The 69,998-nt window shown below is 47.2% G+C and overlaps 2 protein-coding genes, 1 long non-coding RNA gene and 1 pseudogene across 23 annotated transcripts; 2 read left to right on the forward strand and 2 right to left on the reverse strand.

The window, feature by feature from the left end:
- The first annotated feature begins 12,868 nt into the window (after positions 1-12,868).
- Positions 12,869-14,607, forward strand: LOC120694085. Its single transcript, XR_005683326.1, has 5 exons — positions 12,869-13,334; positions 13,424-13,678; positions 13,766-13,891; positions 13,968-14,070; positions 14,151-14,607. It is a non-coding gene; the product is annotated as an uncharacterized LOC120694085 (long non-coding RNA).
- Positions 14,608-34,623: 20,016 nt separating this feature from the next.
- LOC120694086 (disease resistance protein RGA5-like) lies at positions 34,624-38,882 on the forward strand. 2 transcript variants are annotated; one of them, XR_005683327.1, is made up of 5 exons: positions 34,624-34,826; positions 34,951-35,771; positions 36,210-38,170; positions 38,352-38,432; positions 38,533-38,882. XR_005683327.1 is itself a non-coding variant. In XM_039977253.1 (4 exons), exons 2-4 carry the CDS (start codon positions 34,963-34,965, stop codon positions 38,354-38,356), a joined length of 2,775 nt encoding a protein of 924 aa, XP_039833187.1. In that variant the 5' UTR covers positions 34,624-34,826; positions 34,951-34,962; the 3' UTR covers positions 38,357-38,882. The 2 variants fall into 2 exon arrangements, 1 of the variants encoding a protein (XP_039833187.1); XM_039977253.1 differs by having other exon boundaries at positions 38,352-38,882.
- Positions 38,883-40,641: 1,759 nt separating this feature from the next.
- On the reverse strand, positions 40,642-55,221 carry LOC120694087 (DNA topoisomerase 4 subunit A-like). 20 transcript variants are annotated; one of them, XM_039977268.1, is made up of 11 exons: positions 55,081-55,221; positions 54,710-54,984; positions 53,563-53,713; positions 42,752-42,827; positions 42,409-42,462; positions 41,900-41,978; positions 41,636-41,713; positions 41,476-41,574; positions 41,296-41,382; positions 40,973-41,057; positions 40,642-40,880 (listed from the first exon to the last, which is right to left on the reverse strand). In XM_039977268.1, exons 3-10 carry the CDS (start codon positions 53,642-53,644, stop codon positions 40,977-40,979), a joined length of 636 nt encoding a protein of 211 aa, XP_039833202.1. In that variant the 5' UTR covers positions 53,645-53,713; positions 54,710-54,984; positions 55,081-55,221; the 3' UTR covers positions 40,642-40,880; positions 40,973-40,976. The 20 variants fall into 20 exon arrangements, 17 of the variants coding, with proteins under 17 accessions (XP_039833202.1, XP_039833201.1, XP_039833195.1 ...); XM_039977267.1 differs by having other exon boundaries at positions 40,973-41,066; XM_039977261.1 differs by having other exon boundaries at positions 40,651-40,880; positions 40,973-41,080; positions 41,669-41,713.
- A 9,961-nt stretch (positions 55,222-65,182) lies between these two features.
- LOC120694090 lies at positions 65,183-65,892 on the reverse strand (annotated as a pseudogene).
- Between the last annotated feature and the right edge of the window lie 4,106 nt (positions 65,893-69,998).

Raw genomic sequence — 69,998 nt, forward strand, 5'->3', positions numbered from 1 at the left:
TGTGGCTTGTGTCGATGTCCCAATCCGACCAGCCAAAGTCTGAGTGTGTCCCGGTTGATGTCCCAATTCAGCCGGTCGGTGTTGCTAGCTGTTGGTGTTGTAGTGGTAGTTTTTGTAGTTTCTTTTGTGTGGTTTTTGGGCCCGGTTTACCTATAAACAGAGTCAATTCTCTTCTTCTTATTAATATACGCCGAGCAAGCGGTTCAGGATCTTTCAAAAAAAAAAAACTTTCTCCCCTGCAATCATACTGCCAGTTCAATTCCTCCTGATAAACCACTTCCTTCTCAAATCATGTTCCAAATTTGTCTAACTTGCCATCTTGTCTCAATAACCATAAAGGCAGTGAATCAGTGATAACGCCCATTGTATATTTCTAAAGTCGACACTTACCAGAGCAAGGAACCTTTTTCTATTTCAAAAACAAGGATACCTGTTTTCAGAGGTTTAAGCTTGGTGCAGTTTCTTGAAACTTCATCTATAAAGTATAGTTTGTTAGAGCATAGCCAAAAATTGTGCAGCCCTTGGTGGCATTATAAAAAGATAATTTAGTTCCAAGGAACACTTTCTAAGTTAGTGTAATTCCTTGGAATGCAATTTTGATTTCAAGATGTCATTCTGCTGACTGGCGTACACTGCCGCAGCATGAGTTTGGTTGAACCATACGTGTAAAGCTGGTGAAATTAGAAGAAGAAAAGACTTTTATAAGTATGATGAGTACTTAGATTAGTACATAGAACAGCTGAGCTAGCTACTTTAGGCGTAATTATATCTTACTTTCTTGTTCCACACCAAGTTATCGTTCCTCCTTAATCTCCTATATTTGTTGGATCGTGGAATTGAGAATACGATGTAATGGCATCAGTTCGCCTGGACTGTCGCACATAAAAAATGCAACTGCAAAGGCTTGGCACCAAGCTCCAGTGCAGGCTCTGTTTGCCAGCAGGACAGAATGAGAAACTACGCCATCCTCTCCTATCCCTTTCTTCTCCGGTTCTCCATTGCTCCCTTTGTAGCCAGTACAAAACAGAGTTGGCAAATGGAATGCTAACGGGTGACCACAATCTAACTATTACTTAATTGGAGTCTTTTTCGAAGTCTTCACGTGAAGTCACTTGGGATACTAGATGGACGTCCTAGAAAAAGAGAGAAATTCTATAAATTCTCTAAAAAAACAAAATATCTGGCCCTGAACCAATATGGTAATCATCATTGATGATAATAGCAGTTGGATTTACTTTATTTTTAAAAATTACCCACATATGCCATTATAATGAATTTGTCTAAAATAATTCCCTATATCTGTATCTTAATTACTCACATCTGTCATTATAGAAAAAACTAGATCCAGCCTATTTTAGATTCTATATCTATGTCTTAATTACCCACATCTGCCATTATAGAAAAAATTAGATCCAGCCTAATTTAGATATTCAAAAATTTAAATCTATAAAAAAGTACCGGTCACATCTACCCAAACTATTCTTCTTATTCTCTTCTCCTTATTTAAATCGGAAAGTCCATCCCAAAGGGCTAATAATATATACGTGTACATCTGTCTATTTTTAAAGAGAGTTGTCGTCCTTTCGAAAAATAAAATTCGATATTTTTCTGATGAGCAGCATGCTATGGTGTTAATCTAGATAACTGGCAATAAGATAGAGCTGGGCTTACCAGCAGATTAGTCATGATTGTGATGTATACAGGTTAAAGTATATTTACCTGCAAAAGAGTTAAAATATATTCGAAGTCTATGTATTATCACTACTGGAGCAACCCCTATCACTGCCAGCTCAAAATGAGCATCACCGCCGGTTCCCCTGTCTGTTGGATTTAAGTCGACAGTGATAGGTTGGACTATCACCGCCGGATCTAGAACCGGCGGTGATGCCCATTCGAAAAAAATAAAATAAAAATAAAATCAGGCCAGCCACGGCCAGCTCCGCTCCATCCGCGCCGCCGCATGCTGCACGTCCGTGGCGCCCTTCCGCTGCGTCCCTCCGCCGGCGTGCCCGCCGCCCTTCCGCCCCACGCGCCCCTTGGCACACGCCGCTGCACCCCTCTGCCTGCGTGCCCGCCGGCCGTGCTGCTCGCCGGTCGCCGCTGCGCCCCTCCGCCGTCCGCGCTGCCCATGCCGCGTCGCTCGCTCACCTACGCACCACTTCACGCGGGGTTCCCGCGTGCTCGCCTATGGAGAGGAGGAGGGCTGGGAGAGGCGGCCGAGGGGAGACCTGGCAGTGGAGGAATGGAGAGGAGTGGCGGAGGGGAAGGGGAGAGCCGGCAGTGGGGAGGAGGGGGGCGGCGCGGGAGACGAGGAGCAGGAGGAGAGGAGGGGAGGTAGCAGTGGAGAAGAGGAGGAGCAGAGGAAGAGGATAAGACAGGGACAAGAGGGAATGAGTGGTGAGGACGCAACAGAGTGTTAGAAAAAGGGATAGAATTTTCATCACCGCCAGTTCGTAATACGACCCGACGGTGATGCTTACCCGTAGAACCTATCACCGCCGGTTCGTAATACGACCCAACGGTGATGTCTACTATCACCGCCGGGTCCAAAGTGAACCGATATCACCGCCGGTTTGATTCAAACTAGCGGTGATGGGGCATTTGCGGTGACCAGGTCTATAGTAGTGTATGGTGTATAAATAAAAACTCTATTTGCTTAATCCCTTCACTCCAAACTGTAAGTTATTTTACACTAAATAGACTAAAATATGTCTTGATCTATATTTTTCCATAAACTTAGTCAAAATTAGATGAATTTTGTTTAGGGCAAAGATTGAGAGTGAAATATTTAGGTACGACGAAAGATAAAACAAACTATAATTTAAAATAGAGGGAGTGTTAACTAGGGACATATAACTATAAATTGCTTGCCCGTGCTTGACGTATTGGAGGGGAGTTTGGTGAAATATTGGGATAAATAAATAATAATTGGGGGAAGGAAAGGTATTGAAGAACTGCTAAAGCATATCTTTTTCTCAATGCTAGTTTATTAGGGAAAGGAGGACTACTGGAGATGTTCTTGATGTTCAATAAATCAAATATCACTAAGAATCCGAGAAATAAATTTATAATTCTACTATTTGGACTCGAAATTTTTTTGGTACAAGTCTTTGAAGATGTAATAATTGATTCATCAACAAATAAAGCAGGAAAATTTGGGATTTCTTGAAGAACACAGTATGCATAAACATGTCTACTAAGTTGAGACTAGTGACTATTGCCCGGGGAAAAAACTATTGTTGGTACCCGGCATATTCCTGCACCCAGTAGCATGTATAGTCATGGTTATCTGGTTACACACAGAACAGTAAGGATCACAAAATTCATAAGCACAAGTGGACGGGGGTTATTGGATTTGTCAAGAAATTGCAATGATTTGTCAATGACACTCCACAGTTGACAGGGACACAGATTGATGGACATAATAGCAAGTGGTTGGTGAGGAATGTTGAGTACTCTATCCTACTTGTGATGAGTGAATTGTCAACCGTGCGGTGTGATTGTGTGCTTGGTCTTTGGATTGCAGGTACATGGGCGTCAAGTGTCGACGGAGAGCTGCCGTGGAGGTGCTGTGGCCGATGGACCGTGCGGTGGACGACGGTGAAGGGCAGCCGGGACCGGAGCTCGTGCCGGGCGGTAGCTATGGCATCCACTCCTGGAACGAGGGCGCAAGCGGCGATGGAAGGCGGGTTTCTTGGTTTGCGCCACAAAACCAAGGAGGCGGACGGCGGTTGAAGACGCCAAGTTGTGGAGGCACGGCCGTCGGTCTCGGGACTGACGGAGGCGACGGGCGTCGACGGCGTCTAGGGCCTCGCTGCGGGCGAGGAGGTGACGGGCGTCGGGCGGCGTCTAGGGCTGTCAGAAGGCCGAGGCGGGAATGACATCTAGGGTCACGGCGTGGAGGCGGGAATCTTCCCGCGCGTGAAGTTTTGACGGTTTTCTCAAAACCGGCCACCAACCCGGGTTTCGCGGACCTTCCAAAACCGCGAACCGGATCTTCATCGACATGGCGGCATCACGGAGAAGACTTCGATTCTAAGAAAGAACCTCGGCCGTCGGATGAGTCCATATATCTTTTCCGGTTTTGTCCCTACGGGCCTTCTAGTTTATTTTTAGCTCTAGGGGTAGTTTAGTCTTTTGGGTTGAGAGTTGTTGGGGTTAAATATCCCCTCACCCCTCTCTCCCTCTCCCTCTCTCTTTTGCCTGTGCAGCCAGACGACTGCCCCCTCCCAGGCGCCCTCCTCTCCTCCTCCCTGTCCCTCTCTTCTCTAAGGATTAGAGGTATGGATTCGTGAGGATTTTGTACTGAGATTGATCGGGAAAGGAGGCCCTTCCCTCCTTGTGCCCTCCGGGGTTTTGAATTCATATCTCGTTCTTGTTCATCTTGTGCCTCGTTTGATTGAATTTCGATTTTCTTTTGTCAATTCATGAGCATGAGTTAATGGCTTGATTCTTGATGATTTCGTGACTCTTTGTGGTGATTCAAAACCATCTAGCCTAGTGCTATACCCTCCGGAATCACGAGTCCCCCCGAATTGAAGTTGTGGCGTTCTTGACAAAACCCCAATCTTGCTCGGAATTTCTTCGATTCCTCCCAAACCATGGAGTAATTCGTCGATTCCTTCCATGGTCATGTTCACAAGTCCCTTGTGATCATGCCTATGAATTTTGGTGAGATTTTGACTTGATTTGATCCTTCGATCATCGAGTTTTTGGGCGAGGCGCGGACTGGAAAATCGTCTCTGGACTCGAACAGAGTTTTTACCTATCATCGGTCAAACCGACGCTTGTGGTCATGTTGCGTCGGTTCAACCGGTGAGTAGGCTGTTCTGTGTTAGGGTTTTGGTGTTTGACTCGTTGCACGGACGCTTAGAAATTATTGAGCGTCGGTTCAACCGGTGCTTAGTATGAATTGGATTGCTGGTTCTCTGGACAATTGCACCGATGCAAGGGTTTTGATTTCGTCAGTTTAACCGGTGTGTTGAACTTCTTTTTGTGATCCCTCTGGACAACTGAACCGGCGATTGGTTTTGATTTTGCCGGATCATCCGGTGTGTAACACCGGTTGAACCGACGATGTTCAAATCAGTCCGTCGGATCAACCGGTGCTCACTTTTTCACTGCTGCCGGCTCTGACTCATTGGTTTAACCAACGTACTTAGACTCATATACGTTGAATAGATCGATGAGTTATACCGTGCTGTTTCTTGTGCTGTTCTTCGTGCTTGCTTCTACGATTGATCTCATTTGTTCGTAGGGTTGTTTTGGGTGCACACTTGGGATCTTAAGCTGAGCTTCCGTTTGCCATAATTTTTTATCGGCTCCCATTCACCCCCCCCCCTCTGGTCGCCTTTTCGGTCCCTCAATTGCTATCAGAGTTTGGTTGAGGTTTTCAGTACCTTAACCGATTCGAAAACCACTTGGCGACCATGGCGAGTCTTGGTAAGATCCCAGTATTTTCCGGCGAGAACTATGCTTATTGGAAGGTTCGCATGCGTGCCTTCTTGCAAAGCATGGGAGCCGAGGTCTGGGAAATCACCAAGAACCAGGCGTACGAGGTGCTTGTCGTTTGGACCTCTCCTCTTCAGGTGTCCGAGCACGAGGCTAACGCCAAGGCTGTCAATGCTTTGTTTGCTGGCGTTTCTCGTGCAGAGTTCTCACGCGTCCAGGGTTTTCAGGAAGCCCACAAAGTCTGGACTTGTCTTGAGAACTACCATGAGGTCACACCTCAGGTGAAGGCTAGACTGTTCGAGACTCACTAGAGTGAATATGAGAACTTCACACAGGGGCCGGGTGAGAGCATTGGCGACATGTTCAGTTGGTTTCAATCGATTGTGAACAAAGTCAGTGCGAACAGATCTGCTGATGCCCTTGACTACACAGAGCACGAGAAGGCCCTCAAGTTGCTCTACGCACTTGACCGCTCTGTGTGGGATCTCAAGGTGAACACGATCATCGAGTCTGCTGGCTATGAGACTCTGACCATGAATGAGCTTTTCAGCAAGCTCAAGGCCACAGAGGTGGATAACCAGACACGAGCCAAGCTCAATGGTGCCCCTCCTTCCAAGAGCATCGCTCTTGTGACTGGCCCAGGTGGATCGAGCTCTAACGCTAACTCTGCTCTTGGCTTTTCTCTTGCCTCCTTGCCTTCTGTTACAGATGAGCAGCTAGAGACGCTGAGCGACGACGACTTGTGCCTTCTCATCAACAAGTTCTAGCGTGTCTACCACAATAGGCAGAGGAAGAAGAACCCCAGGTGCTACCACTGCGGCGATCTGAACCACTTCATCGCCGACTGCCCCAAGAAGTCCGGCGGTGGCCAAAACAACAACTTCGACTACTACTGCCACTGCAACCGCGACGAGGGAGGCTCCAACAAGGAGCGTCGGCGCCACAAGCACCGCAGTCGTGACCGGGGAGGATGCTTCGACAAGGAGTCGCTCAAGAAGCGCTTCCAGTACAAGGCCAAGAAGCGGGAGAAGGCTTTCCTGGCGCAGCTCAGCGACCTCGACAAGAGCTCCAACACCGACCGCTCTTCTTCACCGACCTCTGACGACGATGACAAGAAGAAGAAGAAGCGGGACAAGGATGCCACCGGCTTCATCGGCCTTTGCTTGGCGGTCGGTCGGCACAAGGGTTTCTGCACCATGGCGGGTGAGGCCAATAGTGCTCGTGCGTCTCCAGGTGGACATGCTACACCAACGCACGATGGCTCTTCTCCTGGATCCGAGAATGATTCAGAGGTAAACTCCACTATTGACCTGCTTGATACTGAGGTTAGGGAGTTGTACGCCGCTCTCGACAACCAGAAGAGGCTGCTTAAGGAAGCAGCTAGAGAGCGTAGAAAGCTTAGGGCTGAGCTGGCTTGTGCTAGAGAGAAATCTGGTGAGGATGAGTGCGCTGGCTGCATATCTCACATGAATGATCTTGTTGCTCTCCGTGCGAAGCATGATGAGAACGTCGCAAACTTAGATGTTGCTAAGACTTCGCTTCCTGACGTGTCTCACGAGCTAGCCAAGGCCAAGCATGAGCTTGAACTGGTCAAGGACGCTCCCATAGTTAGTGATGTGCTTGAATGTGATGAGTGTCCCATCTTTAAGTCCGATCTAGCCGCTTTGCAATCTAAATTTGCTACTGTTGTGTGCGAGCTAGAGGAGATGAAGTCTAGGCCATTTTTGCTTGGTGCGTGTAAGTTTTGTCCCACGCTTAGGTCGGAGCTAGATGAGAAGAACACCTTGATTAAGTCTTTGGGGAAGACTAAGGTCGTGGAGTTTAGCCCACCTATTGATTGTCATATTTGCCCTGGTCTGATTTCTGATTTGGATAATCTTGCGGTAGAGAAAGCCAACTTGGAGAATGAGAACACATATCTTAGGGCGATTCTGAGTTGGGTTTCTAGCAGTGAGCCGCAGTTAGGCATGATGATTAAGCAGTTTAAGCATGGTGATGGTTTTGGGGTCGGTTACACATACACGAAGTCAGACTTTGACAAGTTGTATGGTAAGATCGGCAAGGCTGCTGGAGTTTCAAGTGCTCTGAACACTGCTAGCATGAGCACGCAGCCTTCGCTTGTTGACCCCGTGGATGGTGTGCTTAAAGAACCATCGAAAGCACCTCCACAGAAGCAGGTTTGGGTTCCAAAGACCAATGAGCTGAGGAATCCCCTCGATACGCTCCCTGCTGCCACAGCCCAGGTTGCCCAGAAGAAGGGGGCTGCTCCTCCCCGTCCGCAGGCGAGGCCTCCACCTCCCAAGAGATAGGTGAGGTACCACTGTGAGTTCTGTGACAGAGATGGTCACTTGGAGGAGTTTTGCTTCAGGAGGAAGCGGGCTGTGAGGCATGAGCAGGAGAGACGCAACTCGGACATGTACTCTGCTCGGGTGCATGGTCCTCCTCGACGTGGTGGTAGGCAAGATGCTAGGACGCGCCGTGTAGGTGGAGGACAGGGAGACGGTGGTGGTTACCGTGCTCCAGCGGGTGGTCGCTTTGCCGGTCATGCTCCTAGTCGTCCTCAGTACGACTATGGACCACGGGACCGAGGCTTTGGAGGAGGTTACGATGCACCATGCTTTCCTCGCGGTGGTGGTCGTCAGCCTCGCGGTAGACGGGACAGGGGATAGGCTTTGCCTGAGTTTGCTAACCCTTTTGTAGAGCAAATGGCTCGACATTGGTTTGCTTCACACTTTGCTAACCCCAGTGTTGAGACATTTGCTCACCCTTTGTCTCACTACTGATGTGCAGGTTGGAGGCTTGGAGAACAGGTGGATCATGGACTCCGGTTGTTCGCGCCATATGACCGGGAATGACAAATGGTTCTCCAGCCTCACCCCAATGCGCCACAAAGAATACATCATATTTGGGGATAATGGTAAGGGCAAGGTACGTGGTGTTGGTGCTGTTAGAGTTTCTGATCGCTTCACCCTGAGAGAGGTTGCTTTGGTTTCGAATCTTGGCTTTAATTTGCTCTCTGTTTCGCAACTTCTTGATGAGGGGTTTGAAGTTCGCTTCAAGGAGGGTTGCTCTCGAGTTTTGGATTCCAGAGGAGACCTAGTTTGCCGGATCGTTCCTCGTTACCGAGTTTTCTTGGTCGATTTCTCTGGAACTCCTTTTGGCCCTTCTTGTTGCTTGTTGGCCGGTCCTTCCTCTGATCTGTGGAAGTGGCATAGGAGACTTGGACATTTGAGCTTCGACTTGTTGTCTAGACTTAGCTCACTTGGCTTAATCCGAGGATTGCCCAAATTGAAATTTGAAAAGGACCTTGTTTGCCATCTGCGTCGCCACGGGAAGATGATTGATACTTCTCATCCGCCTGTTAATCAGGTGATGACCACTCACCCTAGAGAGTTGCTACACATGGACACAGTTGGTACTTCTAGGGTGATGTCAGTTGGTGGGAAGTGGTACGTTCTTGTGATCGTGGGTGATTTTTCTCACTATTCTTGGGTCTTTTTCATCAGAACCAAGGATAAGGCTTTCGAGTTTGTTCGAGACTTGATCTTGAGGTTGAAAAACGAGCTACCCCAGGCCATGGGAGCAATTCACAGTGATAGTGGCACAGAATTCAAAAACGCTCATTTTGACATCTTTTGCAGTGATCAAGGTCTTGAACACCAGTACTCTTCTCCCTACACTCCACAGCAGAATGGAGTTGTGGACCCGGTCGCCTCCGCCACGAGCTCGGATGATGATGACGGCCCCGATCCTACTATGTCTACTTTCCGGGGGCCAGTCGAGCAGGTGACTCAGCCTTCACCAGCTGCACCTGAAGAGGCACCAGCTTTGGTTGAGGAGGAGGCGACTTCGACAAGGGAAGCACCGCGACACATTCAGCGTCGTCATCCACCTCAACAGATGCTAGGTGACCTCAATGAGCGAGTCACACGGTCCAAGGTAACAAGTATCGCTGGCTTTGCTCTTTCAGCGTTTGTTGCCTCTTTTGAGCCCAAAGATATTGGACACGCTCTTTCTGATTCTAATTGGGTCAATGACATGCATGAGGAACTCAAAAATTTTGAAAGAAACCAAGTTTGAGTTTTAGTCGAGCCTTCACCTGCTTGTAATCCCATCGGAACGAAGTGGGTTTTCAAAAACAAGCAGGGTGAGGATGGGTTGGTTGTTCGAAGCAAGGCTTGTCTTGTTGCCCAGGGGTTTTGCCAAAAAGAAGAGATTGATTTTGAGGAAACTTTTGCCCCAGTTGCTCGTTTGGAAGCGATTCGGATTTTTCTTGCATTTGCTGCTTCTAAGGGTTTTAAAGTTTTCCAAATGGACGTTAAATCTGCCTTCTTAAATGGTTTTATCGAAGAAGAGGTTTATGTGAAACAACCCCCTGGTTTCGAAAATCCCAAGTTTCCAAACCGTGTTTATAAACTCCAGAAAGCACTTTATGGTTTGAAACAGGCACCTAGAGCTTGGTATGATAGACTGAAAACATTCTTGCTGGCTCAGGGTTTTAAAATGGGATGTGTGGATAAAACTTTGTTCCTCATGCGGTCTGGCACTGATTTTCTATTAGTTCAGATATACGTGGATGATATTATCTTTGGTGGCTCTTCTCACGCTCTTGTCTCCAAGTTTTCTGAGCAGATGTCCAAGGATTCGAGATGAGCATGATGGGTGAGCTGCAGTTCTTCCTCGGGCTGCAGATCAAGCAAACTCCTCAGGGCACGTTCGTCCATTAAGCCAAGTACACCAGGGACTTGCTGCGGAAATTCGACATGAGTGACTTGTCACCTCAGCCGACTCCGATCAGCACTTCGACGGCGCTTGATGAGGACTTGGATGGCGAGGCGGTGGACTAGAAGGAGTACAGAAGCATGATCTGCTCTCTCCTGTACCTAACGGCGACCCGGCCGGACATTCAGTTTGGGGTCGGCCTCTGTGCGCGGTATCAGGCTTCTCCGCGCACCTCCCACAGGTAGGTGGTGAAACACATCTTCAGGTATCTGAAATTCACCCCTGAGTTTGGTCTCTGGTTCTCTGCAGATTCTTCTCTGGTTTTGGTTGGCTTTTCTGATGCCGATTTCGGTGGGTGTCGGTTAGATCGCAAGTCGACATCCGACACTTGTCAATTTCTCGGTACATCTTTGGTGTCTTGGTCCTCTCGCAAGTAGGATAGCGTAGCACTTTCTTCCACAGAAGATGAGTATGTTGCCGCTGCTAGCTATTGCTCCCAGATACTTTGGATGAAACAAACCTTGCAGGATTATGGACTGAGTTATGATAGGGTTCCCATCTTTGTAGACAACATGTCTGCTATTAGCATTGCAAAGAACCCTGTCCTACACTCCAGAACCAAACACATAGATATCCGGTTCCACTTCCTGCGAGATAACCATGAGAGATGACACATAGACTTGATTCATGTCCCTTTAGAGAGGCAAACCGCAGATATCCTAACCAAACCACTTGAGCAGGACACCTTTGCTCGCTTGCGAGGGGAGCTTGGGGTTTGTTACCCCTTTTGATCGCTGACTTTTCCTTGGTTAGCTTTGTAGGTCTTGTTTGTTTTTCTCTTCGTTTTCTAGGTTTGGTACTTGCATTGTGCATATGCATTGTACACTTATGCATTTTGCATTGCTTCACTTGCACTAGCATTCTTGTATACATTGATATGATCTCCTAGTGCTTGCTAGTGTGAGTTTATAAATGTGATCATATATAGCTTGCTCCACTGTGTATATGACTTCATCTGAGTTAAGCTATTTTGATTTGAAAATTTGAAAACATGGTCACCATGTCTTGGCTACTAGCATGTTATGGCGTGTTGATATGCTTTGCTATCTCATTCATGCTAGTGTAGCCTTTCGTTTAGCAATTCATACTTGACATGATCTAAAATTGATAAAATTGATCTAAAAACAAAGTCATACTTGAATTGTGCTTGAAATGGAATGGAAAGATCCAGGTGGGATTGCTTGTCGCACTGATCGAGCTTTCGGGACGGCTCACTTTGCACTTGTGAGAACCCGGGTAAGGCTGTGCATGACTAAAACGAGTGTCTTAAGCTTCTGATTGCCTTTGGCATAGGCTTGGTCTCGTTGCTAAGTAAAGCATGACAAGCTTTCAACCCCTGAAATTAAATTGCTTGATATAATGAGATTGCAAAATCAATGTTTACAACATGCTTTGGATGTTTTTGGCTCACCTGTATGAGTTTGATTAGCACTGTCTTTTATTCCCTACTTGCTAGTGCTAGATCAAGGGTGATGCTTTTATTTCTCCTAAACTGGAACTTGCCTAGCTCTAGACTGATTTGATATACCCTGTTGAGCTAGATGCAGGTCTTGTTTATGGATGCACACGTCTTGTGACTAGTTGTTGCTCATATCATTGTATCCCTGAATGCTTTCACTTACACCTCCTGCATTGCATTCATTGCATAGCATATGTTCAGGGGGAGTCTCAGTTTTAGGGGGAGCTTTAGGTCTGTTTAGCCTTGATGTGTGCATGTGCCAACAAGGGGGAGAAGTTTAGTGATCGAACAAGGGGGAAAATTGTTTGATTTTTGAGAGAACCAAAAACTTGTTGAACACAGGGCCTTGAGGGTGCATACATTTGGTGAGAGTTGCACTGGTAAGGGGGAAATGCATTCAGTGGGAGTTTCTGCCTTGTTTAGCTCCTGGTTTTCCCTCCGCTTCTGGCATGACTGTGTCGAGCCCTGCCTCTATCTTTGAGGAGTCATGCTTGTGTTTGATCGATTGCGTCGAGCCGTTGCCCTTGTCTGAGGGAATCGATCTTTGCTTGGTCAAGTGACTTATTCTTGCTTTTTTTGAGCTTTTGTCACTTGTTCAAGTTCTCTCTTGCTTCTTTGTTCTTCACTGTTTTTGTTTCAATCTTGGTTCGTTTGTGGTGTGTTGACAATGCACTCATCAAGGGGGAGATTGAGGAATGTTGAGTACTCTATCCTGCTTGTGATGAGTGAATTGTCAACCATGCGGTGTGATCGTGCGCTTGGTCTTTGGATTGCAGGTACACGGGCGTCAAGTGTCGATGGAGAGCTGCCGTGGAGGTGCTGTGGATGGCGGTGAAGGGCAGCCGGGACCGGAGCTCGTGCCGGGCGGTAGCTGTGGCGTCCACTCCTAGATCGAGGGCACAAGCGGCGACGGAAGACGGGTTTCTTGGTTTGCGCCACAAAACCAAGGAGGCGGATAGCGGTTGAAGATGCCAAGTCGTGGAGGCACGGGGGTCGGTCTCGGGACTGACGGAGGCGACGGGCGTCGACGGTGTCTAGGGCCTCGCTGCGGGCGAGGAGGTGACGGGCGTCGGGCGGCTTCTAGGGCTGTCAGAAGGCCGAGGCGGGAACGGCGTCTAGGGTCACGGCGTGGAGGCGGGAATCTTCCCGCGCGTGAAGTTTTGGCGGTTTTCTCAAAACCGGCCACCTACCCGGGTTTCGCGGACCTTCCAAAACCGCAAACCGGATCTTCATCGATATGGCGGCATCGCGGAGAAGACTTCGATTCGAAGAAAGAACCTCGGCCGTCGGATGAGTCCATGTATCTTTTCCGATTTTGCCCCTATAATCGTTGTTAAAATTACAGGGAACCAACACCGCCGGAAGTCTGGCCCCTTTGTCCTGATTGCCCTGATAACTACGAGCATGGCAAGTTTATGTTGCCCTTGGGCCAGCTTGTCCAGGAGGAGTCATGGGAGGTTCGGAGGTTCCATCTATGGTACATGCATGCTGCGAAGTTAGGCATGAGGGAATTCGTTGTCAGGGCCTCAAAGGAGTACTTCCACTTGGAGGATGATTGTTATTTCACTGTCGATTTCCATGACATGCTTAGGCTGCTACGCCGCAAGGACCTCGACGTCGCGCAAGTCACCCTTTATGCCATGTAAGTGGTTATACCTGTCCATCGATAAAGGTACGCTCATTATGATCAAACTAACAATGCCATGACAACGATTTGCATTGTGCTTGCAGGATGCAAGCATATGCTTCCCAGGAACTAGGGGAAGATATTATCTACCTATCTCCTATGCATATTACCCAAAGGGCCATTAGTTGGTACGATATACCGGACACGCAGTCAAAGTTAGTGAATTTGACCGGTCTGCAGTGAGTAGAGGTCCGAGTTAAAATGTGAGGCGAGATGATGTATAGAAAAGGACAATACATCTTAGAAGCCATGAAGAAGGTTCAGGACAATGGGTGTATCCTTGCCGCGCACCAATTCGGGTAAGTTAAAACGATACTTGCTATGTTTCAATTGTGATTTTTTATGTTTTTCACCGTTTGCATACCAATATTGTTTCAATTGTGTAGCGGGGGAATCATGGGCCACTGGGTTGTATTTGTCATCTATCCTCAGGATGGAAACGCTGTCATATTCGATTCCTTGTGCCATACGCACAAGGACGCGTATAAGGATTTTGAAGAATGTCTGTGATAGTAAGTGACGACACAATTCCTTATCCACTCAAAGTATTTATTGAATTTATTATTGATACAAGTGATTCGTATATAGTGCTTACAGGAAATACGCGGAAGACCCCGATTCCTATGATCGGAGGTCCAAGAAAAAGAAGCAGAAGAATGGCACAAAATTGCGCCTGAGACGAGATTTTCCGGTATGTATGAAGAAGATTATGTTCTACTACATTTGCATGCAATCTATGTGTCCTAACGACTATCTCTTACATTAATTCAGTGCGCGAAGCAACCTGCAAATTCAGTATTATGTGGATACTATGCTTGTGTATACCTCATGACTGCCGGATGTTACAATAGAAGCTGGCGACAGCTCAAGAAATCTGTAGCATGGTGGCGCAGGTCTAGTGTGGACAAGTATGTCATCAACCGAATAATATCTGATATTTGTAAGTTTGTCACTGATGAATGTTGTCATGTTGGGGGTCTCGCGTTCTGTGACGAGAGCGATCCAGCAACGGACGACAAGTTCGTGAGGCTACGCAACTGGAGAACCCAACTTAACATGAAGGACTACAAGTTGCCGGAGCTTGATTAGATGCCTTTAGCTTTTGTAATCATTTGAACGCTAGTGTCGAATTGATGTAATATATATTTGTGAATGGATGTAATATACTTGTTGAACATGTACTATGCAAAATCGGATTGGCACCTAAATGGATGTAATATGTGTTTTCTGATTGGGTTTTCAAATTCGAATTGGTTTTCAAATTCGATTTTAAATTCAAAATCAAATATGCTTTTTTTTAATTGTGAAAATCTTAACCGACGCGGTTTCGCCTCGGTAAATGCCTCCATTAACCGTGATGTTTTGTCCGAGGCGGTTGGGCTGCCTGCCTCGGAAAAGCCATTTTGCCCGCCTCGGAAAAGGAATTCTGTAGTAGTGATGCGATCATCTAGATCTTCCAATATGGGTAATCCGTCCCATTGAAATACGGCAATTTTCCCGAACTACGTTCCATTGTCGCCTTTGCGGATCAAGAACCGTTTAAGGTGGAATGATCCTTAACCGGCTCTGATACCAATTGACGTACCGAACAGGCGATCAGAAGGGGGTGAATGGGAACCTGAAATCCGATTCGAAAGCACCGGAGAGGAAAAGTCCAGATTTCACCCCAAACCCCTCAGATGGCGAGTATCAATACCACGAAGCTCAGGACAGCTACCGGCACGCGAAATACTCTCACTGAAAGTCTGAGCACACACGCGGAAGCACGACATAGAAGAACGTAAACACGCGCGCACATGCTCGACAGAAAATGGAAGAAAAACCGTCTCAGAGAAAACGCTTCAAAAACCTCGAAAAGAAATCACTTCCAGAACTCGAGCAGAGGGGTTAGTCCACAGTTAAAACAAAAGACTAGGAAAATGAGAAATAAATCTAACTAATTTTTATTTTGCTTTTTCAGGAATTAATTAAGCAGGAGAAGCAAATAAGCCTAGAGCTTGACAATAAATCTAGAAATAAACTACGAGACTAAACCTAGAGCACAAACCTAGAACAAGATTAACTACTTATCTAGGGCCTAAAACAAATTTAGCAGAATCAATGGAAAAAGATAAGCCAGTGAGGCAATTCTTCAAACACCTGCTGTGTGTCAGGCATGCACCCTGAGCTGCTAGCGTTGCTGTCGCCTGGGATCACTGGAACCTGCACACAAACACTTGTTGCAGCTGTAGGGCTCGAACTCGTAGGGGCTGCTGCTGACTTGATGCTCGCATGCCCTCTTGACTTGATGTGCAGGTTGCTCATCGCCGTGCACTCGTCCCGCAGACGCCGCCGCTGCAGTGCTGCAACAGGCTATCGTGTGAGGCCGCCTATCTGCTATCTGCTCTGTGTCCCGGCGTTGAGCTGCTGCTCGCACCGGCCGTTGCCTGCCGGCGGCTGACCCCCGCGCGCATGCGAGCGCCCCTGGACGAGGGCAGGTGCCGCGGCCCGATGCAGCTGGTGCTGCGCGTGCCCTGCTGCAAGCTTGGCACCGCATGCCGCTGCCACCGGGTCGCCGGGTGCCTGGCTAGCGTCCCCCAGCACGCGCGGCCTGGTCTGCTCGTTCCTTCCCTGCACTGCAACCACAATAAAGAGAAACCAAAAGAGGAACCACAAACCAACACAGGGAAGCACGAAATTTAAGCGAATCGAATGCCCGGAGGGAACAAGGAAGATTGGGGCCTCCTTTCCCGTTGAATTCAAGTCCAAGATTTCAAGAATCCATGGAAAAATTCTAGATCTAGAGAGAAGTGGGTGTTACCACCATCGACAAGGTCAACACTACATCGACTCCCACTAGGCCTCGCCGCTCCTCTCGGCCTAGGGTCTCCAGCGTGCATGTGTCGGGCCCGGAATGGAATCGGCCCATGTAAGAGATGTGAGTGAGTTGTGCGTTCTGTTGCTAGCGAGCTGTTCGCTTCGTCTACAAGTAGCCAAGCAGAGGAAGGCTTCGGCATGTATGCGAAAAACAGAAAAGACATTCTCCATGAATGAATCTGTCCTCCGACCTCCAATGCTCTCCTATCCCTGAACTTCTCTTCCTCAATTCTAGCTGAATCATCTTGGACCCGCCTCCAAAAACGCGCCGGCGCCATGGATCCCGCCGTCAATATCATCCTCGATGAGATGCAGCAGCGGTTCTCCGAGGAGCTCCGCAAGGGCTTCTCCGAGCAAGACGAGAAGTGGGACCGCCGGTTCCACGACCTCGAGCAATCTCAGGGCGCCCGGATCTTTCGCTTGGAGGACGCGGCCCAGGTGTTCGACGAATGGCGTCCACACATCGAAGCCACCGTCGAGGACATCCGGCTCGAGCTCGGCAAGGTCACCCACTTCTGGGACCGCTCCTTCCACGAGCGAATTGTTCCAGAGCCTCCCATCTTCCCCACCACGCAGTCGGCGACGGAGCGCCTACCTGCTCCTACCGGCGCCGAAGGCCCCGCTGGGCACTGCGTTGAAACACAACACCGGGATGCGGGGTTCGGATCGGTCCTGATCCACACCCACATCCTGGTCAAGGGTGCGTACTCTCATTCATCCCCTTCCCCCTCTAATCATGTTGCTTCTGGTTTTTCCTGTGACAACCCCATGCCAGGCAAGTTACCCAAACTGCATTTCCATCGATTTGATGGCGATAACCCCAAACTTTGGATCTCTAGGTGTGAGGACTATTTTGAGATGTATTCTGCCGACTCGAGTTATTGGGTTCGTTTAGCGTTGAATCAGCTTGATGGCCCGGCCGCGCGTTGGTCTCAATCTGTGGCCAAACGTCTTAAGCAATCCAGTTGGTCTGAATTCTCTTCTATGTTGCTTGAGCGTTTTGGCCGGGATCAGTAGGAATCCTTGATTCGGCAACTTTACCATATTCGCCAGACTACTACCGTCGCTGATTATGTTGAGCGATTCTCTGAATTGGTGGATCAACTCATTGCTTATGAGCATTCCACAGATCCCATGTATTATACAATTCATTTCATCGACGGATTGCGTGATGATATCCGTTCTACTGTGCTTATGCAGTGTCCATCTACCCTCGATACTGCTTGCTCTCTCGCCTTGTTGCAGGAAGAGGTGGCCATCCCGGCGCCAGCGGGATTCCCGTCGCCCTGAGACGGGATTTCAGAGGAAGCCCCCCCCCCCCCCACCGAGGACACCGCTGCCTCTCCCGGCGCCGCCTCTGGTGGACAAGCTGCCGGCGCCTGTCTCGGTGGACGACAAGCACGCCCCTGATCCTAGCAAGCAGGCTGTCGACAGGTTTGCAACTCTGAAAGCATATCGCTGTGCTTGTGGCCTCTGTGACAAGTGCGCCCAGCGCTGGCGTCCTGGCCATTAGTGTGCCCCGATGGTGCAACTTCATGTTGTGCAAGAGCTGATGGACTTGATCACATACGCCGATGGTAACACGGACTCTATTGGTGTCGAGTTATCTTCTGAACAGGGTGGATCAGTCAAGGATGCGCAGTTGTTTCTTGCATTATCTCAGGTGGCATTTGGTGGCACTGAAGGCCCCCAAACAATGCGCTTTCAGGGCACTATTCAGAATCATCACCTGCTCATTTTAGTGGACTCTGGGAGCTCACATTCATTCCTCAGTTCTCAGATTGCTGACAAGTTGCAAGGTGTTCAGTTTCTACCCAGCGCCATTAGCGTCCAGGATGCCAATGGGGGTATTATGCAGTGTGCTACTCACTTACCTAGGGCTTCTTGGTCAATTCAGGACTTCAATTTCTCCTCTGATCTGCAGGTTCTCCCCCTTCAACATTTTGACTTGATTTTGGGTATGGATTGGCTTGAGTCTTTCAGCCCCATGAAGTTTCATTGGAAGCTGAAGTGGATGTCAATTCCGTATGGTAATTCCACTGTATTACTCCATGGTCTCTTGCCTCAGGTGCCTGTTGATACAATTGTTCAGCTCTGCAGTATTTCAGTACCTGTTCAGCTAGAGGAGATAGCTTCTTCAGTCCACCCTTCTATTTCAGCCTTGCTCACTGAATTTTCCTCAGTTTTTGCTCCAGTCAATGGGTTACCTCCTGCTCGGGATTGTGATCACTCAATTCCCTTAGTGGCGGGCGCCCAACCAGTCTATATCCGCCCCTACCGATACCCGCCGGCTCTCAAGGACGAAATTGAAAAGCAGATACAAGATATGCTGGACAAGGGCCTAATCCAGCCAAGCAGCAGTCCCTTTTCTTCACCGCCCCTACCGATACCCGCCGGCTCTCAAGGACGAAATTGAAAAGCAGATACAAGATATGCTGGACAAGGGCCTAATCCAGCCAAGCAGCAGTCCCTTTTCTTCACCACTGCTATTGGTTAAAAAAAAGGATGGGACATGGCGTCCTTGTGTGGATTACCGCTACCTCAATGCGCTAACTGTCCGTGGCAAGTTCCCTATACCCATTTTCGATGAGCTGATCGATGAATTGGCCGGGGCTTCTTGGTTTTCAACCCTTGACCTCAATTCTGGTTTTCATCAAATCAGAATAAAGGTCCGCGAAGAGTACAAAACAGCCTTCCAAACTCATTTTGGCCACTTCGAGTTTAAGGTTATGTCTTTTGGCCTTTGTGGAGCCCCCGCTTCTTTCCAAGGTGCTATGAATTCTACTCTCAAGCCCTTGTTGAGGACATGTGTTCTGGCTTTCTTTGATGACATATTGGTGTACAGTCATTCTTTTGAAGAGTATCTTTCCCACCTTCGTGCAGTTTTTCAGTTGCTCGCACGAGACCAATGGCAAGTTAAACTGTCCAAATGTACTTTCGCATAGCGGCAGATTTCTTACCTTGGACATATCATCAGCGCCGAAGGAATCTCAACAGACTCCAGAAAGGTGGAAGACATGGTCTCGTGGCCTACCCCTGCCAACACCAAAGAGCTGCGGAGTTTCCTCGGTTTGGCGGGCTATTATCGGAAGTTTGTCAGACATTTTGCAATTATTGCTCGTCCCCTCACTGATCTTCTGAAGAAGCACTCCATCTTTGTCTGGACACCTGATCACCAAGCCACTTTCGATACTCTTAAGTCTGCTCTCAACTCGGCACCTGTTCTTGCCACTCCGGACTTCAGCAAGCCCTTTTGCTTAGAGACTGACGCCTGTGCCAATGGTGTCAGCGCTGTTCTCATACAGTCTGGTCACCCTCTTGCATACATCAGCAAATCGCTCGGTCCCAAGACAGCAGGCCTCTCTACATACGAGAAGGAGTATCTAGCCATTCTCCTTGCAGTTGAGCAGTGGCGCTCCTACCTGCAACATGCAGAGTTCACTATCTTCACTGATCAACGCAACTTGACTCACCTCACTGATCAGCGCCTCTACACTCCTTGGCAACAGTGGGTGTTCACTAAATTACTGGGGCTGCAATACAAGATAGTATACAAGCAAGGCTCCGAAAATCATGTGGCCGATGCTCTATCCCGGCGCCCGCATGATTCTGAACTAGTCCTGCTCGCTATGTCGTCTTGTGCCCCGTCTTGGACTTCGGCAATCATTCAAGGTTACAATCAGGATGAAGAAGCTCAATTGTTGTTGTCCAAATTGACCATAGATCCTTCAGCTGTCCCTCATTTTACTATTCAAGAAGGTCTTCTTCGATACAAGAAAAGGATCTGGCTCGGCAACAACAGAGACTTGCAAGCTCAAATATTGTCAGCATTACATGATGCCCCTTCAGGTGGTCATTCAGGTTTTCCAGTAACCTACCGCCGGGTCAAGCAGCTGTTTGCCTGGAAGGCCATGAAATCTGACATTAAAGCATTTGTGGCCAGTTGCTCCACTTGCCAACAAGCTAAACCAGACCGTTCCAAGTACCCCGGCCTCCTTCAGCCACTTCTAGTCCCTTCATCGGCGTGGCAAATTATTTCCATGGACTTTATCGAAGTATTACCTAAGTCCAAGGGCATAAATTGTATCCTGGTAGTAGTCGACAAATTCACCAAATATAGTCACTTTCTGGCCTTATCACACCCTTTCACAGCTGCTGATATTGCCAAAGTCTTCTTTCATAACATTTACAAGCTGCATGGCCTCCCGGACTCCATTGTCTCCGACCGCGACAGGGTCTTCACAAGCACGTTTTGGCAAGAACTCTTCAAACTGGTCAAGGTCTCTCTACGTATGAGCACAAGTTACCACCCTCAGACAGACGGACAAACCGAGCGCATCAACCACTGCCTCGAGACATATCTTCGCTGTTTCGTTCATGCTTGCCCATCAAAGTGGATGGACTGGTTGAGTTCAGCTGAATACTGGTACAACACTTCCGCTCATTCTGCTATTGGTTGCTCCCCATTCGAAGCTCTGTATGGCTACACCCCTCGCAGCCTGGGTCTCCATTCAACTCAGCGCTCCCTATCTGATGTCTCTGTTTGGGTTCAGGAAAAGAAACTGATGACCAGTTTAATCCAGCAACATCTGCAGCGAGCCCAACATCGCATGAAGATTCAAGCCGACAAGCACCGGTCAGCTCGCTCTTTTCAAAAGGGAGATTCAGTTTACCTCAAGCTTCAACCCTATATACAGTCTTCTCTGGCTCCAAGAGCTAACTAGAAATTGGCCTTCAAATATTTCGGCCCGTTTAAAGTCATTGGCAAAGTGGGTCCGGTTGCATACAAATTACAGTTGCCTTCTTCTTCCTCCATCCACGACGTCTTCCATGTTTCCGAGTTAAAGAAGGCAACTTCGAAGATGGACCAGGTTTCCCCTGTTATTCCTGACCTTGACCCTTCTTTCAGTTTCTAGAATAGGTGTTGGCAAAGAAACTGGTGTCCAAAGGTGTCCGGTCGGTCCAGCAAGTTCTGATCAAATGGTCCGGTTGGCCTGATGCTCTTGCAATCTGGGAAGATCTCGAAGCTCTTCGCCAGCGATTCCCATCAGCACCCGCTTGGGGACAAGTGGGTTCACTACAAGGGGGGATGTTACCACCGTCGACAAGGTCAACGCTACATCGACTCTCACTGGGCCTCGCCGCTCCTCTCGGCCCAGGGTCTCCAGCGTGCGTGTGTCAGGCCCGGAATGGAATCGGCCCGTGTAAGGGACGTAAGTGAGTTGTGCGTTCTGTTGCTAGCGAGCTATTCGCTTCGTCTACAAGTAGCCAAGCAGAGGAAGGCTTCGGCATGTATGAGAAAAACAGAAAAGACATTCTCCATGAATGAATCTGTCCTCCGACCTCCAATGCTCTCCTATCCCTAAACTTCTCTTCCTCAATTCTAGCTGAATCATCTTGGACCCTAACAGTGGGAAGGGGAAGGAAGAAAGAAAACCAGAGAGCCAGAGAGATGCCGTGTCCCCCTTCTCTTTATCTCCAAGTCTCCTTGCTAATGACTGATTTACCCCTACAACTATAATTAAGGTACATGCCCACGCAAGGGCAATTTCGTTCGACTTTTTCTCGGAGCATCGAACGGACCCGGCGACTTCATGATCTTGCTTCGCCTCGACGCAAGCTTCGCGATCCCGTCACCTATCCTTCGATCTCCTCGCGCTCTCCGCCCCTATTCCCGCCAGAATCCTTCCCCGGGTTTTGCGGCCCAAACCTGGAAACCGTTTCGTCGATCTCCCGATCCTTGATGCGTGTCAGAGCCATCCTCGACCGCCCGGCGCCAAGTTTTCCAGAGCCTCCGCTCGACTTGCACGACCGCCGTCTTGACTCGGTCAACACGGTCAACCTGTGTAACTTGTGCTCGTCGATGTGTCCAGACGTCAGTCACCGCGACTGATCACCCGGCCTCCTGGTCCCTCGGCCCAAGCCCAGCATATGTCCTTCACCGCTTTCGGTCCATCGGTACGAACCCGCATGACCTTCACTTTCGCCGCCGACCACCGCCTCCGACTTTCATGCCTGCGCACCACAAGCCAAGAAACATGTTGCACGACACGACTCAAGCCACGGTTAATCCTCAAACTCAACCCGTTGTGCTCGATCGCTGACAATCACTCATCATCAAACCCGAATCACAAGGGCACAATCCACCTTGTGTTCGCAAATCTAAAAAAACTTGTTTCATCCGGCTTCTAGTTCATTTTAGTACGGACTTATAAAATGATTTAACATACAGTTCCTTGTTTGGCGCGACACAGGTGATGCCAAATCCGCAATAAACTCTCCCAAACAGACCCTAAGTTGAGACTAGTGACTATTGGCTGGGCTTTTTCTGTGACTAGGGGTTTTAAAGGGTCTTGAAATTTGGCCTAGAGAATTTAAGGGGCAGGCCTTAAAAGGGCCGGGCTCTAATCCTATACAATTTTGAGCTAAAATATTAAAGGGCTATGTTGGGTTGTGAAGAGGTCACTAGGGCAATAGCCCGTTACCACCCCTACCCGTGACGGCTAAACTATTGTTGGATACGCGGCATATTCCTGTGCCCATCAGCATGTATAGTCATGGTTATCTGGATACACACAAAACAATAAGGATCACAAAAAATCATAAGCGCAAGTGGACACGGGTATTGAATTTGTCAAGAAATTGCATGGATTTGTCAATGACCCTCCACAGTTGTATTGGATTTGTCAAGAAATTGCATCGATTTGTCAATGACCCTCCACAGTTGACAAGGACAGAGCGAGAGCGATGGCCACAATAACAAGTGGCTAGGCATGTCTCTCTGGACAAAAAGATAAGGCAGACTTCAAAACCCTTGTTAGGTGTAGCATGCCATTGCTACAGTTGCAAGGGTCACGAACACGACGAGGTTTCACAGTGACATCTTCTACTAGCACTCCCGTCTATTATTATTGCCTTCCCATTCCATCCCATCGGGCTGTCCATCCTGTTCCTAGACAGCTGCAAGGCAGAAACCTCAAGCGAGTGAGCTGACTGATCCGGTAACTAGTCTCCATTTGGAACCAGCAGCACTCAGTGATTCATGGAGGTCGTGACCAGAGGTTGGGCACTGCACTTCCGAAGTTTGCTGATCTCTCGTCACCGGCGAGTGCAATCTGCTAAAGAGGCTGAAGGGGGAGATCAAGTTCCAACAAGAAGAGCTTGAGAGCATGAAGGGTGCCCTCGAGGACATCTCAAGGACTCCGGCATACCAGTTTCCCAACTAGGACAAGATCTAGGCCAGGAATGTGAGACAGATTTAACCGTTACTATTTTAGGCTATTCTAATAATGACAGATATGGATGACTTTTTAGATAATGAAATAGATATGGCTACTATTATTAAAGATAATTAAAGTCTACCGAGGATATGTTTTTTATTTTTATGAGAATTTCTAGAATTTATATTATTTTCTAGTATGTCTCGTGAGGATTTAATGGAGGCACCTCTAATTACTAATAGTATGATTCATAGATATAATTGGATGATTCATATTTGAGATAGCTAAAATGCTGAATCGGCAGGCCGGCAGGGAAATCTTTGTGCATGCTACAGTAAATGCATGTAATCAGTTGCAGTCAGTCGCTGCTGGGATCCAGTTTGATGTCACTGCAATGGATGATCTGCTTAACTTTATCACCTGCAACGGACTGCCAGTGCAATTCCTCCTGACAAACCACTTCCTTCTCAAATCCTGTTCAAATTTGTTTAACTTGTCATCTTGTCTCAATAACCATAAAGCCAGTGAGTCAGTGTAAGAAACATGGCCCCATTAGGCTATAGTTTGTGATTTTGGGGATTGAGTGAAAACATGATCAATGTAACTAACAACTTTGTAAGCTCAAGTTTGTAGGATTTTTAGGTGTCACACCCTGAAATTTTTGAATTTCAGGATGTGATTAAAATTAAAAATAAAACAATAATTTTCTCATATTTTTAAAATTTTCGCAATATTTACTTTTCTTCACAAGGAATTTAGTAAAAATAAATAAAGTTTGTTTGAATTTCAAAAAAAATAAATGAAGTTGGTTGTGTGTTGCACTCATGCTACCCTTGCATTGTTTTCATGTTGTGGTTCAATTTGAATTTGAATTCTTCGAATTTGGATTCAAATTGAATTTGTTTGAAGTCCTTTGCAAAAAGAAAAAAAAACCTTTCTCTTCTCCCTCCCTCTCTTTCTCCTTTCAGCCCAGCAGGCCCAACTCCATCCCTCCCTCTCCCTTTCTCTTTTCATTCCCGCGGCCCAGAAGCTCCACGCCGGCCCGTTTCTTTTCCTCTCGCGGCCCAGTTCCCGCACCCCAGCCCAACTCACGTCTCCCCCCTTCTCTCTCTGACTCGTGGGGTCCGCCCGTCGGGGGCGTCCCCTACCCTGGGTCGGGCACGGACTCCGCAGAGTCCGGCCGCACCCCGCGCAGCCGCGGCCTTCTTGGCCCGCACGCCAAGGGGCGTTGCCCACCCCTATATAAGGCGCCGCACCCCCCGCTTGAACCCTATCCCGCAGCCGCCGCTTTCTTCTGCGCGCCAAACCCTAGCACCGCCGCCATTGATGAGTTCGAGCTCGGGCCAACAACGCGTCGCCGTTCCGTCGCGCCTCCGGCGCTCCCGAGCCTCCCATGAGCTTCGCGTCGAGGTGGAGACCCTCGACGACTCGTTGTATCCCTCCCTCTCTCTCTCAGTTCCGCCCGGGAGCGTTCGCCGTCGCCGCCGCTTTGCCATGCGCCGTCGCGAGCTCCGCTCGGCCCGTTCCTGGCCCGCGCCGCTGTCCTAGATCGATTGCCCGCACCGCGCGCATGCTTCTAGTGCTTACCGTGCTCAAAATCGAGCCCCGGAGCGCCGAATCGGCAACTCCGGCGAACCGCCGCCACGCGCCGCCGCTCGCCGGTGTCTCGCGTCGCCGCCAGCTCGCCCCGAACCGCCCTGGCCGTCAGATCTAAATCAAACAGCCCAGATTAGATCGGATCCAAGTAAACCTAGTCAGAAAATGGTGAACCGTGGTTCTTTTGCAAATAAATCCCTCTGTTTTGTCAAAATAAACCCGCCGTCCTCTTTTGTTGAAAAATATTTACAAAACACCCCCTTCTTTTCTGTTTTAGCCCCTGCCTTTTCCTAAAATCTAACCCGCCATCCAGGACCCTTTCTTTTGCATGCTAAACCCTGTAGTTTAGGTTTAATTATGTTTAGGTCCCTAGTTTCTTCAGATCTAGCCCCTAGAAGCTCTGTTTCTTCGCAAACAAGTCCTTAGAACCTTGTTTTAGCCATATCTTTCACGTTTTAACTCCGTTTTCAATGATTCTTGTGCTCATGTGATCCTTGTAACATGTGCAATAGCTCTATCATCCTATTATCCTTTGGGAGCACACTTTAATGTGCCTCGCAAATCCTTTTTGCTAACCCTTCATGTTCATAGTTAATCACGACTAGATCCCTGAAGCACCATTTAGTCTATAGAATCGCCGTTTTAGTTCCGTTTTCCGTGTTTCTTGCGCTCTCGTAACCGTAGCAGTGAGCCCTATCCTTTAGTATGCTCTTTTAAAGCCTTTCTTTTGTTTTGGTGTATTGTTCTTAGATATATCTTCTTGTTTGCTTTGTATGTTTTTCCGATGATTGCTTCGAGTAGAAGGATCGTTGTTCGAAGATTGAAGATCAAGAATTCCAAGTGATCAAGAGCTGAAGAGCAGTGAACAGTAGTAAGAGTAGCTTTTCGTTGGAGAAAGGTAAGTGACCCTAACTATCTTTCTAACTATGCTTATATACAAGAGTACTTGATTTAATTGGAACATGGAGAACCACCCAAGAAAACCGTACAACCACAATACTATATGGCTCTGGTCTTGGCTAAGTAATTAGATGAACTATATGTTGTGTTGGGGTTGTTTTGCTTGGTGGTTATGAATTTGTGTTGTGGAGCGGGTGAAGGAAGCTGTGTCTTCTGAGGGACCGCAAATGCAGGGACAACACATACATATAGGGATTCTTCGGAAAGGCCTCGTAGCGTCCCTATGCAATCACACCTCGGAAGTGTGGTACTGTGCCTAGCTAGCACATTGCGTGGTTGGGTTCAAAGTTCTTCGGAACTTTTACGCGAATTGTGGTGAAAGTGTACAACCTCTGCAGAGTTAAAACTAACCGGTTAGCCGTGTTCACGGTCAGGAGCGGCTTGGACCCTCACATGATTAATAAACTTAAAGATGGATTGAAATCAATTCTGGTTATTTCTTGTGGCCTTGCTGAGTACCAACCATAAGTGTACTCACCCTTGCTTACTGTTGCTTAGAAGGAAAAGTTGCTGTGAAGTCTTTTGAAGATGATGCTGAGTTCTAGGCGTACGCAACCCCCAGTCGATTGCCTGTGAAGTTTGGAGCCTTCGTTTCCAGGATAAGCTGTAAACTCTGATAGTCTTTTATTTGTTGTATTTCTCTTTTTCATGGTACTGTTACTGATTATTCACTTATGATGTCTCTATATGTATGAAACTTGATCCTGGCATACATATAATTATGCATTCGGTTTTGTCCTTAAAACCGGGTGTGACAGAAGTGGTATCAGAGCTGTATCGACTGTAGGACGTAAGGCTAGATAGCAATGGCCGTGTTCTAAGATTTCTTTTGATTTCAAATCTTTTCCTGCTTGTTCTTTGACCCCCTCCATTGAATATTCTCTCTCCTTAACTATTTTCTTTTCTCAATCAACATTGACAATCTTTTCTCACCTATCTATCTTATCATTTGCACTTTCTCATTTGCAAATAAAAAAAAATCTTAAACTTTCTATTGTCCTATTGTCCTCTTGATAAATTTTCTTTTTGATAATCAATTCTTGGTCAATTACCCTTTGTTGTTTCTCAACACCCTCAATCCTTCTGTTTATTCTTCTCTCTCCTGGACACTCCTTGATTTTCTTAAAAATTTATCTTTGTTGATATATCTTTCTTTTCTTTATTTTATCTAGCTTTCTCCGTTGAGCCTCTCCTCTTCTTTTCAAATAAATATCACTTTGAATTCATCTCTTGACTTGGATTTCAAAGTATATCTTCTGATTCAAAGTTATTTAGATGAATCGCGCCATGTATCATAATGCATGTCCAAGTCATCTGAGATCCAAGTCATCTGAAGAATGGAGCTGCTAGTTCATCATGAGGAGTCAAGTCTAAGCAATTGGAGATTGTACCACGTGTCCACCTTCCTGCTCAAGTTGGATGAAGGATTCAAAGCACCACCAAAGAATCGAGTATGAGCAAGAATTGTGACACTCTCACTACCACTACAATCACAAAGATCGAATCAACGCTGGACAAGTCGAAGGAGGCACGTGTCATCAACAATGAAGCTGGAAGATATAACCACGCTTAGGAATACCCCTTCTAACTCTATTAACAATGTTTAGCATCGTTCTTTGACCATGTTGACTAGTGGAATTCGGTGTTTGCATGATGATACTTGGCTTTATGACCTTGTCTGTTTCGCTTCTTTGTAATGATTGTTGGTGTGTTATGGGTCTTCTACCTACAATGACATCAGTTGTCTAGATGGGTTCTTCTTTTATACCTCTCCCTCCTTGTTATCCTCCGTCTTTCTACCTAATCTTTTGGATGTCAAGAAGGAAGTTTATGGCAACACTGGCAGCAATAGTAGAAACCTCCCAGAGTCTACAATGATCGACAAATGAAAGAAACTGAAGACAAGAATGCACTCTTTTCCCTTTCTGTTACCCTCATGTCTTCCCCCCCTCTACCTTGATTTATTTAAGTTGCGACCACCAAGAGTTGGTGAAAAGGAGGATGATGATCAACCCAAGAACCAAAGCTCCAATAGCCATACACTCGGTCAGACGTCATCAGTTGATCCCTTGCCAAGACGGATGATCAGGATACCTCTGCCAAATGAGAATGCCGTCAGTCTCCAATTCTCATGCCACCACGAGTCGCCAAGATACTAAACCAAGAAAATCATGTTTCTACAACGCAGTGGCTGCCTGAGGATGTATGAAAAGATCTAAACTTTATGGTTGGCTTATCTTCATCACTTTACTTGAAGGTTATGAGATATGTTTGTGGACTTGAGAAGTGATACCATATACTCAAGCCAGGAGAAGCAACTAAGCTCTATTCAAATCACTTTATCAAGGTACGAAGGATGTTCTTTGAAGGATGTGTCAACAAAGCTGTGGAAAGAATGGAAGTTAAAGGAGGAATTAGAATGAGTATCCGCGAAGTGTTTTGTGTGAGTTATCAGGAATTAAGAAGAATACATTGCAAGAAGGAATAACTGAGAAGAAAGTTAATGTGTGTCGGATGCTACCCACCTAAACCTTTGTCTTTTGCTAGCCTTGTGAATCTCGGGACGAGATTCCTTTTAAGGGGGGTAGTTCTGTCACACCCTAAAATTTTTGAATTTCAGAATGTGATTAAAATTAAAAATAAAACAATAATTTTCTCATAATTTTAAAGTTTTCGCAATATTTACTTTTCTTCACAGGGAATTTAGTAAAAATAAATAAAGTTTGTTTGAATTTCAAAAAAAATAAATGAAGTTGGTTGTGTGTTGCACTCATGCTACCCTTGCATTGTTTTCATGTTGTGGTTCAATTTGAATTTGAATTCTTCGAATTTGGATTCAAATTGAATTTGTTTGAAGTCTTTTGCAAAAAGAAAAAAAACTTTCTCTTCTCTCTCCCTCTCTTTCTCCTTTCAGCCCAGCAAGCCCAACTCCATCCCTCCCTCTCCCTTTCTCTCTTCATTCCCGCGGCCCAGAAGCTCCACACCGGCCCGTTTCTTTTCCTCTCGTGGCCCAGTTCCCGCATCCCAGCCCAACTCACCAGCCCTTCTCTCTCTGACCCGTGGGGTCCGCTCGTCGGGGGCGTCTCCTACCCCGGGTCGGGCACGGACTCCGCAGAGTCCGGCCGCACCCCGCACAGCCGCGGCCTTCTTGGCCCGCACGCCAAGGGGCGTCGCCCACCCCTATATAAGGCGCCGCACCCCCCCCCCTTGAACCCTATCCCGCAGCCGCCGCTTTCTTTTGCGCGCCAAACCCTAGCGCCGCCGCCATTGATGAGTTCGAGCTCGGGCCAACACCGTGTCGCCGTTCCGTCGCGCCTCCGCCGCTCCCGAGCCTCCCAGGAGCTTCGCGTCGAGGTGGGGACCCTCGACGACTCGTTCTCTCCCTCCCTCTCTCTCTCAGTTCCGCCCGGGAGCGTTCGCCGTCGCCGCCGCTTTGCCATGCGCAGTCGCGAGCTCCGCTCGGCCCGTTCCTGGCCCGCGCCGCTGCCCTAGATCGATTGCCCGCGCCGCGCGCATGCTTCTAGTGCTTGCCGTGCTCGAAATCGAGCCCCAGAGCACCGAATCGGCAACTCCGGCGACCCGCCGCCACGCGCCGCTGCTCGCCGGTGTCTCGCGTCGCCGCTAGCTCGCCCCGAACCGCCCTGGCCGTCAGATCTAAATCAAACAGCCCATATTAGATCGGATCCAAGCCAACCTAGTTAGAAAACAGTGTAAGGATCGATGGACCAAGAGGGGGGGTGAATTGGGCCTTTTTCAATTTCTAAAACAAAGTAAAGCAACCTTAACCTATGCAATGCTAGTAGTGGCACCAATTCACCAACCGGATAACTAAGCTACTTACACAAGCTAAGAGAGATAGAAACAAAGTAAAGCCTAGCAAGGTAGAGCTAAGTTATGATCTCTAAGTCAAGCACATGAGTAAATTGCATGAAAGAAAATGCTTGAATAAAGAGAGTGGACAAGAGACGACCGGATTTTTTTCCGTGGTATCGATGTGTTGGCACACACCCCTAATCCACGTTGTGACACTCACAAAGAGTATTGTCACCTCCCAAGTCACCGAGACGAGGGCGCTCACTAAGAGTCTCCGTTCACCATCCCGGTGTGGTGGAGATCAAGCCACGTACAATCTTCTTCTCCGGGCTCCCACAATCCTTGGCAAGCTCCGCGAGAAACACCTCGATCACCAAGATCGTCTAGGTGATGCCAATCACCAAGAGTAACAAGCTAAGACCTTCACTTGAGCAAGAACCGATCACCAAGAACGGATGCACACTAGCTTTTCTCTACTCAAGTCCTTAATCTTGCTTCTTGATTGATTGAATGCACAAGTATGTGAATGATGAAGCTCAAGGTGGCTCTTGACTATGGTATGAGTGTTTGGATGTTGCCTGGTGTCAAGAGTGGGCGAAATGACCCATTGGAGGGGTATATATAGGCAGCTCACACAAATAGAGCCGTTGGAGAAAAGCTGCCAGAAAACTGCGTAGCGCCGGTTAATCCGACGTCCCTCCAATTGTCATCGTCGGTTTAACCGGTGAATGTAAACTGCCTCTTCTGAAAACTAGCCGTTACAACTGGGGCAGATTAACCGACGTAGCATCGGTTTAACCGGTGAGTGTAGTTGTCCACTGAACCACTGAAAAACCAAGTCTCTGGACAACTGCACCGACGTTAACTCAAACCTATCGTCGGTTTAACCGGTGAGTACAACTTTTGAATTCCTCTGAAAAACCATCTCACTGGTCAATTGCACCGACGTCTTGATTCAAACAGCGTCGGTTAATCCGGTGAATAGAACTTGAATTGCCCTGGAAAAACCAACTCTGGACTAATGCACCGACGTTAAATTCAAACACGTCGGTTTAACCGGTGTATTCAATTTGTCCAGACTCTGCTGACTTCGTTTAACCGACGTATAGAAAATTGAGAGCGTCGGTTAAACCGGTGTATAGACTTTTTCTGATTTTGTCTTTTCTGATTTGAGTCTTGAATGAAATCCAAATATTCTTGAGATATAGTTTGAGAACCACTTATTTGAACTTCTAGAAACCTGAGTGACCATAGTGTGCATCCATTTTCAAATGACCATGTCCATGCTCAAGTTACTAAGCCTTAACCCCTCTTAATAGTGCGATCACTACAAAACTATAAAACCTATACTAACCTAAGTGTCCTTCTCAACCTTGTGACACTTAGGACTAGAAAGATCCTTAGCCTTGACATATATAAGTTGAAAACCGAGATCGCCTTTTAGAATAACCGAAATTGAGGGGCCTCTTTTGACATATGACCAAATGAGCGATAATGATCTATTAAGCTGCACAAACTCATTAGTCACAATAATGGTTGTCATTAATCACCGAAACATACCTTGAGGGCCTAGATGCTTACAAACAGTCAACCATGGTCCTTTTGCAAATAAACCCCTCTGTTTTGTCAAAATAAACCCGCCGTCCTCTTCTATTGAAAAATATTTACAAAACAGCCCCTTCTTTTCTGTTTTAGCCCCTGCCTTTTCCTAAAATCTAACCCGCCGTCCAGGACCCTTTCTTTTGCATGCTAAACCCTGTAGTTTTGGTTTAATTATGTTTAGGTCCCTAGTTTGTTCAGATCTAGCCCCTGGAAGCTCTGTTTCTTCGCAAACAAGTCCTTAGAACCTTGTTTTAGCCATATCTTTCACGTTTTAACTCCGTTTTCAATGATTCTTGTGCTCATGTGATCCTTGTAACGTGTGCAATAGCTCTATCATATTGTTATCCTTTGTGAGCACACTTTAATGTGCCTCGCAAATCCTTTTTTCTAGCCCTTCATGTTCATAGTTAATCACGACTAGATCCCTGAAGCACCGTTTAGTCTATAGAATCGCCGTTTTAGTTCCGTTTTCTGTGTTTCTTGCGCTCTCGTAACCGTAGCAGCGAGCCCTATCCTTTAGTATGCTCTTTTAAAGCCTTTCTTTTGTTTTGGTGTATTGTTCTTAGATGTATCTTCTTGTTTGCTTTGTATGTTTGCCCGATGATTGCTTCGAGTAGAAGGATCGTTGTTCGAAGATTGAAGATCAAGAATTCCAAGTGATCAAGAGCTGAAGAGCAGTGAAGAGTAGTAAGAGTAGCTTTTCGTTGGAGAAAGGTAGGTGACCCTAACTATCTTTCTATCTATGCTTATATACAAGAGTACTTGATTTAATTGGAACATGGAGAACCACCTAAGAAAACCATACAACCACAATACTATATGGCTCTGGTCTTGGCTAAGTAATTAGATGAACTATATGTTGTGTTGGGGTTGTTTCGCTTGGTGGTTATGAGTTTGTGTTGTGGAGCGGGTGAAGGAAGCTGTGTCTTCTGAGGGACCGCAAAGGCAGGGACAACACATACATATAGGGATTCTTCGGAAAGGCCTCGTAGCGTCCCTATGCAATCACACCTCGGAAGTGTGGTACTGTGCCTAGCTAGCACATTGCGTGGTTGGGTTCAAAGTTCTTCGAAATTTTTACGCGAATTATGGTGAAAGTGTACAACCTCTGCAAAGTTAAAACTAACCGGTTAGCCGTGCTCACGGTCAGGAGCGGCTTGGACCCTCACATGATTAATAAACTTAAAGATGGATTGAAATCACTTTCTGGTTATTTCTTGTGGCCTTGCTGAGTATCAACCATAAGTGTACTCACCCTTGCTTACTGCTGCTCAGAAGGAAAAGTTGCTGTGAAGTCTTTTGAAGATGATGCTGAGTTCTAGGCGTACGCAACCCCAGTCGATTGCCTGTGAAGTTTGGAGCCTTTGTTTCCAGGATAAGCTGTAAACTCTGATAGTCTTTTATTTGTTGTATTTCTCTTTTTCGTGATATTGTTACTGATTATTCACTTATGATGTCTCTATATGTATGAAACTTGATCCTGGCATACATATAGTTATGCATTCGATTTTGTCCTTAAAACCGGGTGTGACATTAGGTCCCATGGTGTCCAATTCATTGTCAAGGTGTCCAATTTGAGGTTTTCCAAATGCCAGTCGAGACGAGTTGAACAAGGTGCAGCAGAAATCAACTGACCGATTGAACCCACGGTCTTGAAGATGAACGGGTCGGTGCATCTAGTAGTTGCAATGACGATTAAGTGAAGAAAACACAGTAGCACCGGTTAAACCGACTATGCAAGGAGTGGCGTCGGTGCATTGGTAATGGCATTGATCAGGGAGCATGTCAAGCTGCAGACGAGTTCGAGGGGAAATCCTTAAGCACCAGTAGAACCGACCGTGGTCGGATGAAGCGTCGATGCAATAATGCAAGCAAAAGCTGGCGTGTCAGAAGGGGAGCCAACGGCTATATGTGGATGAACAGGGTGACCAGTTGAACCGACACCCACCAGGCAAAGCGTCAGTTCAACCGATCCTACTGCACTTTTACTAGCCGTTGAAGCAACGACTCTATGGAGTTATTGGGCTATATATGTACCATCTTCTCTCGCCCATTTGAGTTTGCTGGAGTCCAGAGATTGCAAAATTTCTTTTGGGATGAGGGTTTCACACTAGTTGAATCATAGATGCACATCTAAATAGCATATTTTAGTTTATATTTTGTGCAAACTAGATTGAGCCGTAGGATAAGTTCTTATGTTTTCCTAATTCACTCCCTCCCCTTCTTAGGCTACGAGCACCGATTCCTTTCAATCAATTAGTGCTAACGCCCATTGTATATTACTAAAGTCGACACTTACCAGAGCAAGGAATCTTTTTCTATTTCAAAAACAAGGATGCTTGTTTTCAGATATTTAAGCTTGGTGCAGTTTCTTGAAACTTCATCTACAAAGTGTAGATTTTTAGAACATACCCGAAAATTGTGCAGCCCTTGTTGGCATTATAAAAAGATAATTTAGTTCCAAGGAACACTTTCTAAGAAGTTAGTGCAATTCCTTGAAATGCAATTTTGATTTCATGCAATTCCTTGAAATGCAATTTTGATTTCAAGATGTCACTCTGCTGACAGGCGTACACTGCCGCAGCATGAGTTTGGGTGGACCATACGTGTGAATCAGGTGAATTAGAAGAAGAAAACACTTTTATCATCCCCCCTTAATCTCCTATATTTGTTGGATTGTGGAATTGAGAATACGATGTAATGGCATCAGTTCTCCTGGACTGGCGAAGATAAAAAAAATGCAACTGGAAAGGCTTGGCATCAAGCTCCAGTGCAGGCTGTGTGTTGCCAGCACGACAAGACTGAGAAACTACGCCATCCTCTCCTATCCCTTTCTTCTCCGGTTCCCCATTGCTCCCTTTGTAGCCAGTACAAAACAGAGTTGGCAAATCGAATACTTGTTGCCTCATTGCAATTCTGAAACCAGAAAAAAAAACATACATGAGTATTTTGTTACTCCACCAGTTACCCCCTCTTCATCCCTTTCAAATGTGATCATAACTGCAAGATTTAAAGGCTCTTCTATCCTTTTTTCTTCCATTATTACTGACGCGTGCATGCTGCCCCCGTCAGTCAGATCCATGGGTACCCAGCGAAGACCTTGACCTCCGGCGGGCAGCCGACAGGGCGCGTGGGTGTGGCCCACCTCGACAAGCAGCTACTAGACGCTGAATTCATCTGGTAGCAATTGGCCTGAAGTGTAGGAGTAGGACAGGCCGTGCGGGAATCCAATGGCCTTGTCTCTCTCTCGTCCATTATTTGTCTCCCCTGCGTACCATCGGGTTCTCCGTCCTCCCCACGGCAGCAGCGACTTCTAGACAATCAAACTCGACCGGCGACGAGCTGCGGGCAGCCTGTCCCGGCGAGGAAGTTCCATAGCTGACCAGCATCGACACGACCAGTGAGTCTCATCTCGCTATCTCTTGTTCTTTACAACTCTCCACGGCACTGCTCAATGCTGCACGCGAGGTTGTGGGCGCGAACATACACAAAAATCTCAATCCTTGCACTCGTTTATTATTTAGGGGCAAAAAACCATGGAAGTCGTGACGGGGGCGCTGCCAAGCGTCATCAAGAAGCTCGCTAGTCTGGCCGCCGGCGAGTACAATCTGCAGAAGGGGCTGATCGGGGAGATCAAGTTCCTGCAAGAAGAGCTTGAGAGCATGAAGGGTGCTCTCGAGGACATCTCCAGGACTCCTTCAGACCAGCTTCCCAATAATGACAAGATCTGGTCTAGGAATGTGAGGGAGTTATCCTACGACATAGAGGATAGCATTGACACGTTCACGGTGCAATGCAAGGGCAAAAGGCTGGACACACAGCATGGGCTAAAAAAGGTCATTGATAGGAGCCTCAACTTGTTGATGCAGCCCAAGGTTCGCCATAAGATTGCTACTGAAATAAGAGAGATCAAGAGCCGCGTCATGGAGGTGCACGAGCGGCGGCGCAGGTATGAGGTCAACCTTGGTGTTGATAAACCTGTTACTGTCGACCCTCGTTTATTCACTCAATACACCGAGATGAAAGAGCTTGTTGGAATTGAAGAGGCAAGGGATGAGTTCATCAATAACTTTTTGACACAAGGGAATAACCTTCCCATGAAGCAAGGCAAGATAGTTTCAATTGTTGGATTTGGAGGCCTGGGAAAGACAACTCTTGCTAATGCAGTTTATGAAAAGATTAGAGCACGATTCGATTGTTGTGCTTTTGTTTCTGTGTCTCAAACTCCTGACTTGAAGAGATTATTCAAGGGCTTACTCAATGATTTTGGCAAGAGCATTAATGAAGAAATATTGGATGAGAGTCGACTCATAAAAGTACTCAGAGAATTCCTTCAGGACAAAAGGTATGAAAGCACTCCTTTCGCCAATTTATACATATGAAGTTTTTAGCCACTGATAATTTATACCCTCTGTTCACAATACTCCATTCATCAATTATACACATGAAGTACAAGTCTACATGTGGTTAATGAAATGTTCATGCACGGCTGCATTAAATGGTAGAATGCCACCACTTAAGCTTTATCACATCATTATTAAGTGCAAATAATTCCCTGACTGGACTACATTTTGTTTTGGCAAAGATTCTGGGTGGACCTATTTTGTTCACGGACTTGCCAATCCAGCTACTCCCTAGCTATTTTAGTTTAATCATTAAATCTCCAGTAGTGTTCCATGCCAGTTAGCTTAATTTTCATCTAGCTGGTATATGAACAATATTAGAACATTTTTCCATCCTAAAATCACAAGTTTTTTTTTCTAATAACTTGTGATATGATTAGGTATTTCGTTGTTGTTGATGACATATGGGATATCTCAGTTTGGAAAAGGATTAGATGTGCATTGCCTGATAATGATGTTGGATACACAATTATTACAACTACCCGTATTTCTGATGTTGCTGAACAAGCTGGAGGTGCTTACAAGCTGAAACCCCTTTCTTCAAACAACTCTCGGAAGCTATTTTTTAGAAGAATATTTGGTAACGAAAACAAAGACAACAATGAAGAAATAGAAAAATGTCCTGATGATGAACTTGCGGAAGTATCTGACAGAATACTAAAGAAATGTGCTGGTGTGCCCTTGGCAATTATTACAATGGCTAGTTTGCTAGCTTGCAAAGTAAGAAATAAACTGGAGTGGTACGAGGTGTACAACTCTGTTGGTACTGGCATGGAAAACAATATGGATGTGGAGAATATGAGAAAGATATTGTCTTTCAGCTATTATGAGCTGCCATGCCATCTAAGGACTTGCTTGTTATATTTAAGCATGTTTCCTGAAGATTTTGAAATTGACAAGGACCGTTTGATAAGAATGTGGATAGCTGAAGGTTTTATCCAATGGGAAAAACAGGGGAAGAGTTCATTTGAAATAGGAGAGTTTTACTTCAACGAGCTCCTAAACAGAAGTATGATCCAACCGATATATTACTTATTCACTAGCATGGTAAAGAGTTGTCGCATACATGATATGATGCTCGATCTTATTTGTTCCTTTTCATGTGAGGAAAACTTTGTTACCATACTAAGTGATATCGATAGCACATCTCCATCAAGTACGATTCGGAGGTTGTCCCTTCAAAATGGCAAGAAAAGTCACGTGATGGCTCAGGCTACTAGAAACTTGTTGCAACATGCAAGGTCAGTTGTTATCTTCCCAGCAGCCGTTGCTCAAGTGCCGGCTGCTGGCAGCTGCCGATTTTTACGTGTACTGGATTTGGAGCATTGCAACCTTTCACATACTGATAGCCTTAAGTACCTTGGAAATTTATACCAATTGAGGTACTTAAGACTATATTCTACGCATATTTCTCAGCTCCCGGAAGAAATAGGAAACCTGCAGTTTCTACAAACATTGGATGTGAGGAGCAATCCTATTTCCATCTTGCCTTCAAGTGTTGTCCAGCTAAGAAATTTGATGTGCCTAGACATTGGCGAGACTACAAGAGTGCCAAATGGAATTGGAAACCTAACATGCCTTGAGCAGTTGTCATGGTTATGCATTGATGGGTCCACCATAAACAATATAGAGGAGTTGGGCCAGCTAACTGAACTGAGGCGGCTGTGGGTTAAATTGGACGAGTGGAACGACAAGCTGTTGTGGTGCCTACACAAGTTACAAAAGATCCAGGAACTACATATAAAAGTCCATCGTTGGCTATGCAACATCGGTGGATTGGATGCCTGGGTCGCTCCTCGACATCTCCGTTCGTTGAATGCAGTAGGCATCTGTTGGTTTTCTACACTGCCGGCTTGGGTGAATCCATCGTTTGTTCCGGTTCTCACCTGCCTACGGATTGCCGTGAGGGAGCTACATCAGGTGGATCTCGACATCCTCGGGAGGTTGCCAGCTCTCCGCCGTCTACGGCTGGAGGTGGACAATAAGAAGCTGGGAATCCTTCAGGGGTTAATTGTTAGTCCTGGTTCGTTCCCGTGCCTTGAATTCTGTTACTTCATTAATTTTGTATGGCCAGTGGTGTTTCAAAAAGGAGCTATGCCAAGGCTCGCATGGCTTCGCCTCTGGCGGTTGTTTTATGCGCGGGAGGCAAGAGGAATTGGCAGCAGCGATGGTGGTCTCGACTTGGGCCTGGGGAACCTGCCATCGCTGCAGGACGTCAAGGCTTATCTCGGATGTGAAGGCGCTAGCAAGGAGGAGGCGGAGCAAGCCAAGGCTGCGCTGACGCGTGCAGCTGAAATGCATCCCAATCATCCCTATCATGATATAAGTATTGAAAATAAAGGTGCGGTAGCTCCTGTACTTACTCCTTGCTTCTCTCATTTCCCATTTCTCCGAAACTTAATTGCGTTGGTTTTTCCTGCCCTGTGCCACCCTAGCTCCAGTTGTTTTTTCTCCCGTTATTCTAACATATCTTCTCCGCTTTATTTCTTCAAACCTTAATTTCATTTCTATTTCCGTTTCAGGTTGAGATGATGTCATGATGAATAACGAATCGGAGAAAAGATTTGAGTTAACGCCAATGATAAGTTGCTGGCACATGACAAGTTCGTCTGCTTCCCCACATCTGCAGAGATTAAATTGCCTTGTGCACGCTTGGAACCTAGAGATCTTCCGGCTGGCTAAATTTTACTCCATTTTCTGCAGTACCGTAATGTTGCTCTCCCTGTCGCTGACATCAATCATGCAGTAGTGCACGGAAAAGGCAGCGCAATGTGTTGTCCACAGGAGGAGCATGCAACGGCAGCCTTGGACAGAACAAAACGCAATGGTATTCCGGTGACAGAGTCGGGCCTAGATGTCATGCAAGGGTATCCTATTGTAGGGTGTGTTCCTGTTGAGTGATAGTGATCTACTTCCATGAGGCTCTCGAAAGTGCAATTATTTGCATAGCTTTTATTATGCTGTATTTGACCTGCCGTTTGTTTGTACTAATCTTCTGAAGTCTACCTATGTTTGACGAAGACGAAGAAGTATTTTTTGGATTATTTGCAACTTGTTGCCTAGGTCGTCATGTGTGCCCGTGAGACGTCTGAGCATATGTGCCGGTATGCAACTACAACGCCTGCTCTGTTTCGGTGTGCAATGAGAGGAGATTACTGGATAGTAGTGAACGCAGGCTCTGTTTCCATGTGCTCTGTTCCGTGCATAACTCTGTTCTGCAGAGCATGGTGCCCACACGAGTAGCTTCACCTACCGTGGTCGGACCCATGGTTGTCGGCAACTTGCACTAACGAAGCTTTGATCTGTTGCTTAACATACATGGAAAGACGAGATCTTGAAGAAAGAATTTAAAGAAACATGTGAAAGAATGCGTCATGTTCAATTCCGGATACGGTCTAGCTCATAGGTCCGAATGCGACTGCAATTTTCCAGTACCATCGAGCGAAGCAAATCACTAGTGTATGGTTATTGTCAAGAGCGAAAATCTTCCGGGCATGTCAGCGATGGACATGAGAGAAGAACGCCAGTAGCATGTTATTATATAGGCATGATTATACACAACACCAAGCGGTCAAGCAAAAAAAATCATAAGAACAATTGGACGGGGGGTGATGGAATCTGTCAAGGGCCGACATTATCAAATGGACAACGCTAATGCGCGACGGGTCGCGCGGCTGACGCAGCACGCGACACCATTTCCGTCTGCTTTTACCATGCGCAGCGCTATCCTGTGAAATCCGTGTCCAGCTTTTCTCGTGATCTATAAAGATATACTACATTAAGCTTTTTTTATAACACAACTTTCTAAAAAATGTTTTTTCTCTTTCATACAAGCTCCGTTTTGAATAACGATTGCACTGTGATGAGACGGTTAAAACAAAATCCCACTTGCATATATTTTGAAGATATTTTATACAGATAACAAGTTGCTATATGCTATACACATAAGTTGCCACAAAATAGAATGTTTCATACACATGATTTACCACACATATAAGATATAGATATAAGTTGTCACACATACAAGATAAAAGTTGTTACAGAAACACCATCTATTATACACATGAGCTGATCCACATCTATCTATAAAAAGTTATTGGAAATAAAATTGATAGTATGCTCGTATATATAAGTTGATATAAAACAATAGTCGCTATACATATAAGTTGTTACTACAGTCGTATGATATGGACATAAGTTGTTACATCAAAGAGAGAAGTCACCACATAAGTTGCTATTAATATAAAACATCATTAAAACATATGAAAGTGTGGTCTAGTTTTGTTCGTCTTGTCTTGTAGAACACATTAATGCAATCGGTTCTCAAAACGAAAGTAATATGAAATAGATAAAATATTTTTTTAAATAGTTTCAAAGAATCATTTTCCTCTCGTCCTTGCTGCGGCTTGCAAATACGACAACGCGTAGGCATGCGTGGAGTTGCTGAACCAAAATGCAAGTAATTTTAGATTTTCTCATTTTTAAAGTGTGATCAAAACAAAAAGGTACGTGGGCCATAGCGGCCCACCATCCTCTGGCAGCTCACCAAGGTCGCGACGTTGTGTGCGGGCGCGACCGTACGCGCCTTATAATTTTCCTTATCAAATTGGCCCATCCATCAACAGCGGTAGTGAACTACTCCGAGTCACATCCACATCTAATTTTCGATTCAGAAAATTCAAGATAATTTGGTACCTTAATCAATTACTAGTAAGGTGCCCGTGCTAATGCCATGGATAAATTTGACACCATTCATCACATGATCCATAGTCCAAACTGAGAAATATATATTTCACACAAAGGGCAAAGTTATTATGTTGATTACACAAACACATCCATAGAGTAAAATCACAACTTAAAATTGTGAGGTATGGGCATTGGGTCCAATATAGATACAGTTCGAGATTCCATATCAAGTGAGAACAATATGATATGTCCAAGAAAAGAATGTATATCGAACGACTCTATGTGCTTACAAAGAATTGCAGGTCCATATAGTGGAATGTTCCTTCATCATCATCTAGATATAGGTGAATATAAGAATTTAAGACCTGTATCCCATGCACAAATGCAAATATATAGATCGTAAATAAGTCAACCATGTTCAATTATATATATATATGTTGAACTGATATATACTTACATTGTCATGCACGTGCTCTTGAACATCTCCGGGATGGAGATTTCTTTCCTGAAATTGAATGTCCATATTGAGAAGCTGGATGTTTCTGAAGAAGCTGGTATCACAAAACTAACATAATTCCAATGATTTTATGACGGGATATGAAAAGTGGTAATAATATCATGCCCAAGGTAAGAAAATATTTGCTGTTCCTTGCTTCTTATGGGAACTTGTTAATAATTATCACAGGAAAAATAGCAGCTGAGTGCCTTTTCAACATACATGCATACAAACAGGCGTACATAATACTGAACTCATAATGATATGTGGTACAAATTACTCACTGTGGCTTCAGGGTTTTGAATTATAACAGAAAGTGCATCAACAAGCTCCCCCAGATTATGAGGAGGAATGTTTGTTGCCATTCCGACCTGAAACAATTTAAACAACTGTAAGAATCCCATTTTTGCATAAATAAATATCTGACTTAGTAGCACTTGTATAAAGTGAATACAAACTCATACCGCAGTCCCAAAAGAATCATTCAACAATAAAGATGAAATACGAGCTGGCAGCAGAGATGGCTCCTTCTGTGAGTTATCAAGGTTTGGTACGAAGTCAACCTGTAAAATAACAAAAATCAGCATGAAACGGATGGGGGAAAAATGTCATACAACAACTCACAGAGAAAGACATCAAAGAAGTGAAAAGAGATACTGTATTCAGCTCCAGATCAGTCAAGAACATGGCTTCTGCTAGTGACTGCACAAAAATAATAATGTCATTCCGCAGTAGAGCTTTTCTAATAGACAAATAGACAGTATAAAAATGATTTGATATATCGAGGTTCATTGTTTGAGGCAACAGTGTTTAATAAGAATTTTTTAGTTCAAAATGAGATGGAACCAAAGCATATTTTCCCAATGGCATATGAATCAAGCATCTTACCATGATTTCAAGGCACACTGGAAAACATGAGATAGAAAGGATTGAATACAACCATGGTTTGCTCTGCTCACATCTTGTCCTGAATTGCTATGTGGAGGCTCGACATCAATTTCAGCACAGCATGTACACCAAGCTCATAGAGGAACCTCTTTTGCCTGAATGATTTTTGCATCAAAATATTTTTACTTGTCAACGATTCCATTCAAAATATATAACAAAAAAAAGTCAACGGATAAACTTAACAGGCGTGCATATAGGAGGTTTATATTGTCTGAATTTATTTGGCAGCAGCATTTAGGTTAGCGTCAGGAATATATATAGGGATACAATTTAGAAGCAGAACAATGAGACAATATAAATGGAACTGAATCACTACTCCTTCCATTTTTTAACTTGACAAGTCCCAGAAATTTCAGTAAAGGGAAATTTTCATCAATAGGACTCTAGCTAACTTTAAGATAACACAAGGCAACAAAAATCAGCAAATAATTATTGACAAGCAAACTCACCGTGATGTGACCAGCATTGCGGCCAGCCACTTCAGGGCGAGCAATTGTGCCAACCTGCCGCAGAACCATGCTCCACATCAAAGCGCCAAATTCACCAACAAAGAAATGGCAGGAACTGAATTCATGGCTAATCCCACCAAAGAAACATGTCATTTGCCATAAGGCATTTTCTCAGTAATCAGAAAAAAGTAATATGTTACCAAATTCACAATACCACTTTGATTTGCAATTCTAATGGTAGGCATAGCACATATGTTTGCCTGAGATGCATCCTGAATTATGATCTAAGAATATAGTAAACAACCACAATTGTGTGACAGACTCAAACTATAGTAACCAAAACCTCTTCTGATTACAGCAATCAAAATGGTTTGCAGAGAAAGTTGGTTTGCAGACGTTGACTGTAAGCTGGCCTTCAGCTGAGAAAGTTCGTTTTCAGACAATTAGTAAGAGCAAGAAAACCAGTGAGGAAAACAAACAGTATGGTCTATAGTGCTATCCAAGAAATCCCCAATGAACAGTCCTAGCTGCATTGACAGAGTAACGAAACTACACTGATGACATGTTCATAAGGACTACGCACATGCAAGTCCTTTATCTTGCATGTTGAGGAATGCTATATGATTTCAACAGAGCCCAATATGTGAATAGCTGTGGGACCGAAGCCGGCGACCAGAGGGGGGTGAATGGGAGCCAATCAAAATTTCTTCGAAATTCGAATCGTCGGCCTATATCCCAAAATCGCCCAAACCCTCAAGCGTTCTGACCAAAGATTGGAGTAGCTATTGAAAAGCTAAACCAACACAAAAGGCCTCGAACGAGCGAGCGAAACCACGCAGCAAATCGGAAACAAATCGGAAAAACAGCTGATCTGAACAGCCAGGACCGGTCTGACCGGTGCACTGGACCGGTCTGACCGGTCGCGGCAGTTCAATAGCAAGCAGAACGGTCTGACAGGTCTTGCCTACCGGTCTGACCGGTAGCACCCAGAAAACCCCCGAGAAAATGGATTCAAACGGTGAATCTCGAGCAAACGACCACGAAAACCGATGAAACTTGGGGGATTGCTTCGCCCCTACCCCGTGAACATATCCCCAAAAGATCTCGTCCTAAAGATCAACAAATCGTGAGAATTATGGGAGAGATCAAAAGGGATTGGGGTTTTCTCAAACACTCAAGAACTCGAATTCGAACACGCCAGTGATTCCAGAGGGTTTAGATCAGAGTTGGGAGCATGGGAATCACAGCAAAGAACTCGTAGCCTCCTCTCAATCAAGTGTGTCAAAAACGAAATCGAAAATCCATTGCACAAGGCATTAAACCAGGGGATTGAATCGAATCAAAAGCCCAGAGGGCACAAGAAGGATAGGGCCTCCTTTCCCAATCAAATCCCTTACAAGGTTTCAACAATCCATAGACAAAAACAACTCAAACGAGAGGAACAGAGGGAGGGAGACGCAGGGGCGGCGGCCTGGGAAAACAGAGAGTCCACGAACAGATTACAAAAGCCGCTGATAACCTAACACAAGTGAAGGGGTATTTATACCCGCGGGACCAGTCAGACCGGTACGCTGGACCGGTCAGACCGGTTGGTTAGACCGGTCAGACCGGTGCCAGGGACCGGTCAGACCGGTTGGCCTGCAGCACCCCCTGTACATGATCTCATCCGACGGCCGAGGTTCTTTCTTCGAAATGAAGTCTTCTCCGCGATGCCACCGTCTTGATGAAGATCCAGTCCGTGGTTTTGGAGGGTCCGCGAAACCCGGGTAGGTGGCCGGTTTTGAGAAAACCGCCAAAACCTCACGCGCGGGAAGATTCCCGCCTCCACGCCGTGGCCCTAGACGCCGTTCCCGCCTCGGCCTTCTGACGGCCCTAGACGCCGCCCGACGCCCGTCACCTCCTCGCCCGCAGCGAGGCCCTAGACGCCGTCGACGCCCGTCGCCTCCGTCAGTCCCGAGACCGACGCCCGTGCCTCCACGACTCGGCGTCTTCAACCGCCGTCCGCCTCCTTGGTTTTGTGGCGCAAACCAAGAAACCCGCCTTCCGTCGCCGCTTGTGCCCTCGATCCAGGAGTGGACGCCACAGCTGCCGCCCGGTCCGAGCTCCGGTCCCGGCTGCCCTTCACCGCAGTCCACCGCACGGTCCATCGGCCACATCACCTCCACGGCAGCTCCCCGTCGACACTCGACGCCCGTGTACCTGCAATCCAAAGACCAAGCGCACGATCGCACCGCACGATTGACAATTCACTCATCACAAGCAGGATAGAGTACTCTCGTTCCTCAATCTCCCCCTTGATGAGTGCATTGTCAACACACCACAGACGAACCAAGAGAAGTGAAACCAAAGAAGAACAAAGAAGCACGAAAGAGAAGAACTCAAGCAAGTGACAAAAGGCTCAGAAAGGCAAGAACAGTCACTTACTCAAGCAAAGATCGATCCCCTAAGACAAGGGTAACGGCTCGACGCAATCGATCAAAAGCCAAAACATGACTCCTCAAAGACAGAGGTAATGCTCGACGCAGTCATGCAAGACGCAGAGGGAAAACGAGGAAACCCGGAGCCAAAACAAAGCAGAAACTCCCCAAGTAAAATTTTTCCCTCTCACAAGTGCAACTCTCCCAAAATGATGCACTCTCAAAGCCCTGTGCACAACAAGTTTTTCAAAAATCAAACAAGTCTCCCCCTTGTTCGATCACTTCTCTCAAAATTCTCCCCCTTGTTGGCACATGCACACATCAAGGCTACAAAGAACTAGAGCTCCCCCTGAAGCTGAGACTCCCCCTGAACAGATGCTATGCAATGAATGCAATGCAGGAGGTGTAAGTGAAAGCATTCAGGGATACAAAGATATGAGCAACATCTAGTCTCAAGCATGTGTGCATCCATAAACAAGACCTGCATCTAGCTCAACAGGGTATATCAAATCAGTCTAGAGCTAGGCAAGTTCAGTTTAGGAGAAATAAAAGCATCACCCATGATCTAGCACTAATAAGTAGGGAATGGAAAGCAGTGCTACTCAAACTCATACAGGTGAGCCAAACCAGCCAAAACATGTTGTGAACATTCATTTTTCAATCAAATTTATATCAAGCAATTCTTAATGCCAGAGGTTGAAAGCTTATCATGCTTTACTTAGCAACGAGGCCAAGCCTATGCCAAAAGACAATCAGAAGCTTAAAGCACTCGTTTCAGTCATGCACAGCCTTGCCCGGGTTCTCACAAGTGCAAAATGAGCCGTCCCGAAAGCTCGATCAGTGCGACAAGCAATCCCACCTGGATCTTTTCAATCCAATTCAAGAACAGTTCAAGCAATTTTATCAGATTTAGATCATTTCAAGTGTGAATTGCTGAACAGAAAGGCTATACTAGCATGAATAAGATAGCAAAGCATATCAACACGCCCTAACATGCTAGTAGCCAAGACAGGGTGATCATGTTTTCAGATTTTCAAATCAAAATAGCTTAACTCAGATGATGTAATATACACAGTGGAGCAAGCTATACATGATCAAGTTTATCAACTCACACTAGCAGGCACTAGAAGATCATAGCAATGTATACAAGAATGCTAGTGCAAGTGAGACAATGCAAAATACAAACATGTACAATGCATATGCACAATGCAACTACCAAACCTACAAAACAAAGACCTACCAAGCTAACCAAAACAAAAGTCAGCGATCAAAAGGGGTAACAAACCCCAAGCTCCCCTCGCAAGCGAGCAAAAGTGTCCTGCTCAAGCGGTTTGGTGAGAATAACTGCGGTTTGCCTCTCTGAAGGGACAAGGATCAGGTCTATGTGTCCTCTCTCATGGTTGTCTCGCAGGAAATGGAATCGGATGTCTATGTGCTTGGTTCTGGAGTGTAGGACAGGGTTCTTTACAATGCTAATGGCTGACATGTTGTCTACAAATATGGGAACCCTACCGAAACTCAAGCCATAATCCTGCAAGGTTTGTCTCATCCAAAGTATCTGGGAGCAGCAGCTAGCAGTGGCAACATACTCAGCTTCTGTGGAAGAAAGCGCTACACTAGCCTGCTTACGAGAGGACCAAGACACCAAAGATGTACCAAGAAATTGACAAGTGCCGGATGTCGACTTGCGATCCAACCGACACCCACCAAAATCGGCATCAGAAAAGCCCACCAAAACCAGAGAAGAATCCGCAGAATACCAAAGACCAAATTCAGGGGTGAATTTCAGATACCTGAAGATGCGTTTCAACACCTGCCTGTGGGAGGTGCGCGGAGAAGCCTGGTAGCGTGCACAAAGGCAGACGCCGAACTGGATGTCCGGTCGCATCGCCGTCAGTTACAGGAGCGAGCCGATCATGCTCCTGTACTCCTTCTGGTCCATCGCCTCACCGTCCAAGTCCTCATCAAGCGCCGTAGATGTGCTGATCGGAGTCGGCTGAGGAGACAAGTCACTCATGTTGAACTTCCGCAGCAAGTCTCTAGTGTACTTGGCTTGATGGACAAAAGTGCCCTGAGGAGTTTGCTTGATCTGCACCCCGAGGAAGAACTGCAACTCACCCATCATGCTCATCTCGAACTCCCTAGACATCTGCTCAGAAAACTTGGAGACAAGAGCGTGAGAAGAGCCACCAAAGATAATATCATCCACGTATATCTGAACCAAAAGGAAATCAGTGCCAGATCGCATGAGGAACAAAGTTTTATCAACACATCCCATTTTAAAGCCCTGAGCCAGCAAAAAGGTTTTCAATCTATCATACCAAGCTCTAGGTGCCTGTTTCAAACCGTAAAGAGCTTTCTGAAGTTTATAAACACGGTTTGGAAACTTGGGATTTTCGAAACCAGGGGGTTCCTTTACATAAACCTCTTCTTCGATAAAACCATTCAAGACGGCAGATTTAACATCCATTTGGAAAACCTTAAAACCCTTGGAAGCAGCAAATGCAAGAAAGATTCGAATAGCTTCCAAACGAGCAACAGGGGCAAAAGTTTCCTCAAAATCAATACCCTCTTTTTGGCAAAACCCCTGGGCAACAAGACGAGCCTTGTTTCGAACAACCAAACCATCCTCGCCCTGCTTGTTTTTGAAAACCCACTTCGTTCCGATGGGATTACAAGCAGGTGGAGGCTCGACTAAAACCCAAACTTGGTTTCTTTCAAAATTTTCAAATTCCTCATGCATGACATTGACCCAATTAGAATCAGAAAGAGCGTGTCCAATATCTTTGGGCTCAAAAGAGGAAACAAACGCTGAATGAGCAAAGCCAGTGATACTTGTTACCTTGGACCTGGTGACTCGCTCGTTGAGATCACCTAGCATCTGTTGAGGTGGATGGCGACGCTGAATATGTCGCGGTGCTTCCCGTGTCGAAGTCGCCTCCTCCTCAACCAAAGCTGGTGCCTCCTCAGGTGCAGCTGGTGTAGCCTGAGTCACCTCCTCGAACAGCCCCCGTGAAGTAGACGTAGTCGGATCGGGGCCGTCTTCATCGTCCGAGCTCGTAGCAGAGATAACTAGGTCCACAGCACGCGTGGTAGCCTCAGCCTCGCCATCTGCAGCTTCTTCCTCCTCATCTTCAAAGATGGAGGTGCCGAGCTCATTATCTCCTGCAACTTCAAAGACAGAAGAATTGCACGGTGCAGTCTCGTCGAAAGTGACTTCACAAGTCTTCTGACGATGTTAGTATCAATAATCAGCACACGGTACGCTCTAGAGTGAGAAGCATATCCGAGAAAAATACCGTCAGACGAGCGAGACTCAAACTTATCAAGATTTCCATCTTTCAGCACAAAGCACCGGCAACCGAAAACTCTGAGATGGTCAACACGGGGCTGGCGTCCAAACCGCAACTCATAAGAAGTCCTGTGCATGAAAGCACGCAAGAAAATGCGGTTGGACATGTAACAAGCGGTGTTAACCACCTCAGCCCAGTATTTGCGAGGAGTCCTATGCTCATCGAGCATCGTCCTCGCCATCTCAACCAGCGTCCGATTCTTCCACTCTACAACTCCATTCTGCTGTGGAGTGTAGGGAGAAGAATACTGGTGTTCAAGCCCTTGATCACTGCAAAAGGCGTCAAAATGAGCGTTTTTGAATTCTGTGCCATTGTCACTGCGGATCGCTCTCATGGCCTGGGGTAACTCGTTTTTCAACCTCAAGATCAAGTCTCGAACAAACTCGAAAGCCTCATCCTTGGTTCTCATGAAAGACCCAAGAATAGAGAGAAAAGTCGTCCACAATCACAAGCACGTACCACTTCCCACCAACAGACATCACCCTAGAAAGACCGACAGTGTCCATGTGTAACAATTCTCTAGGGTGAGCGGTCATCACCTGATTAACAGGCGGATGAGAAGCGGCAATCATTTTCCCGTGGCGACATGGATGGCAAACAAGGTTCTTCTCAAACTTCAATTTGGGCAATCCTCGGATCAGACCAAGTGAGCTCAGTCTCAACAACAAATCGAAGCTCAAATGTCCTAGTCTCCTATGCCACTTCCACAAATCAGAAGAAGGACCAGCCATCAAGCAATGAGATGGGCCAAAAGGAGTTCCAGAGAAGTCAACCAAGAAAACTCGAACAGCGCCAAGTCCACGTACCTTTCCTCTTCCAGTATCCCCGAACACAATGTACTCCTTTGAGCGCATCGGGGTGAGGCTGGAGAACCATTTGTCATTTCCGGTCATGTGGCGCGAACAACCGGAGTCCCTGATCCACCTGTTCTCCAAGCCTTTGACCTGCACATCAGTAGTGAGACAAAGGGTGAGCAAATATCTCAACACTAGGGTTAGTAAAGTGAGAAGCAAACCAGTGTCGAGCCATTTGCTCTACAGAAGGGTTAGCAAAACCAGACAAAGCGTATCCCCCGTCCCGTCTACCGCGTGACTGACGAACACCACCGCGAGGAAAGCATGGAGCCTCAAAACCTCCTCCAAAGCCTCGGCCTCGTGATCCATAGCCGTACTGAAAACGACCAGGAGCACGGCCGGCAAAGCGACCACCTGCTGGAGCACGGTAACCACCACCATCTCCCTGACCTCCACCTACACGGCGCGCCCTAGCATCTTGCCTATCACCACGCCGAGAAGGATCATGCACCCGAGCAGCAGAGTACATGTCCGCGTTCAGTCTCTCCTGCTCTCTCCTCACAACCCGCTTCCTCCTAAAGCAAAACTCCTCCAGGTGACCTTCCCTATCACAAAACTCGCAGTGGTACCTCACCTCACGCTTGGGAGGTGGAGGCCTTGCCTGCGGACGGGGAGGAGCAGCCCTTTTCTTCTGGGCAACCAGGGCTGTGGCAGCAGGGAGCGTGTCGAGGGAGTTCCTCAGCTCATTGGGCTTTGGAACCCAAACCTGCTTCTGCGGAGGTGCTTTCGGTGGTTCTTTAAGCACACCATCCGCGGGGTCAACAAGCGAAGGCTGCGTGCTCGTGCTAGCAGTGTTTCTAGCAGCCTTGCCAATCTTACCGTACAACCTGTCAAAGACTGACTTCGTGTACGTGTAACCGACCCCAAACCCATCACCACGCTTGAACTGCTTGATCATCATGCCCAACTGCGGCTCACTAGCAGAAACCCAACTAAGAGTCGCCCTAAGATAGGTATTCTCATTCTCCAGGTTGGCTTTCTCTACCGCAAGATTATCCAAATCAGAGATCAAACCAGGGCAAATAGAGCAGTCAATAGGTGGGCTAGACTCTACGATCTTAGTCTTTCCAAAAGACTTGATCAAAGCGTTCTTCTCCTCTAGCTCCAACCTAAGCGTGGGACAAAGCTTACAAGCGCCAAGCAAAACTGGCCTAGACTTCATCTCCTCTAGCTCGCACACAACAGTAGCAAACTTGGACTGCAACGAAGCTAGATCGGACTTAAAGATAAGACACTCCTCGCATTCAAGCACATCGCTAACAATAGGAGCATCCTTAACCAGTTCTAGTTCATGCTTGGCCTTAGCAAGCTCATGAGAAACGTCAGCAAGCGAAATCTTAGCAACATCTAAGTCCGCGACGTTCTCATCATGCTTGGCACGGAGAGCAACAAGATCGTTCATGTGAGATATGCAGCCAGCTTACACATCCTCACTAGACTTCTCCCTAGCACAAGCCAGCTCAGCCCTAAGCTTTCTACGCACTCTAGCTGCTTCCTTAAGCAGCCTCTTCTGGTTGTCGAGAGCGGCGTACAACTCCCTAACCTCTGTATCAAGCAGGTCGATCGTGGAGTTTACCTCTGAATCGCTCTCGGATCCAGGAGAAGAGCCGGAGTGCGTCGGTGTAGCGTGTCCACCCGAAGACGCACGAGCACCATTGGCTTCGCCCGCCATGGTGAAGAAGCTCTTGCGCCGACCGGCCGCCAAGCAAAGGCCGATGAAGCCGGTGGCTTCCTTGTCCCGCTTCTTCTTCTTCTTCTTGTCGTCGTCGTCGGAGGTCGGTGAAGAAGAGCGGTCGGTGTCGGAGCTCTTGTCGAGGTCGCTGAGCTGCGCCAGGAAGGCCTTCTCCCGCTTCTTGGCTTTGTACTGGAAGCGCTTCTTGAGCGACTCCTTGTCGAAGCGTCCTCCCCGGTCACGACTGTGGTGCTTGTGGCGCCGACGCTCCTTGTTGGAGCCTCCCTCGTCGCGGTCACGGTGGCGGTAGTAGTCGAAGGAGTTGTTCTGGCCACCGCCGGACTTCTTCGGGCAATCGGCGATGAAGTGGTTCAGATCGCCGTAGTTGTAGCACCCGGGGTTCTTCTTCCTCTGCCTGTTGTGGTAGACGCGCTGGAACTTGTTGATGAGGAGGCACAAGTCGTCGTCGCCCAGCATCTCCAGCTGCTCATCTGAAACAGAAGGCAAAGAGGCAAGAGAAAAGCCAAGAGCAGAGTTAGCGTTAGAGCTCGATCCACCTGGGCCAGTCACAAGAGCCACGCTCTTGGAGGGAGGGGCACCATTAAGCTTGGCTCGTGTCTGGTTATCCACCTCCATGGCCTTGAGCTTGCTGAAAAGCTCCTTCACCGTCAGAGTCTCATAGCCAGCAGACTCAATGATGGTGTTCACCTTGAGATCCCACACAGAGCGATCAAGTGCGTAAAGCAACTTGAGGGCCTACTCGTGCTCTGTGTACTTAAGGGCACCAGCAGATCTATTCGCATTGACCTTGTTCACAATTGACTGAAAACGACTAAACATCAGGTCAATGCTCTCACCCGGCTCCTATGTGAAGTTCTCATACTCACGCCGGTGAGTCTCGAACAGTCTGGCCTTCACCTGAGGTGTACCCTCGTGGTAGCTCTCAAGGCACGTCCAAATTTTGTGGGCTTCCTGAAAACCCTGGACGCGTGAGAACTCCGCACGAGAAATGCCAGCGAACAAGGCATTGACGGCCTTGGCGTTAGCCTCGTGCTGGGTCACCTGAAGAGGCGTGGTCCGAACAGCCAGCACCTCGTAAAGCTGGTTCTTGGTAATCTCCCAGACCTCGGCTCCCATGCTCTGCAGGAAGGCTCTCATGCGAACCTTCCAGTAGGCATAGTCCTCGCCGGAAAACACCGGGATCTTACCAAGACTCGCCATGGTCGCCGAGTGTTTTTCGAACCGGTTAAGGTATTGAAAACCTCAACCAAGCTCTGATACTAATTGTGGGACCGAAGCCGGCGACCAGAGGGGGGGTGAATGGGAGCCGATCAAAATTTCTTCGAAATTCGAATCGTCGGCCTATATCCCAAAATCGCCCAAACCCTCAAGCGTTCTGACCAAAGTTTGGAGTAGCTATTGAAAAGCTAAACCAACACAAAAGGCCTCGAACGAGCGAGCAAAACCACGCAGCAAATCGGAAGCAAATCGGAAAAATAGCTGATCTGAACAGCCAGGACCGGTCTGACCGGTGCACTGGACCGGTCTGACCGGTCACGGCAGTTCAAGAGCAAGCAGACCGGTCTGACCGGTCTTGCCTACCGGTCTGACTGGTAGCACCCAGAAAACCCCCGAGAAAATGGATTCAAACGGTGAATCTCGAGTAAACGACCACGAAAACCGATGAAACTTGGGGGATTGCTTCGCCCCTACCCCGTGAACATATCCCCAAAAGATCTCGTCCTAAAGATCAACGAATCTTGAGAATTATGGGAGAGATCAAAAGGGATTGGGGTTTTCTCAAACACTCAAGAACTCGAATTCGAACACGCTAGTGATTCCAGAGGGTTTAGATCAGAGTTGGGAGCATGGCAATCACAGCAAAGAACTCGTAGCCTCCTCTCAATCAAGTGTGTCAAAAATGAAATCGAAAATCCATTGCACAAGGCATTAAACCAGGGGATTGAATCGAATCAAAAGCCCAGAGGGCACGAGGAGGATAGGGCCTCCTTTCCCAATCAAATCCCTTATAAGATTTCAACAATCCATAGACAAAAACAACTCAAATGAGGAACAGAGGGAGGGAGACGCAGGGGCGGCGGCCTGGGAAAACAGAGAGTCCAGGGACCGGTCAGACCGGTTGGCCTGCAGCACCCCCTGTACATGATCTCATCCGACGGCTGAGGTTCTTTCTTCAAAATGAAGTCTTCTCCGCGATGCCGCCGTCTTGATGAAGATCCAGTCCGTGGTTTTGGAGGGTCCGCGAAACCCGGGTAGGTGGCCGGTTTTGAGAAAACCGCCAAAACCTCACGCGCGGGAAGATTCCCGCCTCCACGCCGTGGCCCTAGACGCCGTTCCCGCCTCGGCCTTCTGACGGCCCTAGACGCCGCCCGACGCCCGTCACCTCCTCGCCCGCAGCGAGGCCCTAGATGCGGTCGACACCCGTCGCCTCCGTCAGTCCCGAGACCGACGCCCGTGCCTCCACGACTCGGTGTCTTCAACCGCCGTCTGCCTCCTTGGTTTTGTGGCGCAAACCAAGAAACCCGCCTTCCGTCGCCGCTTGCGCCCTCGATCTAGGAGTTGACGCCACAGCTGCCGCCCGGTCTGAGCTCCGGTCCCGGCTGCCCTTCACCGCCGTCCATCGCACGGTCCATCGGCCACAGCACCTCCACGGCAGCTCCCCGTCGACACTCGACGCCCGTGTACCTGCAATCCAAAGACCAAGCGCACGATCACACCGCACGGTTGACAATTCACTCATCACAAGCAGGATAGAGTACTCTCGTTCCTCAATAGCTCTCATTGAATCTGGAACGCGGAGAAAATTGCAGTTTCCCTAACGCGAGGGAAGGAACTACCTGCAGAGATTGTCGAGCCGTTCTTGTGGGAAGTGGCGGCAAAAATGATCCGTTCAGTCCCCAGCCACCGGCAATAGGCCATCGGCCTAGCTAGGCTGTTGCTGCATACCCTCCGCAAGCTTCAGTCGTATGTAGAGATCCATACCATAACCTGAAAACAGGAAAGGGTGAGATACATAAGACCATAACCTGAAAACATGGCAGCTAAAAGATCGATTACACTTAATGCCAAGGAGAGCACAAGCAAGCAGAATCTCCAAACTCAAATGGGCCCAAATTAACACCATACCGCCAACCCCAGCCTATATCCTTGCCGACAACTCAAATGGGAGCGTATGCTGATCCTAAAGAACTCATACACATGGTATTCAGATGCTGTGTAATTCCATGAATAACGATCAGCAATGAATTTGTTCACTGCTGCAAGAAAGCTTCCAAGAACTGCAACATGATACAGAAAACAAGATAGTAAGGAAAGATCAATTATAAGTACAAGTTAGGCATGAGGGGACAATATTATGATATTGTAAATTGTGGTCACGACTACATGTATGTTTGGGGCAGTGTCAGTTGTTCAGTTCATAATTTGGTTCTAGCTATGCACCACAAGGGTAGCAACTCAAACAGGAAATAGCAAGAATAGTCAGCTGCCCAAAACTGAGATTTCAGAGATGAGCACAGCAACCACCATCTTAGCCGCCACAGCCTGCTTGGTGAGCACCTGCTGGCGCTGCCTGGTGAGCACCTGCTCCTTGATCCCCATCGACCCTCCTCCTGAAACCCGCTGCCGCAGGCTCGAAGAGAAGGACGACAGGATAAATAAAGAGGAAAACGCCCGAAAATTGACCAAATCAAAAGGAATCGCTCCCAAACTTTGCACAGGTGATCTCCATGGAGTTGGTAAGCTATCCCGAAAGAGTCATGTCTCAATTCGAACTCAAACTCAGGGAATTTCAGATCACGAGCAAGAATGTAGTTTTTCTCACCAAAACGAAATTGGTTCGATTCTTCATGCTTGTGTTGATTCAATCAAATTCACTCATGGAGTAGCATCAACACATGTCTTTGCACGAATCAAACCAACCAAAAGCTCCCTAAAGGCTCGGATTTAAGAAATCGAGCCAAGAACGAGAAAAACTGCATGTGCCTTGTTGGTGGTCGTCGCCTCCTCGTCCGGGATGTGCCGTGCCAGCGGCAGCCGAGTCGCCGGCACCGGCGCGACGTCGGCAGCCCGCGGGTCCCTGGGGTCGTCGTGCGATGTGGTCATGGCCTCGAGCCCCTCGACGGAGGTGGCGTCGCTGGGGGCGTGGAAAGGGCCACAGCCTAGCGTCGCTCGGCGGTGACCCCGCGCGGCCTCGCCAAGCAGCAACGGCGGCCTCGGCCGCCTGGCTTCGCGCCCCACCCGCCGGCCGCGGCTGGATCCTGCGAAGGAAATGGGGGGACAGGGGGGTTAGGGTTCCGGGGGAATCAGATTAGGTTAGGGTCGCGAGGGGGGTTTAGGGTCCGGTGGCGACTCACCGGAGGAGGGGTTCCCGGCTCCGCGCGGCGGCGCGGGCCAGCCGGCGCACATGGGCAGCCGCGGGCGGCGCACGGGGCAGCAGCTGCTGGCAGGAGAGCGGCGTGAGGCAGCGGCGGCCGATGAATTTTTTGGTAGAGAAAGGGGCATTTTAGTTCCCAAATTTTTTTGGGTGAAATTTTTTTAACAACATTTGATTACTAATTAGAAGTATTAAATATAAATTAATTATAAAACTAATTACATGGATGGCCTTTTGTGTTGGTTTAGCTCTTCCATAGCTATTCCAAACTTAGCCTAGAACTCTTGAGGACTTGTGGTGATTTTGGGATATAAGCCGACGGGTTGAATTTCGGAAGAACTTTTGATCGGCTCCCATTCACCCCCCCCCCTCTGGTCACTGGTTTCAGTCCCTTAATTAGTATCAGAGCTTGGTTAAGGTTTTCAGTACCTTAACCGGTTCGAAAACCACTTGGCGACCATGGCGAGTCTTGGGAAGATCCCGGTGTTTTCCGGTGAGGACTATGCCTACTAAAAGGTTCGCATGAGAGCCTTCTTGCAGAGCATGGGAGCCGAGGTCTGGGATATAACCAAGAACCAGGCTTACGTGGTACTTGCCGCTCGGGTCACTCCTCTTCAAGTGACCGAGCACGAGGCTAACACCAAGGCTGTCAATGCCTTGTTCGATGGCGTTTCTCGTGCGGAGTTCTCACGCGTCCAGGGTTTTCAGGAAGCCCACAAGATTTGGACGTGCCTTGAGAACTACCACGAGGGCACACCTCAGGTCAAGGCCAGGATGTACGAGACTCACCAGCGTGAATATGAGAACTTCACACAGGAGCCGGGTGAGAGCATTGACTTGATGTTCAGTCGGTTTCAATCGATTGTGAACAAAGTCAATGCGAACAGATCTGCTGATGCCCTTGAGTACACAGAGCATGAGAAGGCCCTCAAGCTGCTCTACGCACTTGATCGCTCTGTGTGGGATCTCAAGGTGAACACCATCATTGAGTCTGCTGGCTATGAGACTCTGACGGTGAACGAGCTTTTCAGCAAGCTCAAGGCCACCGAGGTGGATAACCAGACACGAGCCAAGCTCAATGGTGCCCCTCCTTCCAAGAGCATCGCTCTTGTGACTGGTCAGGTGGATCGAGCTTTAACGCTAACTCTGCTCTTGGCTTTTCTCTTGCCTCTTTGCCTTCTATTACAGATGAGCAGCTGGAGACGCTGGGCGACGACGACTTGTGCCTCCTCATCACCAAGTTCCAGTGCGTCTACCACAACTGGCTGAGGAAGAAGAACTCCGGGTGCTACAACTACGGCGATTTGAACCACTTCATCGCCGATTGCCCCAAGAAATCCGGCGGCGGCCAGAACAACCACTTCGACTACTACCGCCACCGCGACCGCGACGAGGGAGGCTCCAAAAAGGAGCGTCGGCGTCACAAGCACCGCAGTCGTGACCGGGGAGGACGCTTCGACAAGGAGTCGCTCAAGAAGCGCTTCCAGTACAAGGCCAAGAAGCGGGAGAAGGCCTTCCTGGCGCAGCTCAGTAACCTCGACAAGAGCTCTGACACCGACCGCTCTTCTTCATCGGCCTGTGCTTGGTGGCCGGTCGGCGCAAGGGCTTCTGCACCATGGCGGGCGAAACTGATGGTGCTCGTGCGTCTTCGGGTGGACATGCTACACCGATGCACGCCGACTCTTCTCCTGGATCCGAGAGTGATTCAGAGGTAAACTCCACAATTGACCTGCTTGATACAGAGGTTAGGGAGTTGTACGCCGCTCTCGACAACCAGAAGAGGCTGCTTAAGGAAGCAGCTAGAGAGCGTAGAAAGCTTAGGGCTGAGCTGGCTTGTGCTAGGGAGAAATCTAGTGAGGATGAGTGCGCTGGCTGCATATCTCACATGAACGATCTTGTTGCTCTCCATGCCAAGCATGATGAGAACGTCGTGAACTTAGATGTTGCTAAGACTTTGCTTGCTGACGTGTCTCATGAACTCTCTAAGGCCAAGCATGAACTAGAACTGGTTAAGAACGCTCCTATTGTTAGCGATGTGCTTGAATGTGATGAGTGTCCTATCTTTAAGTCCAATCTAGCTTCGTTGTAGTCCAAGTTTGCTACTGTTGTGTGCGAGCTAGAGGAGATGAAGTCTAGGCCAGTTCTGCTTGGTGCTTGCAAGCTTTGTCCCACGCTTAGGTCGGAGCTAGATGAGAAGAACGCCTTGGTTAAGTCGTTAGGGAAAACTAAGGTTGTGGAGTCTAGCCCACCTATTGACTACTCTGTTTGCCCTAGTTTGATCTCTGATTTGGATAATCTTGCGGTAGAAAAAGCCAACTTGGAGAATGAGAATACCTATTTTAGGGAAATTCTTAGTTGGGTTTCTGCTAGTGAGCCGCAGTTGGGCATGATGATTAAGCAGTTCAAGCGTGGTGATGGTTTTGGGGTCGGTTACACATACACGAAGTCAGACTTTGACAGGTTGTATGGTAAGATTGGCAAGGCTGCTGAAACACTACTAGCACGAGCACACAGCCTTCACTTGTTGACCCCACAAATGGTGTGCTTAAAGAACCACCGAAAGCACCTCCGCAGAAGTAGGTTTGGGTTCCAAAGCCCAATGAGCTGAGGAAGGGGGCTGCTCCTCCCCGTCCGCAGGCTAGGCCTCTACCTCCCAAGCATGAGGTGAAGTACCACTACGAGTTCTGTGACAGGGAAGGTCACCTGGAGGAGTTTTGCTTCAGGAAGAAGCGGGCTGTGAGGCGAGAGCAGGAGAGATGGAACGCGGACATGTACTCTGCTCGGGTGCATGGTCCTTCTTGGCGTGGTGGTAGGCAAGATGCTAGGGCGCGCCGTGTAGGTGGAGGTTAGGGAGACGGTGGTGCTTACCGTGCTCCAGCGGGTGGTCGCTTTGCCGGTCGTGCTCCTGGTCGTTTTCGGTACGGCTATGGACCACGGGACCGAGGCTTTGGAGGAGGTTTCGAGGCACCATGATTTCCTCGCGGTGGTGTTCGTCAGTCACGCGGTAGACGGGACGAGGGATACGCTTTGCCTGGTTTTGCTAACCCTTCTGTAGAGCAAATGGCTCGACACTGGTTTGCTTCTCACTTTGCTAACCCCAGTGTTGAGATATTTGCTCACCATTTGTCTCACTACTGATGTGCCATATGACCGGGAATGACCGGGAATGACAAATGGTTCTCCAGCCTCACCCCGATGCGCTCAAAGGAGTACATTGTGTTCGGGGATAATGGAAGAGGAAAGGTACGTGGACTTGGCGTTGTTCGAGTTTCTGATCACTTTACCCTGAGAGAGGTTGCTTTGGTTTCGAACCTTGGGTTCAATTTGCTCTCTGTTTCGCAACTTCTTGATGAGGGGTTTGAGGTTCGCTTCAAGGAGGGTTGTTCGCGTGTTTTGGATTCCAGGGGAGATTTGGTTTGCCAGATTACACCTCACGATCGGGTTTTCTTGGTTGACTTCTCTGGAACTCCTCTTGGCCCTTCTCGTTGCTTGTTGGCTGGTCCTTCTTCTGATTTGTGGAAGTGGCATAGGAGACTTGGACATTTGAGCTTCGATTTGTTGTCGAGACTTAGCTCACTTGGCATGATCCGAGAATTGCCCAAATTGAAGTTTGAGAAGGACCTTGTGTGCCATCCATGTCGCCATGGGAAGATGATTGCCGCTTCTCATCCGCCTGTTAATCAGGTGATGACCGCTCACCCTGGAGAGTTGCTACACATGGACACAGTAGATCCTTCTCGGGTGATGTCAGTTGGTGGGAAGTGGTATGTTCCTGTGATCGTGGATGATTTTTCTCGCTATTCTTGGGTCTTTTTCATGAGAACCAAGGATGAGGCTTTCGAGTTTGTTCGAGACTTGATCTTGAGGTTGAAAAATGAGTTACCCCAGGCCATGCGAGCGATTCGCAGTGATAATGGCACAAAATTCAAAAATACTCATTTTGATGCCTTTTGTAGTGATCAAGGGCTTGAACACCAGTATTCTTCTCCCTACACTCCACAGCAGAATGGAGTTGTAGAACAGAAGAATCGGACGCTGGTTGAGATGGCGAGGACGATGCTCGATGAGCATAGGACTCCTCGAAAATACTGGGCTGAGGCGGTTAACATCGCTTGTTACTTGTCCAACCGCATTTTCTTGCGTGCTTTCATGCACAGGACTTCTTATGAGTTGCGATTTGGACACCAGCCCCGTGTTGACCATCTCAGAATTTTTGGTTGCCATTGCTTTGTGCTGAAAGATGGAAATCTTGATAAGTTTGAGTCTCGCTCGTCTGATGGCATTTTTCTCGGTTATGCTTCTCACTCCAGAGCTTACCGTGTGCTGATTATTGATACTAACATCGTTAGAGAGACTTGTGAAGTCACTTTCGATAAGACTGCACCGTGCAATTCTTCTGTCTTTGAAGTTGCAGGAGATGATGAGCTCGGAAACTCCATCTTTGAAGATGAGGAGGAAGAAGCTGCGGAGGGCGAGGTTGAGCCTACCACGCATGCTGTGGACCCAGTTGCCTCCGCCACGAGCTCGGACGATGATGACGGCCCCGATCCGACTACGTCTACTTCACGGGGGCCGATTGAGGTGGTGACTTAGGCATCACCAGCTGCACCTGAGGAGACACCAGATTTGGTTGAGGAGGAGGCGACTTCGACGCGGGAAGCACCTCGACATATTCAGCGTCGTCATCCACCTCAACAGATGCTAGGTGATCTCAACGAGCGAGTCACCAGGTCCAAGGTAACGAGTATCGCTGGTTTTGCTCATTCAGCGTTTGTTGCCTCTTTTGAGCCCAAGGATATTGGACACGCCCTTTCTGATTCTAATTGGGTCAATGCCATGCATGAGGAACTTGAAAATTTTGAAAGAAACCAAGTTTGGTTTTTATTCGAGCCTCCACCTGCTTGTAATCCCATCGGAACGAAGTGGGTTTTCAAGAACAAGCAGGGTGAGGATGGGTTGGTTGTTCGTAACAAGGCTCATCTTGTTGCCCAGGGGTTTTGCCAAAAAGAGGGTATTGATTTTGAGGAGACTTTTGCCCCAGTTGCTCGTTTGGAAGCGATTCGGATTTTTCTTGCATTTACTGCTTCCAAGGGTTTTAAAGTTTTCCAAATGGATGTCAAATCTGCCTTCTTGAATGGTTTTATCGAAGAAGAGGTTTATGTGAAGCAACCCCCTGGTTTCGAAAATCTCAAGTTTCCAAACCGTGTTTATAAACTTCAAAAAGCTCTTTACGGTTTAAAACAGGCACCCAGAGCTTGGTATGATAGATTGAAAACCTTTTTGCTGGCTCAGGGCTTTAAAATGGGATGTGTGGATGAAACTTTGTTCCTCATGCGATCTGGCACTGATTTTCTATTAGTTCAGATATATGTGGATGATATTATCTTTGGTGGATCTTCTCACGCTCTTGTCTCCAAGTTTTCTGAGCAGATGTCCAGGGAGTTCGAGATGAGCATGATGGGTGAGCTGCAGTTCTTTCTCGGGCTGCAGATCAAGCAAACTCCCCAGGGCACGTTCGTCCATCAAGCCAAGTACACCAGAGACTTGCTGCGGAAGTTCGACATGAGTGACTTGTCTCCTCAGCCGACTCCGATCAGCACATCAACGGCGCTTGATGAGGACTTGGATGGCGAGGCAGTGGACCAGAAGGAGTACAGGAGCATGATCGGCTCTCTCCTATACCTGACGGTGACGCGGCCAGATATTTAGTTCGGCGTCGGTCTTTGTGCGCGGTACCAGGCTTCGCCGCGCACCTCCCACAGGCAGGTGGTGAAATGCATCTTCAGGTATCTGAAATTCACCCCTGAATTTGGTCTTTGGTTCTCTGCTGATTCTTCTCTGGTTTTGGTGGGCTTTTCTGATGCCGATTTCGGTGGGTGTCGTTTGGATCGCAAGTCGACATCCGGCACTTGCCAATTTCTCGGTACATCTTAGGTGTCTTGGTCCTCTTGCAAGCAGGCTAGCGTAGCGCTTTCTTCCACAGAAGCTGAGTATATTGCCACTGCTAGCTGCTGCTCTCAGATCCTATGGATGAGACAAACTTTGCAGGATTATGGACTGAGTTATGATAGGGTTCCCATTTTCATAGACAACATGTCAGCCATTAGCATTGCAAAGAACCCTGTTCTACACTCCAGAACCAAACACATAGATATCCGGTTCCATTTCCTGCGAGACAATCATGAGAGAGGCCACATAGACTTGATCCATGTCCCTTCAGAGAGGCAAACCGCAGATATTCTTACCAAACCGCTAGAGGAGGACACTTTTGCTCGCTTGCGAGGGGAGCTTGGGGTTTGTTACCCCTTTTGATCGTTGACTTTTCTTTAGTTAGCTTTGTAGGTCTTGTTTGCTCTTCTTTTGTTTTCTAGGTTTGATAGTTGCATTGTGCATATGCATTATATATGTTTGCATTTTACATTGCCTCACTTGCACTAGTATTCTTGTATACATTGCTATGATCTTCTAGTGCCTGCTAGTGTGAGTTGATAAATTTGATCATGTATAACTTGCTCCATTGTGTATATGACATCATCTGAGTTAAGCTATTTTGATTTGAAAATCTGAAAACATGATCACCCTGTCTTGGCTACTAGCATGTTAGGGCCTGTTGATATGCTTTGCTATCTTATTCATGCTAGTGTAGCTTTTCGTTCAGCAATTCACAATTGAAATGATCTAAATTTGATAAAATTGCTTGAACTATTCTTGAAATGGATTGAAAAGATCCAGGTGGGATTGCTTGTCGCACTGATCGAGCTTTCGGGATGGCTCACTTTGCACTTGTGAGAACCCGGGCAAGGCTGTGCATGACTGAAACAAGTGCCTTAAGCTTCTGATTGTCTTTGCCATAGGCTTGGCCTCGTTGCTAAGTAAAACATGACAAACTTTCAACCACTGGCATTAAAAATTGCTTGATATAAATTTGATCGAAAAATGAATGTTTGCCACATGTTTTGGCTGGTTTGGCTCACATGTATGAGTACGATTAGCACTGCTTTCCATTCCCTACTTGTTAGTGCTAGATCATGGGTGATGCTTTTATTTCTCCTAAACTGAACTTGCCTAGCTCTAGACTGATTTGATATACCCTGTTGAGCTAGATGCAGATCTTGTTTATGAATGCACACGTGCTTGTGACTAGATGTTGCTCATATCCTTGTATCCCTGAATGCTTTCACTTACACCTCCTGCATTGCATTCATTGCATAGCATCTGTTCAGGGGGAGCTTGATGTGTGCATGTTCAAACAAGGGGGAGAATTTTTGGGAGAAGTGATCGAACAAGGGGAGACTTGTTTGATTTTTGAAAAACTTGTTGTGCACAGGGCTTTGAGAGTGCATCATTTTGGGGGAGTTGCACTTGTGAGAGGGAAAAGCTTTGCTTGGGGAGTGTCTGCTTTATTTCTGTCTCTTGAGTTTTCCTCATTTTCCCTCCTCTACCAGCATGACTGCGTCGAGCGTTACCTCTGTCTTTGAGGAGTCATGTTTTGGCTTTTGATCGTTTGTGTCGAGCCGTTGCCCTTGTATTAGGGGATCGATCTATGCTTGAGTAAGTGACGGGTCTTGTCTTTCTGAGCTTTTTGTCACTTGCTTGAGTTTTTCACTTTCTTGCTTCTATTTTATCACTTCTCTGGTTCCAGGTGGTGTGCTGACAATGCACTCATCAAGGGGGAGATTAAGGAATGAGAGTACTCTATCCTGCCTGTGATGTGTGAATTGTCAACCGTGCGGTGTGATTGTGTGCTTGGTCTTTGGATTGCAGGTACACGGGCGTCGAGTGTCGACGGAGAGTTGCCGTGGAGGAGCTAGGGCCGGGCAGCAGCTGTGGCGTCCATTCCTAGATCTAGGGCGCAAGTGGCGACAGAAGGCGGGTTTCTTGGTTTGCGCCACAAAACCAAGCAGGCAGACGGCGGTTGAAGACGCCAAGTCGTGGAGGCACGGGCGTCGGTCTCGGGACTGACGGAGGCGATGGGCGTCGACGGCATCGAGGGCCTCGCTGCGGGCGAGGAGGTGACGGGCGTCAGGCGGCGTCTAGGGCCGTCAGAAGGCCGAGACAGGAACGGCGTCTAGGGCCATGGCGTGTAGGCGGGAATCTTCCCGCGCGAGGAGTTTTGGCGGTTTTCTCAAAACCGGCCATCTACCCGGGTTTCACGGACCTTCCAAAACCGTGGACCAGATCTTCATCAAGATGGCGGCATCATGGAGAAGACTTCGTTCCGAAGAAAGAACCTCAGTCGTCAGATGGGATCGTGTATAGGGGGATACTGCAGACCAACCAGTCTGACCGGACCCTGGCACCGGTCTGACCGGTCTAACCAACCGGTCCATGGAACTGGTCTGACCGGTCTACGCGGGTATAAATACCCCTTCACTTGTATTAGGTTAGTGTGGCTTTTGTAACTTGTCCGTGAATTGCTCTTTCTCCCAGGCCGCCGCCCCTGTGTCTCTCTGCCCCCGTTCTTCTCTTTAGAGTAGATTTTGTCCATGGATTGTTGAGACCTCATGTTGGATTTGATTTGGAAAGGAGGCCCTATCCTCCTCGTGCCCTCTGGGCTTTTTGAATCAATCCAATCCCCTCGTTATTGTGCCCTTGTGTGATGGATCTTGATTTCGTTTTTGGTGCACAAGATTGCGAGGATTCTACGAGCTCTTTGTTGTGATTCTCGTGCTTCTAGTCCTATCTCAAACCCTCTGGAATCACGAGCTCTTTCGAATTGGATTTCTTGAAGTCTTGAGAAAACCCCACCCCTTTTGATCTCATCCCGAAATTCTCTTGCTATGAAGATCTTTAGGGTGAGATCCCTTGTGGATATGTTCACGGGGTAGGTACGAAGCTTTTCTCCAAGTTTCATCAGATTTGGACGTGATTTGCTCGAGATTCGAGGTTTGAAGACTTGTTCACGAGTTTTTCTGGGTGCCGACTGGTCAGACCGGACAGCACGACCGGTCAGACCGGTCTAGCCGTGTTCAGGCCCCGACCGGTCAGACCGGTCCGTTGCACCGGTCAGACCGGTCCAGGCAAACAAGACTGCTGTTTTCCCGATTCGATTCCGATTTGCTTCTGAGTCTTTGCTCACCCGTTCTAGGCTTTTTGTGTTGGTTTAGCTCTTCCATAGCTATTCCAAACTTAGCCTAAAACTCTTGAGGACTTGTGGTGATTTTGGGATATAAGCCGACGGATTGAATTTCGGAAGAAATTTTGATTGGCTCCCATTCACCACCCTCTGGTCGCCAGTTTGGGTCCATCATCTCAAAACCAAAATCTTTTGCTTATTTTCTGCGTTGTGTTTGTCCTGCCGCTCGTTCCTATTATTCTTCACGAGTGTTGCTTATGTGACGAAAAAGGTCAAGTAGTTATTTTGCGTGAGACTTCAGAGCATCGGTGCCGGAATGCATGGTTTTTTTGAGGGGTCACTGTTTCTTTCTAATACAGGGCAATTGATGTAGCATTTCATTGCAACTAAGACGCCTGCTTTGTTTTGGTGCGCGACGAGAATATGACATCACTAGATAGTAGTGATTCCCCATGCTCTGTTTTGGTGTGCTCTGTTCTAAGGATTACTCTAGTCTGCAGAACATGGTGCCGAAACATGCATGTCAGGTCAGCGGTCCCAGGTGTGCGGTCACCTTCTAGTTCTAGCAAAGATCGCACCCATTGCTTATTTTCTGCATTGTGCTCTGTTCATCTCATCTCATCTGTTATTATTGATGCATTGCATGGATAATTGATGACCCTCTATGCTCTGTTCTGTGCATATCTCTGCTCCGACCAACCGGCTGCCGGCAACACTCGTCAGGAGCGAACTGCCTGTATTATCATCCTCGCTGATTAGCTTCTCTCTCACTTACATGTGGGTCTCACCTATCATCACCCACCTCTACTCCCTGCTCTTCTTCCTGTATTATCATCCTTGCTGATTAGCTTCTCTCTCACATGTGAGTCCCACTTGTCATCACCCACCTCTACTCCCTGCTCTTCTTCTTCCAGTTCCCTCCACCGCCGGCCGGCGAAGCCAAGGGATGGATATGATGCGGAGAAACACATGCATCAAGCCAATTAATAGCTTGGAGGAGCCAAGATTGACCAGCAATATAATTCAGCCAAGATTGCAATCTGTGCTGTGTTATTCGATCGATCGCAAAATTAAAGATAGTTGCCACGATCGAGCATATTTAATTTAATTGTGCTATATATTATTAGTTAATCGATCGCAAGAGAGATGACCACCAGTTGCCACCGGCGGCGCTCACCGGCGGCACGGACATGTGCACGTCGAGCTCCACCATCACATACCCCTTGGACACCACCAGCTCGACCATCCTCCACGTCAGGTAGCCGGCGACGCGCCGGAGCCGGCCCGTGCCGCCGACCACCGCGACCTCCGCCTTGTCGTCGTAGACCCCGACGCGGCCGGCCACGGAGAAGGTGCTGCCGCTGTACGGCCCCGCGGTGAGCGCGACGGTGACGGCGGCAACGGCAAGCACCTCCTCGTGCTGGGAGGCCAGCACGTAGGTGCCCTGCGCCCGGCCGACGGCCCGCGCGCCGGCGTCGGGCTCCTCCGTCACCACATCGTCGATCGCCGCCGTGTCGCCGAAGTAGGCGCCCCGCTCGACGTCGTGCGGCGGCCCGACCCGTGGATGAGGTGGATGGCCGTCGTCCCCGGCCCGCGCATCACGTCGTGCATGTACAGCCGCAGGTGCACCGGCTGCGGGCGGCCGGACTCGGCGGCGAGCAGGAAAGCCGCGCCGGCGACGGCGATGAGCTGCTTTGCGGAGGAGCTGGGGGCCATTGTGAGAGCTTGGGACTCAGCGAGCTGTCTCGATCGTCCGTCTTGCTTATAGCCGGTCGGAGCGATCGAGGAGACATAAAGTAAGACAATGTGCATCACGTGTTGTCAGAATGTACATACTCTGGCGGTTTCTTATTAACTAGTTTAGATGCACATGCGACAGGCACGTAAATTAAAAAAACCTAATTAGATTTTAACTTAAAATATATTTATTTAAATAATTAAAGTAATATTGAAAATAAATTTCAAAATATGTATCATGATAAATATTAACGATACAAATTCAATGCAACAGGTATAATTAAGAATAAAACTGTGGACGACCAAAATTGGCATTAGACAATACAGACCGGTCTAACAGGTGCGCTCTAGCGGTCTGACCGGTCAGACGCTGTAGTCGGTCCGCCAGCAGCCGACCAGTCTGACCGGTAGGGTCGACCGGTCTGACCGGTCCAAGTGGAATTCGAGTACAACTAGGGATTTTAATAGATTTAAATCTTCTAATAGGATTTCTTACGGGATAAATCCACTCCACCCTATAAATATAAAGGGTCATGGCCGATTAGGGTATCCAATCGATCAAATACAAAACTTTTATCTTTTTTACTTTCTTTTTGCCCTAGCTTTTTCCCATCTACTATCTGTTGTTCCTCCTTCGTCTCTACGTCTATTGAGGGCATTCTAGGTGGCCTGCCGACCTTAGAACAACCCTGCGTGCGCCTGCCCCGACAGGTCCTTCCCAGGTGACGTTCGTTAGTTTCGCCGCCGGCCTGCCCGGCGACAACCAGTCTGACCGGTATACTCGACCGGTCTGAGCATCGGTGCTGTGTTGTGCCGTTGCTCGCTGCGCGTTCTAACGCTTTGGTGTGTTGGCCCTAATTCTGTGCCAACATACTTTTTGGCGACTCCGCTGGAGAAAAGAAAAAATAAATCGGTTGCCATGACCGTATTCCTAAACCTGGTGAAGTTGATGCTGCCAATATTCGGAGACCGAATGTTCAACAACTTCTGGCCGAGCATCAGAAGATTCTTGATGGCATCCAGAAGAAGATCAGAGAAGAGAAGGAGAAGGAGATCCAGATGCTAGAAGAATAAGCCATGAACCAGTACATCTCGCACTTCTCCATCGACCGACAAGGAAAGGTCACGACGGATGCCGCCTTCGATGCTTCACAATTTGAGGTAAAATTCGATGAGAACGAACAGCATGTCCTTAATTCTAAAGTAGCTAATGCTATAGATAATGCTATTTCTTCTCATATGAATAATAAGTTGAAATTTATTGGTCAAAATATGCATGATATGTTTGATGATCGCTTTAGCCAAATTGAAATAAATCTTGGTATGAAGTTTGTCGGTAATAATGCATGTACATTAAATACCGATAAGACAATGCATGGTTCGGCAATTCCAACTAATAATGTTATTGTGACTAATTCGGCTAATCAGCGAAACTGAATTAATTATAATGCATCACCTAATGCCAATGTGCCATATGGGACAGCAAGTTCGTTGCGACATTCTACACCGCTGAACTTTGTTCAACCTAATAATACACCGATCACTAATCGGCTTAACGCCGATGATGTTGGATCAGGTAGTATTAAAGAGGAGGTGATTAAGACATTTCGGCAAACTTTTGGCATAGAGACTAAAGCAAAATGCCGATTTTATCAAAGACCATACTCTGAGAATTATGATTATGTTGCATATCCTCAAGGGTTTAAAATTCCTGAATTTGTTAAATTCATAGATGATGATAGTAGAACTACATTGGAGTATATTAGTCAATTTATTATACAATGTGGTGAAGCTAGCACTAATGATATTTACAAATTAAGGTTATTTCTTTATCTCTATCGGGTGCTGCATTTACTTGGTTTATTTCATTGACACCCAATTCAGTTTCACTTTTGCTGATTTAGAGCAAAAATTTCATAATTATTTCTTTAGTGGTGAAACTGAATTGAAATTGTGACATCTTACATTAGTTAAGCAAAAGATACATGAATGTGTTTCTGAGTATATTAGAAGATTTAGAGATACTAGAAACCGATGCTATAGTTTGACAATTTCTGATAGAGATTTAGCTGATCTAGCTTTTGCTGGTTTATTTGATTTTCATAAAACAAAGCTAGAGGGACAAGAATTTCTAATGTTAGTCAAATCTTACAAAAAGCTTTGTCTAATGAAAGCCGAGCTAAAGAGGCTAGAGATTCACAAAAGTCCAATGAAAAGCCTAATCGTCCTGTTTATGTGCTTGGTTGTGATTCCAATTATTCGGACGATGAAGGTAAAGATGTTTATACCGCTGAATTTGTTTGGCCCTCCAATGATAAACCTTGCGTTCGCGGTTCTCTTAAGCCGATTCATAAAGATCGGCAAGAAAAATTTAGTTTTGATGTATCCAAATGTGACAGGATATTTGATGAATTATATAAGAATGGATACATCAAGATGTCACATGCCATACCGCTGCTTGAAGAATTAAAGCGGCGAGTTTATTGCAAATTTCATAATATTTTCTCTCATGCGACTAATGATTGCAATGTACTTCGGAGGCAAATTCAATCAGCTATTAATGAAGGCTGAATAATTGTTCCACAAATGAAGGTGGATCAGAATCCCTTTTCTGCACATATACATATGCTTGAATTGACTAATCCTAAAGTGTTAATTCGGCTAAATCATACCGAATCAGCAAAAGGGAAGAATATAATTATTGGTGAAGAGAGATCTGAGCTTTCGAAATCTTACCAGGAAGCTCCAGCAAAGAAGGTCTCTGAAGATTCATTGAAGAATTCAGCGCTAGGGGGGCAAGAAAAGGACAAAGGCGCCAGGTCTGATCAGACCGGTCTAACCGGTCGCTCTAGGAGTTCTGGAAAAAATTCCAGAAATAGTAAAGAAAAAGAAAGGTCGAGTTTTAAAGAACTCTTGGCCAAATATGAGAAGAAAGGGGTCGTCCAGAAACAGAGGGGACGGCCAGATAGAGCCAAGGATACAAAGCCATCATCGTCTCAAGAGCAATCGAGTTTAAGTCAAGGTAATTTATTTAATGAACCGATTGCTTCATGGTATTGCTGGTATCTTGTTATATGCCCTTGGATTATAGTAGGATGCACATGCAGTTTATTATATTCATTATCCTCTATATAAACAAGTTTTGCTTCACAACGACCGATTAGCGATAATCTGATAAAAAAGAACATTGATTGCAGCAAAGAGTGTGAGAAGAGCATAAAACAAGATTCAAAATATCTACAGCCGAGGTGGTGTTCCTCAGGCTTGTCTCATACCCAAAAGAGAAGGCTGCAATGGATGCGCAAGAAGGAGTCCATGGAACAGTAAGCAGAGGTTGTACCAACAAGGTCAGCAACAATGAAGCAGGTATGGAGGCCTAAGCAAATTATTTCTTCACCAGCTTGAAGAAGAAGCAAGATATGACCGATAAATTGTTATCGCCCTTAGCATAAAAAATAGCCGATGTATTCATCGCCCTTAGAAAAAAAATTTCCAGAAGAGTTTTTTTAACACGCAAGTTTTGCCAAAGAACAGGAGGGCATATGTTGACGACCAAATTGGCATTAGACAATACAGTCCGGTCTGACCGGTGCGCCCTAGCGGTCTGGCCGGTCAGACGCTATAGTCGGTCCGGCAGCAGCCGACCGGTCTGACCAGTAGGGTCGACCGGTCTGATCAGTTCAAGTGGAATCCGATTACAACTAGATATTTTAATAGATTTAGATCTTGTAATAGGATTTCTTGCGGGATAAATTTACCCCACCCTATAAATATAAAGGGTCACAGCTGATTAGGGTATCCAATCGTTCAAATATAAAAACCTTTATTTTTTTACTTTCTTTTTGCCCTAGTTTTTTCCCATCTACTATCTATTGTTCCTCTTTCGTCTCTACGTCGATTGAGATCGTTCTAGGTGGCCTGCCGACCCTAGAACAACTCTGCGTGCGCCTGCCCCGACGGGTCCTTCCCGGGCGACGTTCGTTGGTTTCGCCGCCGGCCTGCCCGACGACAACCGGTCTGACCGGTATACCCGACTGGTCTGAGAATCGGTGCTGTGTTGTGCCATCGCTCGCTGCGCGTTCTAG

This window comes from Panicum virgatum, unplaced genomic scaffold (genome assembly GCF_016808335.1).
Source record: "Panicum virgatum strain AP13 unplaced genomic scaffold, P.virgatum_v5 scaffold_2976, whole genome shotgun sequence".
Classification (NCBI taxonomy): Eukaryota; Viridiplantae; Streptophyta; class Magnoliopsida; order Poales; family Poaceae; genus Panicum; species Panicum virgatum.

Bases quoted from the DNA above. Each gene is read 5' to 3' on its own strand.
- LOC120694087 (XM_039977255.1), bottom strand. From the start codon at position 53,644: ATGGCCTATTGCCGGTGGCTGGGGACTGAACGGATCATTTTTGCCGCC. The intron at 41,575-41,635 runs GTGAGTTGTTGT...GTTATTTTACAG, and splicing joins CTTCTTTGATGTCTTTCTCT to GTTGACTTCGTACCAAACCT. The intron at 41,383-41,475 runs GTATGAGTTTGT...AAATTGTTTCAG, and splicing joins ATGATTCTTTTGGGACTGCG to GTCGGAATGGCAACAAACAT.
- LOC120694086 (XM_039977253.1), top strand. From the start codon at position 34,963: ATGGAAGTCGTGACGGGGGCGCTGCCAAGCGTCATCAAGAAGCTCGCT. The intron at 35,772-36,209 runs GTATGAAAGCAC...TGATATGATTAG, and splicing joins GAATTCCTTCAGGACAAAAG to GTATTTCGTTGTTGTTGATG.